This window comes from Apium graveolens, chromosome 1, assembly GCF_009905375.1.
Source record: "Apium graveolens cultivar Ventura chromosome 1, ASM990537v1, whole genome shotgun sequence".
NCBI classification, from domain to species: Eukaryota; Viridiplantae; Streptophyta; class Magnoliopsida; order Apiales; family Apiaceae; genus Apium; species Apium graveolens.
This window is the reverse complement of record NC_133647.1, coordinates 190,885,565-190,957,653: the sequence shown is the minus strand read 5'-3', so window position 1 is coordinate 190,957,653 and position 72,089 is coordinate 190,885,565. Positions and strand designations below refer to the sequence as shown.

At 36.1% G+C, this 72,089-nt stretch overlaps 4 protein-coding genes across 5 annotated transcripts; 1 reads left to right on the top strand and 3 right to left on the bottom strand.

Moving 5' to 3' along the window:
- Positions 1–24,531: 24,531 nt before the first annotated feature.
- On the bottom strand, positions 24,532–30,311 carry LOC141713930 (uncharacterized). Its single transcript, XM_074517492.1, has 6 exons — positions 29,935–30,311; positions 29,301–29,691; positions 28,674–29,249; positions 26,925–28,496; positions 25,599–26,540; positions 24,532–24,579 (listed from the first exon to the last, which is right to left on the bottom strand). The coding sequence occupies exons 1-6, from the start codon at positions 30,309–30,311 to the stop codon at positions 24,532–24,534; spliced, it is 3,906 nt and encodes a 1,301-aa protein (XP_074373593.1).
- Positions 30,312–46,285: 15,974 nt separating this feature from the next.
- On the bottom strand, positions 46,286–49,088 carry LOC141674158 (receptor protein kinase-like protein ZAR1). The gene is made up of 2 exons (XM_074480881.1): positions 47,422–49,088; positions 46,286–47,295 (listed from the first exon to the last, which is right to left on the bottom strand). Exons 1-2 carry the CDS (start codon positions 48,875–48,877, stop codon positions 46,631–46,633), a joined length of 2,121 nt encoding a protein of 706 aa, XP_074336982.1. The 5' UTR covers positions 48,878–49,088; the 3' UTR covers positions 46,286–46,630.
- Positions 49,089–52,601: 3,513 nt separating this feature from the next.
- Positions 52,602–53,179, top strand: LOC141674154 (non-specific lipid-transfer protein 2-like). The gene has a single exon (XM_074480878.1). It carries the CDS (start codon positions 52,690–52,692, stop codon positions 52,993–52,995), a length of 306 nt encoding a protein of 101 aa, XP_074336979.1. The 5' UTR covers positions 52,602–52,689; the 3' UTR covers positions 52,996–53,179.
- Positions 53,180–54,561: 1,382 nt separating this feature from the next.
- Positions 54,562–59,154, bottom strand: LOC141674143 (uncharacterized). 2 transcript variants are annotated; one of them, XM_074480867.1, is made up of 6 exons: positions 58,438–59,154; positions 57,813–58,024; positions 56,149–56,443; positions 55,906–55,991; positions 55,724–55,815; positions 54,562–55,314 (listed from the first exon to the last, which is right to left on the bottom strand). In XM_074480867.1, exons 1-6 carry the CDS (start codon positions 58,714–58,716, stop codon positions 55,079–55,081), a joined length of 1,200 nt encoding a protein of 399 aa, XP_074336968.1. In that variant the 5' UTR covers positions 58,717–59,154; the 3' UTR covers positions 54,562–55,078. The 2 variants fall into 2 exon arrangements, with proteins under 2 accessions (XP_074336968.1, XP_074336972.1); XM_074480871.1 differs by having other exon boundaries at positions 56,149–56,440; positions 58,438–59,153.
- Between the last annotated feature and the right edge of the window lie 12,935 nt (positions 59,155–72,089).

Here is a 72,089-nt window from a genome sequence, read left to right as displayed (position 1 = left end):
TGAAAAAAATATTAAAAAAATTGAGTGTTGAAGTTTATAAATAGAGTGTAGTAGTTTAAATTATAAATTGTAGTACATTTAAACCTAAATAAAAAAATTAATGTAACAAGATTACAATCTTTTGTGAAAATTTTAACATATCGTACAACCTTATAAATAGAGTGTAGTACTTCAAATTATAAAATTTGGTACTTTTAAATCTAAATAAAAAAATTAATGCAACATACAGAATAAAATATTATGTGAAAAAAATATTAAAAAAAAGTGCAGAACATATTGTAGAATTTTATAAATAGAATGTAGTACTTAAAATTATAAAATATAATACTTTTAAACCAAAATAAAAAATATAATGTAACTCGCAGAGTAAAATATTATGTGAAAAAATATATTAAAAAAATGAAAAGCATATAAATAGAGTTTAGTACTTAAAATTATAAAGTGTAGTACTTTTAAATCTAAATAAAAAATATAATGCAACTTGTAGAATAAAATATTATGTGAAAAAATATATTAAAAAAATGAAAGGTAGAACATATAATATAATTTTATAAATAGAGTGTAGTACTTATAATTATAAAGTGTAGTACTTTTAAATCTAAATAAAAAATATAATGTAACTTGCAGAATTAAATATTATGTGAAAAATATATTAGAAAAAATAGAGTGCATACATATTGTAGATTTTTTATAAACAAAATGTGGTATTTTAAAATCTAAATAAAAAATACAATTTAACATGCAGAACACATATTATCTAAAAAATATATTCAAAAATAATGTTGTAGTGCATAACTTAGCCTAATAAAAATTACATTGTAATATATTTGATGTGGAATAAATGACAAAAAAAGTATTTATGCATAAATAAATATTTAGTACTTTTAAACCTAAATAAAAAATATAATGCAACTTGCAGAATAAGGATGCCTGCACTTTGGAAAAGATTGTCCTGCATTTAAATATTATGCATCCTCCCAAGCATTGGGTTGTATAATATACTTGCATAACTCGAGTAATTAAAGGAGAATATTGACTTGTACTAGCAACTACAAACAATTATAAGTTTTCATTTGTTTAATGCTGAATAAAATAATAGAACATGTTCTAAATTATCATTATAATTCTTTATTAATTTTTCAAGAACTAATAACATTTATTATACATATTTAAGTAGAGAATAAATTGAGTCACTAATATTTTAAAGAATTTTTTTATAAAAAAATTGTACTTTAATTTTTAATTTTATTTTACATCAAAATAAGTTAGTGAATGAAAGTTATATTAATGTACTACAATAGTATTAAAAAAATTTGTGAGCAATTTTGATTTTAATTTTCTAGTTTTTCATTTAATTAATGATATAATAATGTAAACTAAGTAATAAAAATAACATAATTTATATTAGAAACATCAATAAATTTGTATTAGAAAATAGAACACGTAAGAAAATTTCAATTATTTTTAAATTCAAATAAAATTTATTCATCCAAATTTCTATGTTATAGGAAATGTGATAAAATGATTAATGCACGTATAAAAGTGTTTTTATAATACTTATACTTATAATACAGCAGCACTAAACTACCTCTCAACTCATGTGATAAATAAAAGAAAGTAAAACAATAACCACCATCGGATGAAAAAAAATAGATGGTCAGGATTAGGTCTCCAAGTCTCCAACTAAAATCAGGTCTCCACTGAATTTTTCTCATATATATATATACTATTATAAGCAGAACACCCTCTATTTGGTAGTCAGTTGCTCGGTACAGTTGTTTAATACGACAAATAACAATCGTCAGATCTAAAGTCAGATCTAAAGTCAGAAAGATGAGAACCGTTGGATGCAATAATAAAATATTACTATATTAATATTTAAACTGCTCGCATAACTTATTATATTTAAACTTTTATATTCTTTACTTAAACAATTTCTTAAACTTTTATATTTTTTACTTAAATAATTTCTACAGGTCCAGGGCTCGTACTGTGAACAACATATTATATTATATTATATTATATTATATTCAGTTAAGTCTCAAATTATTATAAAATATATATTATTATAACTTATTATATTCTTCAATTTATTTTTCAACTATTGAAAATTATATTATAAAATATATTATTAAAAACTATCGAATATTAAAAGCAATCTGTACGATGCACGGGTTATAGACTAGTATATATATATATATATATATATATATATATATATATATATATATATATACTACATTAGTTCCCGGGAACATGCCCGGTCATATTATATTTTTTTTATAAAAAAATAATTTGAAATAGTTTAATTTTAATATATATTATATTTATATCATGTTATGATATTGAGAAATAGAATAAAATTATAAATATAAACACCTAAAAAGAGTATGACAAAAATTATAATATTTTTTATTAATTATAAAAATATATAATAAACTTATGAATATTTAAATTAGTGAAAGAGAAAATTAGTTATAAATGAAAGAGAGACATTGAAAGTATAATTAATTAGGGAAAATATTAGTGAAAGATGTGAGTTTGACACATAGAATTTGATGATGTCAGCTATTTAATGCTTGACACATCAGAAAGGATGACATCAGTTGTACTCTCTTTTAGTATAGTATAGACTACCACTAACAGATATAAACGTAAAGACCAGAATGCCCTTGTAGTGTTAGCCCTGACATCTCAATATTGACGCCCAGAGTTGACAGCATTATCATAACTACACTTTTCTCATTCTTTACTCTCCCTCAAGTTGCGAGGTCACTCCAAGATTGTTGAGTAGTTCATAGTGCTGCTTCATTGACAAATGCTTTGTAAGAATGTCTGCAGCTTGAGCATGGTTGGCAACATATTTGGTGACTATCTTTCCTGCAGTGATCTTATCCCGTATGTAATTATAATTCATTTTAATGTGTTTTGTGCACTGGATTTGCATCTATCGACATAGGATCCTTGTTATCACGGTTCAGCAAAATAGAAGGAAGATTGTGATTCAAATGTATTTCAGAAAGGAAGTCAACCACGTAATCTCATAAGCAGTTAGAGCTATGGCTCTATACTTTGATTAAGCTTCTGATCTTGCTACCAGTGGTTGCTTCTTTGGTCTTTCATAAAATAGGTGAGCAGCCAAGTAGAACACATAATCCACTTTTCGATTTTTTGTTGTTGGGTAGCTCGCCCAATCGCTTATCAAAATACGCAGTTAGTTAAGCTGCGGAGAGAGAAGCTAGTAACACACGGTGTCCAGGTTTCCAGCAAGGTATCGAAGCAATTGTTTGGTTGCTTGCAGGTGAACACAAGTGGACTGCTGCATAAATTGAGTCAAAATATGCACTGAGAATGTTATGTCTAGACGAGTAATCGTTTAAGTAAATGAGTTTGCCAACTAGACTTTGATATGGATCTGGATCTGGATCATACAAAGGCTCTCATTTGTGTGGAGTTAGTTTTAAGTGCGAGTACATTGAAAGCTTTAATGGAGTCACGTTCTGCATCTCAAATTCCTTCGTGAGATCAATGGTGTATTTCTTCTGAGAGACAAAGAATCCATAACTCGATATGTCAATTTCAAGGCCCAAGAAATATCTTGGTAAGTCCAAATCTTTCAGGTGAAAGTTTTATGACATGAACCTTTTTAGAGCAGTTATATCAATTGTTGAGTCACCTGAAATGAGGATATCGTCTACATTTATCAACACAACTGTGAGATTTTTACTTCGAGTATAAGAGAACACACTATTATTTGCTTTTGACTACACATAATCCATGGTCTTCAGTATCAAATATAGTTTAGAAAACCATTATCTTGGGGCTTGTCACAACACATACATTACCTTCTTTAGTCTGTATACTTGTGCTTATTTGATCTTACTGGTCTTACTGGAATGTGAATGCAGTTATACGACTTTTTATCCCTATGTATTAAGAAGGCATCCTCGTGTGTACTACCTCATCCAAGTCTCCATTTCGGAAGGCGTTGCCAACGTCCATTTGAAAAATCATCCAATTATGCATTGCTTTCACAACTAAGAGTGCTCTAATAGTTGTTAATTTTGTAATGGGAGCGAATGTTTTAAATAAATCAATTTCATAAACTTGTCTACAACCTAGAATCACCATACGAGATTTATATCATTCAACAGATCCGTCAGGCTTGTATTTTGTTTTGTACAACCATTTCGATCCAATTTCTAGTTTACCTGGGGGAAGATCAATAATGTCCCATGTGACATTTGATTCGAGTGCATCCAAATCAGAGTTCATAGTAGTTATTCAATGATTTGCTTTGATTGCTTGATTGAAAGTGATTGGATCTTCCTTACTGGCTAAAGTAGACAGAAAGTAGAACTGAGGTTTCATTATCTGAGTAGTGACTATGGTTGTATTTGCACTAATCGTTGCACACACTTGCATCCACATGTGACGTGATGCATGTCTGGTTGAATGTCTCATAAGGGCCACTTCGATTTTAGCATTTTGATTCTTATTAGTTTGCTCATAAGAGTCATTCTCTTCTCAGCATGTTGTTCTTCCTCTATCAAGTCAGCTTCAAACATGTCATCTTTAAGGTTTAGGTGCTTGCTGAAGAGAAGACAATGGTTGCATCATGGATTCACATTATTGTTATTGAAAGGAAACACTCGTTTATGAACACTACATCTCTCAAAACAAATATCTCTTTGGTGATCAAATTCAGTAGACAGAAGCCTTTTTGAGTGGGAGGATAGACAAGAAGATATGGGGGATTCTTCGTGGCTGAACTTATCATTCTTATGGGCATTATTAATAGATAAATTTTAGGCAACCAAATATCTTAAATTCTTCATAATTCACTGGTTTTTCAAACAACATTTCATAAGGAACTTTATTGTCCAAGGAAGTTGTTGGAATCATGTTTATAAAATACAATGCAATCAATACGCAGTCTCCCCAGTAAGATAAAGGCAAACCAATTTGGAATTTAAAAGCTCTGGCCACCTCCATAATCTGCTTGTATTTATGTCCCACTCGATCATTTTGCTGAGGACGAAACACAAATGATGTTTGATGACTAATCCCAACTTAGCATAAAACTCCTTACATGCTTTATCAATGAACTCCAGTGCATTATTTGAACGTATGTTTTTAATTCCTGTGTCAAAATGTGTCATGGAATAATTATAAAACACAGTGATAGTGGGCAAGTACTCAGGCTTATTTTGCATTAGATACACCCAAGTCACTCGAGAAAAATCATCAACAAGGGTTAGGAAGTAACTATATTTCCCGCAAGTGTAAACTCTGTAAGATCCCCAAGTATCCACGTGCATCAACTCAAATTTAGCCTTGGCATGTGAGTCACTTTGTGGGAACGGAAGCCTTGTCATTTTCGCCATGGAAAAGGTTACACACATTAGATTTTGATCCTTCAACTGAGTTATATAGATATTTGGAAGAGAAGAGGTTAAACAGGAGCATTGATATTGATATTCTCGGATATTGGAACTCAAACTAGTTCAGGTTCCTTAACCTCGCTCTTCTGGCTCGAGATTTCCTCTCGATTCCCATTTCTACCGTTTCTTCTGAATCTGCATTTAGTACTGGAGGAAGGATACTAGACCAATATCGGAGTTGCTTGGAACATTCAGTTGTTGAGAGTCTTATTTGCACAAGGGATTGGAGATTTAATGAAAGAGAAGGTACTAATATTTTTGAAAATTGCTTATTAGTTATTATAGAAATTATAGCTAAGCAATTTGTTTGTTCTTTCCAATTTTGGTTCTTCCCGGTTATTCTCTAGAAGAGCTTACTTAAGATATAATAGCATTGACGATTAAGGATGATCTTGATCATGTCCCTTAAGGTAATGGCATTCAGAGTAGTTTAGTATCGAATGTTGCTGACAGATGTCTTTATCAAAAGTGTTAAACAAGCTGAACATGAGGTTGATTTGCTTGCTTATGAACAGAAAGGCTCATGTCCATATAATTTAACAAGATATAAAATCTATAGTTCCTAATTTAAACTACCTGCCTCTCTTGGTAACAAGTGTTGTTCAGATCATTGTAGGGCCTAATTTAAGGTACTATTGTTACACCTTTTTTAAGATTTTTTTTTCTTCCCGTTATTTTTATCTGTATGTGAATTTTATTTAGTATGATTGCTTAAATTTTATTTGTTTGTTATAAATTTGATACATGAATTTGATGTGGTTCATTTATCACATGGTTGGACTTGATATTGTGTGTTTGTGATTATGTAATCTTGGAAATTTTTGGGTATAATAAGAACTTAGCAGTGACTCAATTTTCTAATGGTTGTTGGCCATGTAGTGACTTGTTGTAGAAATAAATGGTTAGTCACAGCACTTCAAATATATATCTGATCTAGTTAATTTTGTTTATCATCAGGGTGCCGAGCATTTCCAACTATTACGGATATCAAGTATCAACTAGATTCGTGAGATTTTACTTATCCACATGGTTTTGATTTTGGCATGCCCTAACGAAGAACAAGACACTTCAAAAATGTCCACATCTTGTATTTATGGAGTTAAATTTATGAACTGATTATGTGATTCTGTCATATAGAGATTTTTATGTTTTAATGTCCATTTTGAATTTCGATGAAAACATAATTAACTTAATCAGTTAATTTCCTTTATTTTCATGAAAAAATCATTTTTTCGTGTACCTTTGCGTTTCCATTTCGTTTATATTTCGTTTTATTTTCGTGTAGGTACACTATAAGTACACGAAATATTTCGTGTACTTCATTCCATTTCGTGTTTACACGAAAAATTTTGTTTCGTGTTTCGTTTTAGTGTACGATTACATTGTTCACTTTCGTTCTGTTCATGGAATACCTTACTCATACACGAAACACGAATTACATAACACGAAACTACCCGACACGACACAAATTGCCAGGTCTAGACTTAGTGCTTGAGATTAAGTGCAGCTTGGCACCAGGTGTGTGGCCAAGTCTATGATGCCACCCACTGAGAGTGTTAAGCTGATTTTGTTTTGCTCCTGCAGATGGCTGGGAACATTCACCATTATCAACTTGTAAACACTTCACAGGTCTTCCAATTTCTTGACTCTTCTGATTCATTAGGTAGTACAACCTGTTGCATACTTTTCCAACTACTCTTACTTGCTTAAATTTTGAATTAATTATCATACACGCTTTAGGATAAAACATAATATCACAATCATTGTCTTTTTCCAACTTGTGAATCGAGAGGATGTTATGGTGAAAATCTGGAAAATGCGGCATATTCCACATTTTAAGGCCATTACCCAGCTTGATATCACCAATTTGTGTAAGAAATATTGTGACTTCAGAGGGTAGCTTGATAGTAAAGTTCTTGGGTGTTTTTCTAACATTCCCAAGATCAATCAATGAGGCTGTCATGTGATCTAACACACCAGAATCGATAATCCACTTATTTCTGTGTGCTCTATGTGTTCCACTATTGATCATACCAGAAAATAGGCTATCAGTTTTTTCAGAGATAATACCAGGCATCAAGGCTAGCAGTTGTTACAACTGTTGAGAGGTTGTTAGGTAATGAATACAACACGGAGGGGTGGGTGAATGTATATTAGATTATTTTTAAGCTTTTTGAACTGTTATGGATATGGTGAACACTGGAAAGCAGGGGTGCGGCACTTAGGTGCTGCACTGCGCACCGGGTGCGGACTGGTGCGGCGGTGCGCGGGGGTGCGGCGTCATACGTATGTGGTGCGCCACCCGGCGTATCACAGTATTACCTGGCTGGGATTCGGGGGAGTGCGAGAAAGGGTGTGCGGGAGGGGTATTTATGGTCATTTTCAGCTATTGTAAAACAATTATAACCAGCCCACTAGGAGAGAGATACGTCGGGAGGGAGAGAGAGAGAGAGCTCGGGAGGGAGAGAGGGAGAGAGATCAGTGCTTCTTTGGTTAAGGTGTTCAATGAAAGTCGTTGATGTACTGATATGTGTGTATATATGTAATATGCGTGACTTTGTATGTATATATGTATTAATAATAATATATTAGTTGGGCCTGTTATTTGGGACTGTGTATGTCAACTGTTTGTTGACTGGTTCAGCCCACGGATGCACCAACTTAAATTTCTATCACATACTACACAGTACACTCAGCCTTAATTTTATTTTCCTGTCATTTTTTGTAATTATGTCTATAAAAAATTGTTAAATAAATATATAAAATATTTTTTTAATATTTAAAATTATCCGTATCCCCCCGTACCCGAATCCCCATTTTTTGAAATTTACCGAATTTCCGTATCCCCGCACCGCGCACTCCCGCACCCGCACCCGCACCCGTGCTTCACAGCCGTGAATAAAGTAGTCTAAGTTGTAGAGATAAAGTGTTTTAACAGAAATAATAAAGCATGCACTAAACACACTATCTTCAAAATTCACTTAATTTTATATTAAAATCAAGTATGTCTTGCTACAAATTTTTGGGTTCTTTGTTGATAACGAACTCAGCTTCTTTCTTGAGAGAGTTACAAGATTTTCTAGATCTATTTGTTACTTGTAAAAACAAAGGATCAGTGTTTACTTTATAGATTAGTACAATAGACTGTACTAAACCATACTAAAAGTAATCTATAAAGCTTTCTATTTTTGGCTTAGTGTATCTTTGCAAATCGTGCATGTCTGTGACTTTCCTTTGTCAGTTAATCTTGGCCTTTGATCTTGAACTCTTCAAGCTGCTTTTGTATACTTTTCAAATCATTGATTGATTTGTTTGTTTATTGACAATCTTAGATCTTTAACTGATTTGCATTCTGTACTTGAGATTTATATTGAGATCTCCAGTTTGAACTATAGAGAACTGACATCTCGATAAGTATAATGACTTATCGAGATCTCTTAGTTCTCGACAAGTGTCTTGACTTGTCGAGGTCTCTGAGTTCTCAAATGTGAGCTTCACTTGTCGAGATCTTAAAGTTCTCGAGTGTGAACTTGACTTGTCGAGGTCTCCAAATCTCTGCATGTAGAATTGATTTGTCGATATCTCCAATCTTCATATCTTTACTTTGGCTTGTCGATATCTCTGAGTTCTCGAATGCAGAAATGACTTGTCGATATCTCCAATCTAAGTTATTCTTGACTTCTCGATAAGTCATTCTAGAGTTCTCGAATAACTTCTCTATATGACTTGATCTGTGACTTGTAGATTTCTTGACTTAGAATATTTTTATCAAAACAGATTTATTCAACTCCAAGCTTCTTCACACTGTCTCTGAGGCATGCATGCTCTTCATGATATTCTTCCAGAGTTTATTCTTAGGCTTGAGACTGTTTACAGAAAAACACTACAGTCCAATCTATTTACACTTTTACAGACTCAAGTAATACAATACAAAATGCAAACTTAGATTATCATACAACTTACGGAGGGTTGTCAATTTGACTTAGTCTTGTTATAATACAGGCATGTCTTACACAATAATATCCCCCAATTTATGAAAAGATTGCTTATCATAAATTCATGCATGGTTACAAGACTAACCCCAAGATATAATGCATAATAAAACTTTACATAAAAAACTGACAGAAATACAACTTTGGGTGATTTCTTGAGTTTGACAGATACATTCATCAGACAAATGTCTCATCTCCTGTTTCTTTTCTAATGAGGTCCTTTAACTCTACAATTAGTTCTAGTTCTTCCATAATTGGTGTTCCTTTTAGAGCTTCTACAAGTTTGATTTTATCAACTAATGGATAATTATACAAGAAATCAACCCTAATTTTTGAGAATATGCCAACCTTGATGTTTAGAAATTGTCCATCCTTGGTAATTCTGCTCATCCCTTTTTTCTTGAGTTCTTTAGATCTTTGTATAAACATTTATATCTCCTCAATATACTTTTTTTCCTCTCTTCACTTTCAACCTTTTCTCTTGCTCTTCTTTATTCCCTTTCTACCAACCATTCAGCCAAAACAGATCTCCATGTCTTAGTTGCAGTATCCTTGTCCTTTAGTAAACTTATGACCCTTTTAATCTCTGTGAATGAAAATGTATCCATTAAGTTTCTGCCAAGAAATGTGAAGGTTCCATCCCGATAATAGATTCTCACTTCCCTTAGTGTTACAACCCAAACTCTAACCATTTCTTCAGCTAATTGTAGAAAGTAGTCTTCATCTGAGATGCACCAGTTTAGAGGTAGAAAATCACTTTGATTGAAACAATTTCAGATGGCCCTCTCAGTAGCTTGCATTTTCTTTGATTTTCTCCCAACAGATTTGTAATGAATTTTGGTTGATGGCTTAACAGAAGGTAGATTTGAGATTTTCTTTAGAGATTTTTGACTTGAGGTGATTGGTATTTTTAGTAAGGTATTGGCATTTAGTTTGTACAAGAATTTGGGCTTTGAGGTTTGAGGTGTTATAGTATTTGAGTTTGTTGGCTTAGAGGATTGAGCTTGATTGATTTGGATTTGTAGGGTTTGCTTTTGTGGTTCTGAGCTGTCTTCCTTCTTCCTCCTTTTTCTCTCTTCTCCTCTCTTCTTATCATCTCCCTTCTTCTCATCCTGCTTCTTCTCTTTGTTACCAGTTGCTCTAGAAGTTTGAATTGGATTTGAGCCAGAAGGTGGTTGATCATCTTGCTTCTGCTCATCATCATCCTTGTTATTCTTTAGGTTGTATTGTAGGTTTGGAAACATGGTATCAGCATTTGTAAGGTATCTTTCGAGAATTCTGATCATCTCTTCATCTTCAGTTTTCTTGTACTTTTTGCATTTCAGATCAGATTGAAGAGTCATTATCAGCCTCATGTTTCCTCTTACACAATTTTTAGGAACAGTGAAGAGTTTGCATCTTTTAGACTGAGGACAGATGTAGGCCACCCCCTTACTTAGATAGAGATAGGCTTCATGAAAAGCATCTATCTAAGCCTTTTTGAGTTCATGTAGCAATTGGGTGTCCTCTAGAATTACTGTATGTACTTTATCAATTATTACATCCAGCTCAGATGCTCTCAATTTTTGAAGATTGGAGAGAGACGCCAGTAGACATCTGTCCAAACCACAGTCACTCACATTTGCAACAATCCTCTTCTCCAGAAAATTATCAATTTTGACAATCCCCACTCTGTCAAAATTGATGTTGTTGGCCAATGTTTTTATGTAGGTGATGTAGTTGTTGTGGAGAGACACCCTTAAGACTGTTATAAGTTCATTGAATTCTTGATCTTGACAGGGTCCTTCTGCAGCTTTTAGAAGTCTATCTTTCCCAACATCTTTTGATAATTGAGCTTTAGAAGAGCTTTGACCGGTTTCAGTTGATGTCAATTTGCTAGTCTCCTTTGATTTACCAGCATCCTTGGATTGTTGAATCCTAGCTTCTATCTCCCTATTAGTCTTGGTTACAGGCATGAGTAGGGGAGTTGGCAATTCTGGCCTCACAGCCTCAGGAAGTGCAGACAATGGAATATTTAGTTTTCCCATGATGGCTCCCAAAGCTACAGAATTTTGCATTTATAAATGCTTATGGGAGTCCACCAAGATCTGTATATCTTCTTGTTGACTCTGCGCAGAGTAGTGAGAGCTTGCACTTCTGTTGTGAGGGAATCATTGGAAGATTGCAGAGTTGAAACTTGTTGTTGGATAACTTGCAGTTGGAGATTTGATGAAGTGGCAGATTGTGGTTGAGAGCTTGAAGGTTTTGAGGTGCCAAAAGTTGCTTGCACAGCTTCCTTTATTCCTTCCATGAGCAGTGTAGAAGGTTCATACATACTTTGATGAAGTTGGTTCAATTTGAGCTTTGTATCATTGGAATTGACAATATGTTGTTGAACCACCTCATGCAAAGCTATAAAAGATTGTCTGAGATTTTTGACATCTTTTTCCGCAGTAATCAGATCAAATCTTGCCATTTGGTCAACAAAATGTTGAAATTTTGAAGTGATCTTGACTTGAGAAGGAATAATCTCATCCATCTTCTCTCTCACCAGCTTCCTGATCTTGTCTTCATGAGCAATCAATTTTAATTCAAGAGCTTTACCAAATAGGTGAAAAGCTTTGAGTTGAGCTTTGTAAACTTCATTGATTGCATCATAGACATCTTGTGGAGTCAGGATCTTGGCATTGCTTCCCATTATGGTTACATATTCATCTTTAAACCTAGCCAGGACCTGATCCATTTCCAGAGAAAAGTCCTTAAACAACCAAGCATCTACGTTCCCATCTAGCTTCTTTGAATATTTTCTGCTTCTATTTCTCAACTTCTTCATTGTAGGTGAATAGAATAACCTGATAATCTTGATTTCTCATATCTGAGGTAAGAAGGTGCTGTGAGATGTTGGCTAGACCAGAAATTTGATCAACAAGGAGATCATCCACAGTGCTTGATTGAGCTTGAGTATTCTGCAGCCACAGTTGGATGGGGTGAGATGTTTGTTGTGAAAAGGTTGAAGTGGATGGAAGTGCATCATGAGAACCACCTGTGATAGATGTCACAATTTGACTCACGGCCTGAGCTGTAGTTATAACAGTTTGTTGTTTCACACTTGTAATGGGAACCTCCATTTGAATTGAAGGGGACTTAGCTAGGTTATTGTCATGTACTCTAGCCTCAAACCCTTATGTTTCTTTCAAAACAATGTCACTTGAAAGTGTTGTACTTGCCTCCCCCATAGCAAGATCATTGGCAATTGTACTCCTAGTTTCAATTGTGAGTGCAATTTCAGCTAAGGTTTTGAGGGGAGTTATTCCACCAATAGGAACCTCCAATTAAATTGGAGTGGATTTAGATAGCTCCCCCTCAAGAGTACCACCCTCAAACTTTCAACCTGTGAAGGTTGATTTGCACATGAAGGTGCATTTATATCTATCACATGGTCTTTTGTAAAAACTGATGAAACCCATGTGTTTGTGTTGGTGTCATCAAGGTCTACCCCAGCATGTAGCCTCTCACCAACTAATTGTAGTTCTTGGGTGGTGATCACGGTTTCTAGAACCATGTCACTTGAAGTTGACAACCCTTGAGAACCAGAATCAAGAGTTTCATTATAGGAAGAAGAAATTTGAGATCTAAGATTTTGAATGTCAGTATTAAGTTTTGGCAGCTCCCCTTGAGTAAATGAGGGAGCTTCAAGAGATGTTCTCTCTTTGTGTGTGTCATCCTTATTTCTCCTTTCATACACTTGAATTGCTTCAGGTATTTGTGCAGACTCTTTACAGGGTGCACTAGGGAGAGTGCTCTTTTCAATAGAGACATTCTTTTAAGAGGATGCCCCTAGAGTCTGTTCTTGTCCCTGTTTTACAACTACATCCTTTTGGGAGGATGCAGAGGTGGCTTGAGTGGTCAACTCAGTTTGTTTTACCTTCTTTAGTTTTCTGACCAAGGGTGACTCTTTTTTTGTTGTATCCTCGCCACTCTCAGGAATAATAGCTATTGGTGTCTGCTTTCTCTTCTTTTTACTCGCTTCACCCTTTTGAGAGGATGAAGTGGTTGGTTTCCTAGCTTCTAATGGTAAAGAAGAAAGGGTCTCAGCGTTGGAAGGTCCCTGTTGGTATTCATGTGTTTGTACTTCCACAGGTACAGGAACCATTACTGCAATAGAATCAACATTTGACCTCATGCCAGGCATGGGGTAAGGGTAAGTCTTAAACCTCTCCATCATGAATAGAGTGAGTTTGAGACTCACAGTTACCTTGCTCTTTGTCGTAAGTGAGCCAAATATAATTTTGGACACTTGCTTATAATTGCCTATTTTTTTCCTATCTATACCATTAAGTAAATGAATGTCTGTAACTTTATGAATTAAAGTAGACATGATAAACCTAGGAAAGAAGATTTCCTTACCTCTTGCAGCTAGGGGCATTGTGAGCCTGGTGGCAAGTTCTTCCAGGATCAATAGACCAACATTCAAGTGTTTGTTGTGGGCTATGGAGAACACCAGCTTCCACACCACACTTGATATGTTGTCATATCCAGTCATTTGGCAGGTGAAGGCCCTCACTATAGAATCAAACAAGAAAGACCATTCCTTCCTTAGGTTGGTTCTGTTCAGACTTGCTAGGTTGATTCTTCCATCATAGTTGATGAAGTCCATGAACTCAACTAGCTCATCCTGTGTTGGAATCTCCACCAAATTCTCAGTTGGAAGACCCAAAGCTAGATTCACATCTTTTTCATTGAACTCCACCTGTTGGCCTCCAATAGAGCAGTTCACCACTATAGATGTAGAATTTTCATTCATAGTTGTCCTCCCCACAGCAGTTGTTCAGAATTCATGCAGAACATCCAGGTACAGGATTGGGTTAGCAGTTAAAGCACCTGCAAGATATGATTCATACAAAAACTTAACAAACCCCTTGAAAGAATCAGGAGCTTGGTTAGCATCAGTGAAAGCAAGGTAGTTAGTTCCATTCTTGGGGATTTCAGCTCTAACATTGTTGAGTACCATTGTTGTTGAGTAAGAGTGAATGGGTAAGAAAAATTTAAGAGAAAGAGCTTGAAACGAGAGAGAAATCGATTTGGATTTGAAAATTAGGTCACTTAGAGTTCTCAAAGGCGTAAATATGTGTATGTTGAGATGTCTGAGTATTTATAAAAAAAGGTAAATGACTTATCGAGAACTAAAAATGGACGTTTGGGATTTGTTTATAGAGAAGTTATATTAAAAGAATAGATACATATTGATATGTCATTTTCCCGACTCTCATCGAGAACTAGAAAATGACTTGTCGAGATGTCAAATAAATACCCAGTTTCTCCTAAATGGACTGAATTATTTCCAATTTTTACTTGAATAAATTAAAATAAAATCAGAAAAATTTTGTCAAAAGTATTTTACCAAAATAATTTATTAAATTAAATTATCCCAGTTCTGAGTTATTTATAAGTCTAAAATTATACTTTTAGAGAATTATGTGAGTTAACACTAATAGAGAACTCTACAATGACTTATCAATAAGTCATAATGAATCCTATCGAGAAGTCCCTTGAGAAGTCAGAAAATTGACTTATCGAGAACTCACTCGAGAAGTCTCAAAATAGTTTGTCGAGAATTCAGTTAGACTTATCGAGAACTCAGTTTTCTAAATATTTTTGTTCTTTTTGAATCTGTCTTGTGCTAATTTCACATTTTAAAAACGTAAATTATCACTTAGACAGTTTTCTTTGAACTGAAAAATTCCAAGCTAAGTTTTGAATTTTGAAAAATAAATATACAGAGAATTCTGAAATATTTATAACTCATATTCCAGTTAATTGCTAATTAAATCAAATTAATTTTGATAATTATTCATTTTTTCAACTTGTGGGACTTAAAAAATAATTATTTATCAAATGTAGTATCTTCAATATAATATACTGTACTTTTACAAAAACTTATGTTTAAATAATTATGTTATCCTAAACATAAAATTATTTTAAGTATGAATTTTGATTACATCTATTCATATTAGGTTCGGATAATATATTTTTCAGTTTGAATCGTTTCCAAATTACAATCGAATCTAGTATTTTAGATCATTTTCGGTTAAACTTTTGATTCGGGTAATTTTCAAATCAGTTTAAATTGGGTTTCGGACAATTATTGGATCATGTGATTCAGATCTTGATTTCATAAATTTTGGTTTGATTTTTCGAATCCAGACCTATTTTTCCTGGTCTAATAGTACCGTAGAAATACAGACAAAAAATATTAGTTAATTAACTACTTTTAAATTTTATAATTCTGCTAATTTAAATTACAAAATAAGTTTGTAACCCTTTTAACGACCAACTGATTCTTGTTTAGGAAGTGATGTGAGAAGAATCTAGATCAAGCAATCCGGTCGGATCGGGTAAGGTATGTCAGAATTCATATCCAATCCCGAAATTTTTATCCATACTTGAATTCAACCCGAACTTAAAAAATATCCAAAAATTAACACCTGAACCCAATCCATCGGATTTCATATCGGACTCGGGTAATTTTTAATATAAATATAAAAATATATGTGTTCTAAAAATTATAAAATAATATATATAATATAATATATACTATATAAAATAATATACATGTATGTTATATATAATAATGTATTATAACGTGTAATATGTATAATTATAATATTATATATATATATAATATTATATGTAATATATCTTATAATGTACTCCATCCGTCCCTCCAAGTTCTTTACATTGAGAGGCGGAGGATCGACACACATTTTTAGACTCCCATAAGTATCATTCCCTAAATAATTCTAAATATTTTTTTTCTTATGAATAAAAATTAAATGTTTAACTTTTTATACATAAAAAGAAAATTTTAAAAATAAATTATAGAAATATACTTTATAATAGTTTTAAAATATGTGTTAATCATAAGAAAAAAGTATTTAAAAAATGAGTGGGAACAGAGGAAGTAAAATGTACGTTATATATGTATTTGGGTTTCGCGTTCGTATTAAGTTTGGATCGAGTTTCGAATTTTGGATCGAGTTTCGAATTGTATGTCCAAAATTCAAATCCAAATTCAAAAGTTTTTGAGTTTAAAAATAAAATCCATATACAATTTGCATGGTCTGTATAATTAAAATGACGTAGACGAATTATACATCTTTTCTCTCTCGCATGAGAGTCGGTCGTCCTATATTCACCTCACCCTAACCCTAGACGTCCTCCCTCCTTTTTCACCCTTTCTACCCATCTCTACCTCCATATTCATATTCATCTTCTCCTTTTATTTACTTTTTCCTCAATAAAATCGAGATTTGTTTCAAAAAACTCGAAAAATTCATTACAATTCTTCACTTTAGTTTTCAGATCTACTAAGGTAAGAGTTTGGATTTTATAATAAAATTCAGTTTTTGGATTCAAAATCTCTCGTCTAATAACATATTACAATTTGTTGTTATTCCGAGATTTTTGAATTTTGGATTTTTTTCGTATTGTTCGGTTTAAGTTATTATTTGTGTGTTTGATTGTCTCGCTTTATGCGATGTGTCTCGCTTTGTGCGATGTGGTGGTTGTGTTGAAAATGAATTTGATGTTGTATTGGGAGATCTGGATATCTCGCATCAACACTTTCGGCAGGTCTATAACTGGTTTCCGACAAGTAGATAGCTAGGGTGCGCTTGAAACGGTGGTGAAAATCACATGTGCTTACCTCTCAACAAAAATATTTGTTCATAACATGAGGCTCTAAACTCAGTTGTTGCAACTGAGTCCTCTGGACATTGGACTATCAATCGAATTAATTTGAGGGTCAATTGTGAAGCTGCTATTTTCGGAGGAAATGCATCCTGGATTGTCCGGGAAACCATTACCTTCATTTTTAGTTTTCAGAATATTTATATTCAGTTTGTTAAGCAATTCGGAAACAAAACGGCTAATTATTTAGCTCTATTTGTTTTTCAACCTGATTGCATGATCAGTTGGGGGTTTGTCCCGATTGAATCTCTTTCAAGTTATTAATGAAGTCTGATTTAAATTTGGCAAAAAAAAACCATATCCAGACCCAATTTTAAAAATTCGGGTCGAGAAAATTAAAAAATTTGAGTTTTGGATCAAGTATCCATCGAATTCCTGATATGTGGGATTTAATTATTTTGCCTTTCACTGGTATAGATTTACATTAACGTGGCATATCGGCCGAATTCGTATTCGAATCGAACAAGGACCCAGCCGGAGTGAACAATTTTCCTCTATATATACACGCATTACACAGACTCGGTAGTCAATAAAGCAATATCTTCTCCTTGATAATTTTTGTTAATATCCGAAGGATGGCCTCCTCCGATGAAAAAAGGTCAGATAATTCTCTTCTTAATGACCTACGTCCCCTTCTTGTTTTCCCTAGTATTGGTGGTCAACCCAACTTTTTTAGTTGCATAAGATTTCAATCCAAATTTTATTTTTTCGGACTTAATCATTGTTTCGACGCTGATAGAGATAAAGCTCGAAATGACTCATCATCCGCTACTGTTTATACTATGGAAGAAGAAGAAGAGCTTCTTATGAAGATTGAACCTAGTGAACATAACGACATCAACAATTTTAAACAATTTCTAACCGAAACTAAAAATCCCATGCACGCTCCGAAATATTTTCCCACTCTTTTTGTTGCCAATCAAAAAGTCTATGTGTTATCCTACTGTTGACGGAGGAATTTGGTATCAACAAAGATTGAGGTTTCTCGCCGGAATTAAGATCTGTGACGGTGGGTCTTTGCCGGAAACTTAAGCGGTGTATGGTTGATTGTGGTTGTTTTAGGCTGAGATTGATCAGAGTAAGTGGTGGCTCTCTTATCAGCTCTCAACTTCTTACCCTCTCAATGTGCCTACGTACCCTTTATATAGGGATCAAGCCTGACGTAGTTCTCGTAGAACAAGAAGTCTAACGCGTTGAGACTTCTTACTCCTAAGCCCAGTAGAAGCCCATCCGATATCCATCTTCCGCTAGCTTTAGGAATGTCCAACTATGAGGCCCAACCGCAAAGGCCCAAGGCTCGTCCGTAATCGTAGGACTTCACGGATAGTGCATCTCCCTGCGCAAGGATAACACTCCGCTACAGCTATCTCCCTTGATTTACGAACGCAGGTATAGCCGCGGTTCACCCCAAGTGCCAGACGCGTCCCTGTCCCCCGAATGAGGATAACCCACCAGATAGCAGGACAGGTGATCCCAAGCTCTTGGGTGCAAAGTGCAGGATGACTCCAAAGTTCTCCAACGAGGACACCCGTTGAATACAAGAACAGAGCTCCCAAAGCACACACCAAAGTAAACCCCACATCCCCAACGAGGACACCCGTTGAATACAGGAGGAGGCCTTCAATCATCAGGCATACCCCTGGAGGCCTTCAAGCTTTTCACGGACATCCCCCTCCTTGACCATCTCAAGGAGGGAATTCTTCATAGAGTACCTGCAACAAACACATTAGTAAAAATAATCCTCCATCGCTCCTTTCCATGCAAGCTTTGTCTTGAACTCAACATCAAATGTACACAGATCAAACTCAGGACGCGTCCTTTCTAATTGGGCGCGTCCTAACTCCCACAAATCAAAACCTGTTTCCTCATCAATCGTTCTTTATAGCAATCAAAATCACAGGACACGTCCTAGAGCTTTGGGCGCGTCCTTAACCTCATCAAACTTGCAACATCCCCTCTAAACCATCATACACAGCATTTCGCCTCCTATGACATGTCCTCGCTAACTTAGACGCGCCCTAGAGCGCCCATCACCATAAGATTCCATCTGCCAAGCATTTTCATAAACATTGGCGCGTCCATAAATTCTGGGCGCGTCCTCCCTTGACCATGCACTCTTCTCGCTTCGTAACTTATTTCTTCCAAAGTAGGCGCGTCCTAAGGTACTGGACGCGTCCTCTCTTCCACAATGCAATATCGGGTTTGACTGTCTGTAAGCCGCATTTGACCCGAATCAATCTCAATGCCAAATTTTGGGCATAACAACTACCCCCCAACTTCCATTTGCAGTTAAAAACAAAATTGGAAGTTTTATCCTTAAATCCCAGTACCAAAAGTTGGCTCAAAACAATCGGACGCGTCGTAGCCTAAAGACGCGTCCTGCCCTTACTTTCTGCATGCGGGGTACAGCTGTCGTCCATAGGATCATCCTTCTATAAATACTCTAATCTCCATCATACCACCACCATCATCTCTCTCTCTCACACACAACCGCCATTGCCGCATCGTTAAACAGGAGCTTCGAGGGCCACATTCCGGTGATCTGTTCAACCATTCCCCTACTTTTTTAGCTCAACTCATTCCTCAACTCAAAAGGTACACAAATTTCCTCTCATTTCTTTATTTGACTGAATACATTAATCTTACTGAGCAAGAAACTATTCGTATACTCCATGCTCATATAAACTGTTCTTCATGTCTGCTTGTATGTATATATGTATGTATAGGTAAATATAACATGTTTAGCTTCCCTGATCTCCCAACAACATATTTCTAGAATTTCGTCATATTTTCCCCAAACTGCCAACAGTCGATTAACATTCCGCTATCATAATCATGTAGGACGCGTCTTCCCGTTAGGACGCGTCCTGTATTTTCTGATTTAAGACAAGTTCAAGTTATCCCAAACAAGGGTAATATAGGGCCAAAGGTTTATTAGGACGCGTCATTGTAGCACACCCCCCTGCGGTGGATTTTCAGGACGCGCCCTCCCAATATCCTTCTTCCATCTTTCCTTTTCTTTTCTTTTTTTTTTTTTTATTTTAAAAAATGGACGCGTCCTCAAATTTTTATTCATTCTTTTGCAGCTGGAGGACGCGTCTTCTTCTTCACCATTTCACCCGTTTAAAGCACTCAACAAGCGTATTGGAACCTATTCCCCACACCTGATCTCCTTTAACCCCGACTTTCCCAACATCCACAGGACGAATTCCTTCCTTAGAGCAGAAAGACGCGTCTTCCGTTCTCTCAAATCAAAAAACTCAATAATGTCTGATTCTAGCTCTGACTCCATGGACCATGTTCCCATAATTTCAAGAATGGAAAAGAAGGGAGTCAAAAGGCAAAGAACTCCAATTCTCCATTCAAGGGCTGCCATCGAAGATTGGACGGACGACGAAATTATCCCTACTACAAGCCAAAAACCTCAAAGAATGGCTATTTCTGATATGGACGCGTCAAACACACAGGACGCGTCATCTTCCCAGGGCGCGGCTCCTTCCGAAGACTTGTCCCCACACAGTGTAAGCGAATTCGAAAGAAGGATTCCTGATCCTGAGACATATCCCATATCTCCTCAAAAATCTGATCCTCCCCTAGAGCATTGGGAACCTTCAGATGTGGAAATAGATTGTGACTGGGCGAGGCTCGGTACCCTTACTGAAGCAGAGAAGAATGCCAGAAGGAAAAGAGAGGGTAAGCTGGCATGCGTAGCTCTTGACTCAACTGCAACCGACTGGGAAATTCAATGGCACATGAAGTACTATGACATGGAGGGCATCTGGGCGCGCCCTCTTCGAACCATGAGGCCGCATATTTTTAACGTCGGGAATCAAAGGATCCCCCGAATGGTGCTTACTCCAAAGCTGATTTCCCTAGGCGTGGGCGCGCCCTTACATCCATTCATTAAGAGAATTCTGAAATGGTACGACGTGGCTCCAGTCCAACTATCACCAAATTCATATAAACTAGCCTGGGCTCTGTACATTATGTACCATAATTTGAGGTTGGGCGCGCCCTCAATGAAAGAGTTCAGCTTCTTTTACAGCATCAGGAAATCAATTCCCGGGTACCATTTTCTGGTAGTCAACAAATGGTTGAACAACAAAGGATTTAATGAAGGCAAAATTAGCCACGAGAGAGACTGGAAGGAACCATTTTTCTACATTTATGACGTCAAAAGGACGCGCGTTCGCTTCAATTTGGAACCAAGTGAGTTCAATGCTCTGGACGCGTCCACACTTTCAAGACGCGCCTTCCCTTTTATAATCCTTTTCTTTATTTTCCTTGTTGTAACCTATCATTCCTTCTTTTAGACAAAAGGACCCAGAAAGAGCTTACGGGAAAGAAGAAGAAGAGAGCAGAGAAGGTTTTGCAGTATGCCGAAAAACATTTCAACCTCAGAGACATGATTACCGAAGAGAATTTGAAGAAAATAGGAGCTTTGTCCCCACGAGTGGGTTCTCTCTGCAAATTTCGAGATTTCCACAATGGGAAACCCATCCTCACCGCTTCTGAAAAATCCAAAGGGCTCCAAGCCACAGAAATTATTCAGCCAGACGTCAACAAGAAAGTGGATTTAGAGCAAGGTAAGAAATCATTATATATAAGACGCGTCACGACTTTAGGACGCGTCATATTTAGCTTGACCTATAAACGTTACTATATATGCATTATCACTTTGGACGCGCCCTACCCCCCGGGCGTGTCTCATTATCACAGAAAACGTCTTAGGCAAGACGCGTCATTCTCACACCCATTTATACATCTTTGCATTCATCCATATCTGTCCTGCATGTAGATTTTATATCACGTTATGGGCGCGTCCTTCTTTCAGGACGCGTCTTTTTGCACATAACTAATTCCTTTTTATGTTTATACCGCAGATATGGCTTCACTCCCCAAAGGATTCGCAATTGGGGCTTCTAAAAAACTAAGGGCAAGGAAACAGGCTCCTACAAAAGTTGATCCACAGGCAAAAACCCCACCTCCTGCAGCAACTCCTTCTCCTCCTCCAAAGATAACTGAGACTCCCGTGTTTGACATTCCTGAGAAGGAAGAGGACGCGCCTTCTAAACGCCAAAAGATCATTCCTGACGATCAATCCTTTGTTCTCAGATACCTGGGCGCGTCCTCTGTTGGGGATTTTTCAGAGGAGGAAGTCAGAGGCTGGACTTTCAGAACGGAGCAACAAACAGAACAAGCCATGGTGAAGGCTGCTGCTGAGCTTCACCTTCATGCCAGACAGAGTGCCAACATGGCGGCAAGGCTCAGGGCGCGTCTTGCAGTTACTGATACTGCAAAGTGCCAGGCCGAAGACAAAGTCAAATCTCTGGAAAAACACATTGCCCTGCTCACCCAAGAAAAAGATGCTGAAATCAGACGCCTGGAGGGGGAGAGGACGCGTCTTCAAGCAGATAAGGCTGTTTTGGAAGGCAATGTCACTGCAATGGAAAAACAAGTGGACAGCGTCATCACTCTGAACTCCACCATGCAGCTGGAGCTCGACATCCTGAATGATGATAGGCTGCATGGGTGGACAGAGGAGAAAAAGCTAGTTTACCAGCATGGTTTCCAGGCTGGGTTTGAAGAATGGTGCTCTGGGTTTATTGCCAACGACCCAGAGTATACATTCTCAAAGTTTGATGCAGATACCCAGATATGGGTAAACGACTTCAGGGTAAGGGCCGCAGACTCCATCAAAAACAAAAGGATTTTCCTGGGCTTAGAGGAGGAGGACGCGTCCCCTGCTCCTCTCCAAACTCAACCTCCTCCCGCAAATGATCAAGACAAAACCCTGGACGCGCCTCCTGCCTAGGACGCGTCCTATGTTTTCTATATATTTTTCCTAAACTATCTTTAAAGGCGCAGGCCCTTTGAAGCCTTGCAAATTGTAAAGACTATTTTTGAACCTCATTCACTTGCACTCTCTTTTTTTTATCCTCAATCATTCACATGGGCGCGCCTTGTGTTTAGGGCGCATCGCCTTTGATTAATTTGTTATTATTTTCTCCCAATAAGCAAATATCCATTATGGGCGCGTCCTCTCTAGTTGGACGCGTCTTTGCTTGTTTTGGAAAGTGCATGAGCACGGCACTACACTGTACTTGTGTGTTTAACCAATGCACAAGGCACGACGGGGCGCGTCCTAACTGTTTGACATGCCTTAATGTTCTCTTAGAAATATTTCCTCTCAGGGAGGACGCGTCCTTGGTAGGGACTTGCTTTTGCTTTTAAATTATGAGCATCAACCAATATTACTTGGGCGCGTCCTTGAAAATACAAAATACATCACCCTTCCCGCTGGACGCGTCTTTGACAAGTACTTTTTCTTTTTCATAGTAACATCTTAGTCTAAAGGAGCATCAACCAAAATAACTTGGGCGCGTCCTTTAAAACAGTATTTTTCTTGAGTTTCCTTTATACAAAACCCTAGCTTAGGGCGCGCCCTATACTTAGGACGCGTCATGAGATCAAACAAATTGAGCAAATATCTTTTGGGAAAGTTTCAAAATTTTATTTATAATACGCTCTGGTGTCAAAAGTGCACCAGTCCCACGGCTACTGTGCTTTGTGGGAAAATTATTTCTAAAAATTGACCCTTCAACTAGTCCCAAGGTAAGTAGTACATGCACTACCCCCCTAGGCTAGGAGGAATTTATTTAATTCTAGCCTATAAACTGGGCATAAACCAAAATAATAAAAGAAATATGCAAGGGGCCAAAGCCACGCCTTACTGGTAATACTTTCGGAGATGTTCCGCATTCCAAGCTCGCGGAATCAGCTTCCCGTCCATGTCTTCAAGGTGATAAGTCCCCTTCCACAGGATAGACTTTATTCTGTACGGTCCTTCCCAATTAGCTCCAAACACTCCATGTTGGGGGTTCTTCGTATTGGGCATCACTTTCCTAAGTACCAAATCCCCCACCTTCAGCAACTGTCCTTTTACCTTCTTGTTATAATACCTTGCGACGCGCTGCTGATATGCTGCTAGCCTTAGCTGAGAATTTTCCCTCGTCTCCTCTAAGAGATCTAAATGAAGCCTTTGATTAACCTCAGCGTCCTCTTTCCCGTAACAGTCTCTGCGAAGTGATCCCGATCCAACTTCCACGGGGACCATAGCTTCGTAACCGTAAGTCAGCATAAACGGCGTTTCTCCCGTAGTAGATCGCGGTGTAGTGTTGTATGACCACATCACCTTCGGGAGTTCTTCAGGCCAATTCCCTTTACGTTCCTCCAGCTTGGTTTTGAGGGTATGTTTTATTATTTTGTTAACAGCCTCTGTTTGTCCATTGCTTTGAGGATGATAGACCGCCGCAAATTCCTTCTTGATTTTCAACTCCTCACATAACTGTCGCAACTCCTTGCTATCAAATTGTTTTCCATTGTCGGAGACCAGCTTGTAAGGGATTCCAAACCTGCATACAATTGAGTTGAAAACAAAATCTCTGATTTTCTTTGCGGTGATAGTAGCCAGTGGCATAGCTTCCGCCCATTTAGTAAAGTAATCGACCGCAACCACTGCATATTTGACGTCTCCTTTAGCTTTCGGCAATTCTCCGATAAGATCGATTCCCCACATGGCGAACGGCCATGGGCTTGCCATAGGCGTCAAGAGTGTAGCCGGCATAGACGAGTAGTTTGCAAAGCGCTGGCAGCGATCACATGCCTTGACGAAATTTGTAGCATCTTCTCTCATTGTGGGCCAATAATACCCTTGGCGCAACACTTTCATTGCCAACGAGCTACCCCCCGAGTGATTGCCACAGATTCCTTCATGCACCTCTCTTAGGATGTAATTTCCTTCTCCTTCTTCAACACACCTGAGTAGAGGTTGGTTGAACCCTCTCTTGTATAGGACTTCATCGTATATCACATATCTTGCGGCTTGATAACGGAGTCGACGAGCCATAAACTTATCTTCGGGGAGTGTTCCCTTGCGAATGTAAGCTAGAATGGGCGTCATCCATGTTTCTTTGGGAGCTTCATCCACTTGCATAGTTTCTATCTCTGGGATACTAGGAACCTCCTGGATTTCAAGAGGGATGGATCCTAACAACACAGCCTCTTGTTGTGACCCCATTTTTGCCAAAGCATCCGCATTACTGTTTTTCTCCCGCGGAACGCATTCCAATCTAACTTCTTTGAACATTCCAATCAGGCGCTGTACACATCTCAAGTATAATTCTGTTCGCGGGCCTCGCGCTTGAAATCCCCCATTCACCTGATTCACTACCAACTCTGAGTCACTTCTTGCAATTAAGTTTCGCACCCCCATTTCCAGAGCGATTTTCAGGCCATTAATCAGCGCCTCATACTCCGCATCATTATTAGTTGCATAAAACTTGAAATGAATTGCACTCATCAGGTGGTGGCCTTCCGGAGATACAAGTACTATGCCCGCACCTGCTCCTCCATTGTTAACCGCCCCATCCACATGCAAGATCCACCAAGGATGCGGAAACTCCTCCAAAGACTCCTCGGCATGAGGTGGATATAGCATCACCAAAGCTTTATCATCAATTTCAGAATCAAATTCCAGCAAGAAATCGGCTAAGGCTTGCCCTTTTATCGCTGTTCGAGGCACATATTCCAAATCAAACTGTCCCAGCTCCACGGCCCATTTCAGCATTCTGCCTGATGACTCTGGTTTGTGCAGGACCTGCCGCAGCGGGTATGCTGTACGAACTTCAACTCTATGGGCTTGAAAATACGGCCGCAATTTTCTTGACGCAAGAATCAGGGCGTAAACCAGTTTCTCCATACTTGTGTAGCGAGTTTCCGCATCGTGTAACCGCTTGCTCACGTAGTACACTGGTGATTGTTGCCCGTCTTCCTCTCTTACCAGAACCGCACTGATCGAATATTCAGACACTGCGAGGTACAGTATTAGATTTTCCCCCTCCAATGGCTTTGACAACATGGGAGGATGTCCCAGTTGCTCCTTGATTCTTTTGAAAGCCTCTTCACATTCTGACGTCCATATAAAGTCTTTCCCAGCTAATTTAATCGCCTTGAAAAACTCCTTGCATCTATCAGACGACTTGGAAACAAATCGATTTAACGCGGCGATTCTCCCAGTCAAACTCTGCACCTGTTTCACATTGGTAGGTGACTTCATATCCAACAATGCCTTGATCTTCGCGGGGTTGGCCTCAATTCCCCTGTGGTTGACAATGAACCCGAGAAACTTTCCCGATTCCACGCCGAACACACATTTTTGCGGATTTAATTTCATACGAAACCTCCTCAAGATATTAAACATCTCCGTCAGGTGCTTGATATGGTCAGTTGTCACCTTAGATTTCACCAGCATATCGTCTACATACACTTCCATGGTTCTCCCGATTTGGTCTTTGAACATCATGTTTACCAGCCGCTGGTAGGTCGCGCCAGCGTTAATCAAGCCAAACGGCATTCCTATGTAACAGTATAACCCCCTGTCTGTAATAAAGGATGTATGTTCTTGATCGGGGCCATACATCGGAATTTGATTGTATCCGGAGTATGCATCCATAAAACTCAACAACGCATGCCCTGCCGTCGCGTCAACCAACTGATCAATTCTTGGCAGCGGGAAGCTATCCTTTGGACATGCCTTATTGAGATCCGTGAAATCCACACATGTCCTCCACTTCCCATTCGGTTTCTTCACCAGTACTGGATTTGCAAGCCATTCGGGGTAGAACGATTCTTTGATCAACCCCACTTCCAACAACCGGTCTACTTCTTCTTTTAATGCTATCGCCCTTTCTCCACTTACTGGGCGGCGTTTCTGGCGTATGCCCTTGCAATTCGGGAGGATATTCAAACGGTGACACATTACTTCCGGGTCGATCCCTATCATATCTGAATGACTCCATGCGAAAACATCGAGGTTTGCAATTAGAAAGCGGGTAAGACCTCCTCTCATCTCCTCATCCAACTGAGATCCCACTTTCAAAACCCTGCTTGGGTCATTTTTATCAACTGGAATAGATATTGTGTCTTCGGCCGGTCCCGTTTTTTCAATAGGCATAGGGATCCTGGGATCCAAATCGAAATCAAAGTCTCGGGGGTCTTCAATTTCCACTTTTTCACCTGAGGGCGCGTCCTCGTTTGGAGGAGCATCAACCTCAACTTCATTCAAGGGCGCATCCTTCTTTTGAGGAGCATCAACCTTGCAGTTATCGCCGAGACCTTGCAAAATCTCACTTCTCCCTTCCAACTTTTCCCCGTTAACCTCTTTCCGCATGATTCCCCCTGTGTGACTCGCCACCACTTCTTCTACACTACGGATTTTCGAAATACGTCCCTGCATCACAAAAGAGTTCCCAGAGGTATTGGTTTCTTCCTTTCCGGGATTTTCAACAAAATAGTGGGCATGGACCTCTCCACCCGGTTTTGTATGAATATCTTTTACATCTTCAACTGGGAGACCTTTCCCTTCATACCTTCTTCTGCGAAATTCCTTGACAGCCTTGTGATAGCAGTCACGTGACTCATACTGTGACCCTCTCAGGCTGCCAACTCCGTTTGGCGTCGGGAACTTTATCATCAAGTGGTGTATCGAGGTTATCACCCTGAACGCACGCAACCAAGGTCTGCCGACCAGTACGTTGTGCGCGGAATCCTGATCTAGCACCTTAAAATCTATCATTTGAGTAACCGACAAAGCCCCTTCCCCAAGCGTGACGGGAAGTCTGACTGAGCCCATAACTCTCACTGCTTCCCCCGTAAAGCCATAGACGTGCGCATCTTCGAAATACATGTCACTATCTGGGAAACCCAGCTTTTTGTAGGTGCTATAGTACAAGATGTTTGTAGAACTCCCATTATCCAGGAACACTCGATGTACGTTCATTGCCCCAATAAGCATGGTAATCACCAGCGCATCGTTGTGAGGATGATGCACCCACCTAGATTCTTTTTCCCTGAATGTAATATCAGCGGACTCCCCCTTAAAGACCTTCGGGGGTCTATCTTCCAAGCTGTGGATGTTAGTGAGCGGTGGATGTCGCGCTTCTCTCGCGTTTCTTTCAAGTGCTCGATTACTGTCACCAACAAAAGGGTGTCCTCCAAAAATTGCCCTGATGCTGCCGGCCCTCTGAAACTTGACCTCCGCCGTTTTCTCAACATCCTCCGCCCGCGGGGGTTGTCTTTCATCTTTACCCTTGTCATCAAGTCCCCTGCGTCGCTTCACCTTGTCGATCCACTCTCCTAGGTGTCCAGCCTTGATCAATTCCTCAATCTCATCCCGCAAGTGACGACACTCGTGGGTGTCATGGCCAGTAGACTCATGGTAGTCACAGTACTTCTTTTTATCTCTGCTTTGCCATGAAGTTAGACGGTCGGGCTTCTTGAAGATTCCCCTGTCCTTATTTACCTCGAAGATATGATCAATGGACGCCGCCAGCGGGGTATAATTGCTGACTCTTCTCTCGTAGTTCGATGGTGGGCTCCATTCTCTTCGCGAGCTCACAGCGTTTACCCTGTTAGGGCTTCTGGCGTTTCGCCGATAACCCGGACTTACAGATCTGTCCCTTCTCTTGGATCGCCCCTTGGAGTTATAGGTATCATCATTCTTTTTTGTTTCTGCAAGCGACTGCTCGATTGCTTTGAACGACTCCGCTTGTGCGAGCACATCTGCCAATGACACTGGGTCTTTCCCTTGTAGGTGTTTCCAGAAATCCGTCCCCACACGCAACCCAGCTATAAGCAATATTTTCAACGTTTCGTCAGTTGCACCCCTCACCGAAGTAGATTCTGCGTTAAACCTCTTGAAATATGAAGTCAAACTTTCTCCTTCCTTTTGTTTCACATTAGCCAGCGTGGTAACAGGTGGTGTGTACTTCACCGCGGCTTGAAATTGTGTCAAAAACAAAGTTTTCATCTGTTCCCAGGATGTAATTACACCTGGACCAAGCTTTTGGAACCACTGCTGAGCACCTTCTCTGAAAGTGGCTGCCAAGAGACGGCATCGAGCCAAATCAGGTACTTGATATACATCCATTTCAATGTTAAAACGCCCCAAGAACTCTACAGGATCAGAGTTCCCGTGGAAACGCAAGTCGTTGGTTGTGTTCCGGTATCCCGCGGGCAATTGCGCCTCCCTCACAACAACAGCAAAAGGAGAAGGAGCTTGCGCTGTCGCCGTTACTCTTCCTCCCTCAAGATGGTTGAGTAACCGCTTGAGGTCGTTCACATTAAACGTCCCTACCCCAGGAATGGTTTGAACATTAGGCTGCTGGGGTTGCTCTGCGACTTGCTGAAATTCCCCTTGATTACCCCCCGGGTGCGGCGGAGGATCTCGCCGCCCCTCACCTTGAGGCTGCGGCGGTGGCATATTACCATTTTGGTTCTGAATGTTTTCCCGTACACGAGGTTCATCCTGACCGTGTCGCGGAATTTCATCATTATTCTGCATTCTTACTTGAGTCCGCCCGCCGTCCTGGTCATGAGGACGCGCTCCAGACCCATTACCAGTAACGCTGTGAGAAGCTACGGGAATAACGGCGGGGGCTTCTCCAGCGGAGTGCGCGCCACCTCTCCTACCATTGTAAGGGGCTCTTCCGTATTGATATCCCATTCTTCCTCGTCCATTCCTCTGATATCCCCGGTAGAAATTCCCGGGCCTTCCTCGCGGAGGGGCACGCTCGTGCTCGCGGTGCCGCATCCCGTCATCCCTTTGGAATGCGGGGGGCACACGCGTCGTATCACGGGGCCTCGCTTCTCCGGCGTTTCCTTCCTTTTGCCATTCTACCAGCAACATCCTCAAATCGTCGTCCTCCAACCTTATGCCAAGCCTCTTCTTCAAGGTTGAAAGATCCCTTCCTTCCTCGTCTTGGCTTTGAGCGCTCTCCACACGGCGACGCTCGTCCATCGTACGTCCAGACCTATGCGGGTGTGGCACTACCTGGTTGCCCAGGTGAGGCCTTTCTCTGCCTTCAGTGTCCTCGTCCGCAAGCTCTACAATAGGTTCTACATCGTCAGAATATTGCAAACGCCGCGGAGTGATTCGCGGGTTATCCCCGCTCCCCTGGGTATCTCCCTCAACTACAGGGGCTTTCCCCAAGGCATGACCGTGACGGGGGAAACGACGACCTCTCCTCGTCCTTCGACGCTCCACCGTGTTCAGTCTTGAGTTAAAACTGTTAAGAGTATCCCCCATGCGATATAATTGCTCCAATATATCAGTGTTGCTGATGAGAACTGGAGGTGTCCCCCCCACATCTGGAGCCCTTGGTGGGTCCGCCATGTTTCTGGGAACGTAAGGTTCGTGGCGAGTATAACGCCCCCCGCCTTCCCCTTCTGACCTGCTGTCACTTCCATCATAAGAACTTCCATCACGATTGTAAGACATCTTTTCCTCCTAAGATTGCGACCTTAATTAGCTCCCCCTCCTTCTAGCGCCAATTTGTTGACGGAGGAATTTGGTATCAACAAAGATTGAGGTTTCTCGCCGGAATTAAGATCTGTGACGGTGGGTCTTTGCCGGAAACTTAAGCGGTGTATGGTTGATTGTGGTTGTTTTAGGCTGAGATTGATCAGAGTAAGTGGTGGCTCTCTTATCAGCTCTCAACTTCTTACCCTCTCAATGTGCCTACGTACCCTTTATATAGGGATCAAGCCTGACGTAGTTCTCGTAGAACAAGAAGTCTAACGCGTTGAGACTTCTTACTCCTAAGCCCAGTAGAAGCCCATCCGATATCCATCTTCCGCTAGCTTTAGGAATGTCCAACTATGAGGCCCAACCGCAAAGGCCCAAGGCTCGTCCGTAATCGTAGGACTTCACGGATAGTGCATCTCCCTGCGCAAGGATAACACTCCGCTACAGCTATCTCCCTTGATTTACGAACGCAGGTATAGCCGCGGTTCACCCCAAGTGCCAGACGCGTCCCTGTCCCCCGAATGAGGATAACCCACCAGATAGCAGGACAGGTGATCCCAAGCTCTTGGGTGCAAAGTGCAGGATGACTCCAAAGTTCTCCAACGAGGACACCCGTTGAATACAAGAACAGAGCTCCCAAAGCACACACCAAAGTAAACCCCACATCCCCAACGAGGACACCCGTTGAATACAGGAGGAGGCCTTCAATCATCAGGCATACCCCTGGAGGCCTTCAAGCTTTTCACGGACATCCCCCTCCTTGACCATCTCAAGGAGGGAATTCTTCATAGAGTACCTGCAACAAACACATTAGTAAAAATAATCCTCCATCGCTCCTTTCCATGCAAGCTTTGTCTTGAACTCAACATCAAATGTACACAGATCAAACTCAGGACGCGTCCTTTCTAATTGGGCGCGTCCTAACTCCCACAAATCAAAACCTGTTTCCTCATCAATCGTTCTTTATAGCAATCAAAATCACAGGACACGTCCTAGAGCTTTGGGCGCGTCCTTAACCTCATCAAACTTGCAACATCCCCTCTAAACCATCATACACAGCATTTCGCCTCCTATGACATGTCCTCGCTAACTTAGACGCGCCCTAGAGCGCCCATCACCATAAGATTCCATCTGCCAAGCATTTTCATAAACATTGGCGCGTCCATAAATTCTGGGCGCGTCCTCCCTTGACCATGCACTCTTCTCGCTTCGTAACTTATTTCTTCCAAAGTAGGCGCGTCCTAAGGTACTGGACGCGTCCTCTCTTCCACAATGCAATATCGGGTTTGACTGTCTGTAAGCCGCATTTGACCCGAATCAATCTCAATGCCAAATTTTGGGCATAACACCTACCAATCTGTTAACAATTGCATGTTTGAAGTGTTTGATCCCTCCGACCAGACATGGCAAGTGTTGCCTTGTCCCTATGTTAAAACGCGAAGTTTTGATGTTCCACTTCTTGTTTTGGAGCAAGAGAAAACAGTCTGTTTTTCTGATGGTGATTTCATCGTTACCTTAAATCTGAATACAAATACATGGACCACACCCCCTGACTATCGGTGCTTTAGTTATGTAGATGATCATGTTTATGATAATGAAACCCCTGGCCCTCTTTTATTCACCCACAATCGTGTGTCAATCATAGGCGATTTGGCTTTTGGTTTTCGCATTGATGCCCAAGCCTACAGATATGTGTGTGCATCTACCTCCTGTGGAAAAGAATTAATGCAACCTAACTTGGCTCCCGACCAAGCTTTCTTGGACGTATTGAGATCTTCCCGGTTCACCTACTTGTATCAAGATTATGATCTCTACTCCGACTACATTGTTGCTTTGCAGGATTTAGACGGTAAACACGTGATGTGTATTGTAACCTACGGCACCAAACCATCTGATCACATTGGGCAGTATGCTTCTAACAGCAAAACCAGCTACGTAGCCTTGAGCTTTTTTGACGTCCCCGGTGATTTCTACACTTCAAAAGACAGCCCTCCCAGGCAGTATGATTCTGATGATTCCTATGCAGATGAGAAGGCAGAAGATGGTGATGTGGTCACAAGATACTTTAATGCCAAATATCGGCACACTTCACACTTTATAATCAATAATTCCCATCTTCCTACTCACGGCCAACTTGTGGCGTGTTTCTTCTGATTAATGTGTATGAACAATGTAAGTACTTGTTTCGGATCTACAGTGCTTTGTTGCCTGTCCATTTAAATGTTAAGTAATGATATTGTTTGCAAGTAACAAAGACAATATCAATGCTAGATTGATACTACTATATTATATAAAACGTGGGAAAATAATTTTAGAAAATACAAAAACAATTATAATTTATTTAAAAATATTTTACCAAGTATAAAAAATGAATGCATTGTAATCTATACATGCAATTCCAACATAGAATTATAGATATATTAAAAAAAGGTATCTGCATATTAAACTTGGCTTGCAATTATGTTATGTTATTTGATTATATCAGGAAGTCAGGGGAGAATAAAATTTGTGGTAAAAGAAGAGAGAGGGAATATAAAATGTGATAGCGTGAACTCGTTAGCGTGTTGTGTTTTTAGGCCGTACAAAAATAGTGAAACCGTACGTATTACTCGAAAATTTCATCAAAATTTAGTTAATATGTATAAAACCTAGAGCACAGTGACTCTTTCGAAATTGGCATAAATATTTTACTGAGAGTAACCAATCCTTATATTCAATTTCCAACAGCAATCAGTATGCATAAGGAAAAGCATCACCATACTACATTTAAAAGGTGCAAACAGGAGACTCCAAATTATTTGTGAGAGAAAAAAGGTGTCAAATTATAGACCATTATATTCAATATGAGAGAATAAAACATCTATGATAATTGTAAATACTCTTCACTATCTCTTTTATTTGGCACCATATAATCAGTAAACCAGCACACTTGCACAAATATAGGTGCATGGCATGTCACTTCACTTGTAACATAATTGTAAATTTTTTGATTAAAAAGCAAAATTAGTAATTGCACTATATATGCGTAAGTTAATGTTGAAAATCAAAGTTTTAATTTTATTGTTCACAATTCACCCAGACCCAAATATGTCTTGGAAAGTTAGAAGCTATGGCTAGTAATAAGAAGGTAAGGAGTGCATTGTTCTTAATTAAGTTCATCTATGCAAGAGCTAAAGTTTTGTAGAATCATATCATGTATCATGAGGGAAGATACAATACAATTTTATCTATAATCACACATCACATATAGACAATAACTAGACACATTAAAAATAAGTACACTATATACACAACCGTAATCACTATTCAACTTTTCCCCATTCACTAAGCAACTTAGTTAATGTACTGAGTGAGAGAATTATAGCTACCTACTTACCTGCAAATATTGAAGTCTTAGAAATTTTCACATCTTTTAACTTACAAAATTCTTTTTGAGAGAGATATACCACCTCTACGAGCTTTTTCTTTATAGATATTTCAAGCATTTCATTATCTCCGAGATTTTCTGAGGTTAACGGGACTATTCACATTTTCTATATCCATAACTGCCTCTCAGACATATTTATTTTTCACGCAGTTTTGGAGGTATCACACTTGCTTTAGTATATTTAATATTACTTCCCTGTTCCCTCAAATAAAATTCATAATTTAATAATAGACACTTTGCAAAATTAGCTTCCTTGTTACAATTACAGCTGAAGTTTCTCACCTTCAATGTATATGTTGGTAAGTCTTTTAAAGCGATAATAGCTTCAAGTGCGAGCTCACATTCTAATTGTGCCCTCGTAAACATTAGATTCTACGAACGTACAATTTAACAATGATTTTTTTAAAAAAAGTAAAAAAAATAAAAGAATAATAGCTCATATGCAACGAATGCATGCGGATAGTTGGTATTAGCATGTAACAGTAGATACCACTGACATTAAATTGCATATAAGATGCTCGTTTGGCAAACTTATGAGCGTCCCATATTTGAAAGGCAACCCATACAGATTATGAAATGTCGTTTCGCCTTCACTCAGAAAATCTTATAAGTGTGATCCTACCAAAGATGATTTCCCTGTAGGAATAGTGTGCAACTATAATTGTCATTTCAAACAACTTAAAAATATAAATTTAACAAATGTCCATAAGTGCCAGGAATGGAACAAACTAATACTGCAAAATCCAAATTACAAGCATTCATTCAATATATGCTCAGATTGTTTTTTTATGGTGCTCTACGATTTTGACATTATATAGCTTTTTTTAGTGAATACCAAACTAGAGAGTAGAAGTTGCTTAATTGATCATTAGACTCAGTTGGAGCACCATGAGTATCTTGACTGACAAATTCATAGAAAGACCTCTGTTGCCTTTAGCTGGTCACTCCTCTCCTGCAATGTCTAACTTCAGATTGGAACTTGCCGTAGGAGAAGTGACTTTGGTGGTTTAAGTCCAGAAGAGGCAGTATTGCCTATGGGATTTGAGTTTGGTGCTGGGGTTCCAAAAACTATAGCTTATATCGGAACATTAAAAAAACAGATACATGAAAAATAAAATGTTAAGTTGATCATCACCAAATTTACTCTACAAAATTGGAGCAAAAAAAGTCACACAAAATTACGTGCAAAGTGTTATACAGAGGGAATACAAAAATTTGTTATAGTGTTTTCATCGTCATAGGTACAAATAGAGTAGTATAAGATGTAGATTTTATGAGATTATGAAACACAAGTATGTATGCATTTTTGAAGCTACTTTCTTAATAAGTGAACCATTATAACATAAAAATAAGAATACACCGTTATTTATAGCAGGCATCAGACTATAACTTGTGAATGACCATCAAACTGAATCTGTTATATATAAAACCAAGGGAAGCAAAACATCATCAGAACCAGTAATGAGATAATACCTTGATAGTGTCAACATCAGAACCAGTAATGAGATATGTTCATCCCCACAAGTGGAATAATCTACCCAATTGACACTTTTGAGATGGGCATCCAATGTGAAATTTATATTAGGAAAATCAAGATTATATATCTGCAGGAGAACACATTATATTACTTGTAAGCGAACTTATAAAATTGAACTTGCACCAACTTCAAAGACAATAAGTAGCATTCACTACTATAGGTGGTTCTACTCTACACAACCTAGCAGAAAATGGGTTAAAAAAATGTTTGAATGTAGGTGAATCAACTCTACACAACCTAGGAGAAAAAAAATCATAACAAATTATTTATACATCTATCGAACCAACACAGTGGGCCTTGTAATTCAGTTCTTCAAGGCCAATGTACTGCAAAAATATGAGTGCACGCTAGCAAGACCTGAAACTTTAATTTAATAAAACTTGAAATACCCTGGGATCAATACCCTTTATGTCTCCAACAAAATATAATGAACAAATTCTTTACATGGAACGCCAAAATTTATAGATATGTATACAGCTCCCTAAGCGTGAACTTATATCGAGTACAAGCAACCCTGATTGAACCAAAATTCATCGCATGTATAAATTACATATATGGAGAGCTCTTCCTTCTCTCAGGTCTCAGCACACCTTTTGTAATCACATAACTATTTTCAATAATTTAATAAACGGTTTTTGTGGTTGATTTGGTAGGCGGAGAGGCAAAAACTGAAGGGGTTTGGTAGATCGAAAGACAATGGTCTGAAATTGCTCATTTTAATTGACAAAAAATAGTATAAACTACAGGAAGGTTGTGAATGAGATACACTGGATTGGAAGCTGCTGAAAGCGTCACGTCACACACCCAAACAAAGAAAACCAAGAAACCATTAGCATACACTCCATTTCCTACAATAAATTAATGTAAAAATGTCAAGTATGTACTCTATTCTGTAAAAGAAATGAGCAATAGCAGAACGAATTTGTAATATACATTTGAAAAGTCGCAGGTTAAAACTACCACTTCGACTGTTTTAAATACATATCATTTTAAAGCAATTCGTGCAACCTTTAACTCTTGGAATGCTACCCAGTTGTGCACCAAACAATTGTTAACAGAATAAATTAGTTTACAAACGTAACACTTGAACATCGGTAATGGTAAAACTTATCCTCAATCCCCATTTAAGGAAGTATACCGCAAACATAAATGGTGTCTACACCGCGATTTTAGAATCGAGAATAAGATATCAATGTCTCACTGCGATTTCAGGATTGAGAATAAGCTATCAATATCCCTCAACCCTCATCTAATAATTAGTTGCAATGAATTTTTATAAGCATAGTAATTTTGGCTACACATAAATTTTTAGAAAAGAGTTGCACCAGACGAAGGAATGGTAGAGTGATGAATAAAGCTCTAGACCATCACCTATTTTACAATTTTAATTTTAATGTAATGCAAAGAGGTGGTCACGCCTCTGACTGCCTAATTTCCATAATTGGTTTTTCTGGGCAACTGTTGACTGCTCTGGTCTGAGCATATATAATAAAATTTGTAAAAAATCTACAACTTATTACGTGAGCATCCAAAATCCAAACCGTAGCAGCCAAGAACGTTATAATTACTAATAAGTATTTGTTATTATCTTCATAGCCATAGAGAATGAGTTTGTCATCAAGTTATTTGTTCGGAAACCAAGCATAAAATTGACTATAATTAATTAACTGGAATAGCAAAAAACAACTTGTAAATTATCACGACTACCAAAAGCATTTCATGCCAAAAATCTCTCTAAATTTAGTTTAAATAAGATTCCTTACCATGAAGGAGTAAGCTGCCAGGGTTTAAACAGATTAAGTGGCTTGACAATAACCTGCATACAATAGCACTTAATAGAACTAAAAAGGAACAGCAAAAACCAATTAATGTAGAGAGCATGCATAAAAAAGGATCAGAACATGGATATTGTAAGTCAAGTCCACAACTATTGCTTGCTAAATAATACAGCTTGAATTGACCCAAAAAACAATAGATAATGGCAAATAACATTACCTTGACTATTTGAAAATTTACTCCACACAAATGCAATTAAAAAGATCATATATTTAACCAAAAAAATATTCATTCCCTCACGTGAACAACCTATTATAGTACTATTCTGCTAAGAGAAGTAAATATAATTAGTGTAGACTTTTAGAAGTTTATATAATCTGGAGTTTTTAAGTTGCAAGGGCCACTCATCGATTATACACATGATTTATAGTTCTTGGTAAAAGCTTGTGAATCAGCATGATGAGCATCATATCAATGAACTATAATTACATCATCCAATTACCATAGAAGAATCAGGCAGGGGCTACTCTTTGCAGAAAAAATACACTAAGCAGCACATACAGGGAAGTTCTTGGGAGCAAAAGAGTGCAGGAAGCCGTGTTGGATTTTAAAGCTAACTCGGCAGTACCATGCCTCATACGAGCATACCACCATAGCAAATCTCACTGGCACACCATGTCTCTTCTAAACTTCAATTACCACCTCTCCTAAACTTCATTAACTCCCAAATAATAGTTTAGTTGTGCCCTGCAATAAGTTCAAAGAACCAAAAACAAACACCGATTAACACTTAAGCAGTGAGCAGAAAAAGGAACTGAACTTAAATCGTCTAAGCCAAGCCCCCAATAATTGATTGTTATTTTGACATAGGCTTAACCAAACAATCATACCAGATTATTTACCAAACAATTATACCTTTATAGAACCAACAGAAATGGAGCTATAATCCAGTTTTTTCACTTTGAATCCAATGGCTCTACAACACATTTCAATGGCCCTATAGTGAAATTTTCTAGTTTGAATTATCATTACAAAAGAGATCATCACAAAGGTCTTATATAATCCGTGATTATAAGACAAATATACGAAAATTGAAAAAAAAACAACTAAATTCGGTGACGAAAAATCAAAGCAAATACATATCATGCATCATACAACAGAAACACAGCTCTCTATATGCAAATTGAAATTGGGCAAAAAATAAACCTCATTTCTGGAAACTTTCTCCACTCTCCCGATAGTCTAGCTTTTGCAATGCATAACTGCAAATACATTAATAAGTAAACAGGTTCACGGCTAATTGAATTCAATTCTGAAGGCCAAAAGTCTAAAATTGATTAAGTGTGGGAGGTGAGAAGTCAAAAAGTTTGAAACTTACAGGATTGCGGAAATGCTTGAAATGAGTGAAAATGTTTTGGAGGATGCTCAGCCATGCCACGTCATACACCCGTGATTTTGCTTTATATAGATATATAGATAGATTCCTTTTATTCTCCATGAATCAACCTTGTTTAGGTTAATCAGTAATTGGTTAGGTTTGTGGATTCGAGCCAGTAGATGTGTGTTTAAACTAATCAATCTAGTAATCGTTTATTTGACTTTCTGAAAATATTTTCCAGATGTTCCGTGTTTTTTTCGAACTCTGGGAAAAATTAAAATTCCAAGAGAGAAAAACTCTATGAGAAGTATAAAAAAATTGAAATTCGCAGCTTCACTTAAAAGATTGCACAGCTGAAAACCGAAAGAGGCAACATAAAGCATTGCTAGCTGCAATTAACATGAGAACTTTAGATTTAAGAAACGACTGCTCACACTGGTTTACACTTTACATATAAATTTAAGAAAAAAATGCCTTCAGCTGCCCATTGGTACAGAGATGAGAAGTATTGATGACAAAATGTATCGTGTGCCGATATTTGGCATTGAAGAACCTCCTGACCTCACAACCATCTTCATTCTTCATGTCTGCATAAGAGGCGTGAACGTCATGTTCTCGGACAGGCATGTCTTTTGAGGTATAGATATCACCGGGAATGTTGAAAAAACTCTCAGAGCTACATAAATGGTTTTGGTGCAAACATTAAACCTGTCATCGTTAGGTATTTGATTCCATAGGTTACATTACATAGTACAATGCATAGCAACAATGTAGTGCATGTTTGGCATTGTCTCATTTTCTCACAAATGAGCCAAATGACCATTTTAAATTTGTGCGAACTGTTTTGGGAAAATTAAGCAAATGATCATACAGTAAAACCTCTGTAAATTAATACTCGATTAATTAATAATCTCTCTAAATTAATAATTTTGTCCGGTCCCGACTTGGGCCAGTTCAAAAAATGATCAATTTCGATAAGATAATAAGATAATAATTTTTTTGAAAACCCTGTATAAAAATATGGTCCCAATAAAATTATAAATTAATAATTCCCTTATATTCATAAAAATATAGCTATTACATCTTTGTAAAATATGATTCAATTGTAGTTTGCTTTTTCATATAATTTAAATCAACATGAAGCTCATACATAATCTTCCTTATTGCATCCAAAAGCTCGGGTGTGGTGCTTTCATGTTGCATCAAAAAGTTATTAAGCATTTTTGATGCCTTGAGTGCTTCTTTACGTGTAACCGGCTCCAACGGTGTTGTATCGTCTTCAAGATCATCTTCAACACTATTTTCAAGGATGGTGTTTGCAATCTCTTCTATACTCTGGACCTCGGAACATGATTTATTTTCACCCGGATAATCTAAGAAGTTGTTAACATCCATTTTATTACGATAACCTAGATCCTTAATCATCATCTCAAGTTCATGAATGTATTCTATGTAAAATACAATGAATTTAACTTATACACTACAGACTTTGAATCTAATATATTGTACATTACATTGACTTTCTAAATTCATATACATTGAATTAATTGAATTAAGTATAAAATATAAATTGTACAATTCATTTTATTTAAATTTATGTGAATAAAAATTTAATCAAAAGTTAATTTTATTTGCTACCGAAAATTCTCTATAAATTAATAATTATTAATTTATCGATTAATTAATACCTCTCTAAATTAATAGAATTATCTGGTCCCAACTATATTAATTTATAGAGGTTTTACTGTATATGGTCATATGTGGGGAAATTTAGAAAGTTGTCCAAGCCCACTTTCACGTTTTAGTTTTCGATTTCCCTTCACAACTCTATCCTCCGGTGTCTTTCTCATATATAATATTAATAAAAATATATTAAAATATTATATTTTTATGTAATATTTTATAAAATTATACTTTAAAAATATAATAGGTAGCATGTCATTTCCTCCTAACTTTATTTTTATTTAATTATATAAGTAAATTTAATTATATTTAGTTTTATTTTTAGCCCGATTCAATAGTACTCTATTCGTCATATTCAATTCTTTACACTTTTATTTTTGGGACGTTCCACCAATTCTTTACATTACCTAAAATAGTAAAAATTTTATATTATAATAATGTCATATCACTAAACAAAATAGGTATATGACATTATTTTATTACTCCCACTTACTAATTACTCAGCTTATCTCACATAATTAATTCTCTCAAACCTACTTTCGTCACTTACTTTTCTTTCTCATCAAACACGCCGTTTTCATTTTTTTTTGGGTAAATCAATCTCTTTCTTCCTTGTTCTTCTCCCTCAAATTAGTCCCGATATTCAATTAACCTTTGTAATGGAATCCTTAATCTGTGTATTTATATTCCTTTAATCTTTCCACTTGAATGTTGTATCAACATTCCACTTGAATGTTGTATCAACATTGTTTAATCAATGTATTGGTCGCCATTTGTTGCCCCGCCCATTTGATAACAAATGACTGGGATGGAGGGAGTATAATTTTATTTCAACAAGATGAATTAGTGTAAATTACAAGTCTAGTTTTATCTCGATGTCAGTATTCTTGTTTTTTTATTTGTTATTTATGCATAACAATTATTAATTCATGTAATTTGAAATATACATTTTAATTTTATTTCAAAAAAAAATTATGACTTATAAATTATGATTTACCAAACACATTATCAGCTTACAAGTCCAAACACTTACAAAATTCAGATCACCCCAAACGGGCCCGTAATCTGAGTACTACTCATAACGGCCAGACATGTAGGTGAACTGCGAAGATCTTAACAATTCCACGAAAGCTTCATCAGGAGCTGAATAAGGTTTCAGTAATTCTTCTCCCAGAGGGCAAGGTCCGAGATGCAGTGACATAATACCAACTGGCATGAGAATCGAAGACATAACCAAAAGCCAAATCACCAATAACCGAAATACATTTTTTAAAGAACTTAGAAGGAGGGCGGGGAAATATATATATATATATATATATATATTCAGCATTATCATCAATAATCATCGGGAGGTATTGTCCATTCATGTGTTTCTAGGTTGAATAAAGGCATGAACAAGCAACAACATGATAGAAAGTCTGGTTTTGCTCCACAAAAAGAGATGTTCCTCGACCAAGACCAAGCGATCCTTCATATGGAACATTCAAGAGTTGCCAAGTCTCGTTAACGGGTGAAAGACCTCAAACGGAGCAAAACCCCTAGTCATCAAAAAAGTTTTAATCGTTTTTTTAGTTTCAAAAAAAGTTTTAACCCCCCCTATATATTTTGATGGCATAGTATAGTTTAGAGTTTAGATTTAATCTATACTTTTTATTAATAAGCGAAATCATGTATAATTTGGTATTAAACGTACTTGATATAGTATAGTTTAGAGTTTAGACTCAATCTATACTCTTTATTAATAAACGAAACCATATATAATTTGGTGCTAAAAATACCAAAGTTTGGTACCTACCCGACATAAGTTGACTTATGTTCCCTATAAACTTTGATTTTAACACAAATCCACTTTTATTCTTTGTAAAATTTATTTTCTTCATCCAATCGTCTATTTACTTTATAAAATAAAAATATATTTTTAAACAATTTGTAAATGAGTAATTGGCAGTTTTTAACTCACTTTTATTTTCATTTTTACAATTTGAGTCTATATTAATTTTTTTCTCAATATGCACCTCATAAAATTAATTTCGCTTCTATTTGCACCTCACTGACGACTTTCCACCCAAGATGACCGTTAACGTTAACGGAAGCGGGGGCATTTCAATAAATTACTAATTTAAATAGAAGAAAATAAGAGTAATTCGCACTTTATAACCCATTTCTTTGGGCATTTTTTCAATTCGGGTCTATATTATGTTTCCTTACAAGTTGCACCTTTAACTTTGAATTTCACTTTGTTTTACAACCCTAGACCGTTTTTAACTTTTATATCAGAGGTAAAATCGGAAATTTATGATCTCCAAAAACAAATCGCCAGATCCTTCGATTTCCCAATCCAAATCTATAAATAATTACATGAATCGATTGCAAATAACAAGCAAAAACTATCTCTAATATCAAATTTTATGAAAAATACTCGGAAATCAAACCCCCAATTCGAAATAAGAATCCTACAATCGAGTTTAATTTTTATTTTAGCGAATATGGATCGGCATATTAAATATTCGATCCAGGATTCGATCCGATAAAAAAATCCAGTTATAAATGGAGTGAATATTTAATAGACCGATTCATATTCGCTAAAATAAAAAAATTAAACTCGATTCTTGGATACTTATTTCGAATTGGGGGTTTGATTTTCAGGTATTTTTTATTAAATTTGATATTATGGATAGCTTTTGCCTTGTTCTTTGCAAATGAGGCTGAGCATTCGATTGATTCGGTCCAAAAACGAACCGAACCGAATAGACCGAAAAACCGAATTATCATTTTTTCTAGGACCGAATCGAACTGAAATTGTATTATGGACCGGACCAACCGAACCAAAATAATTCGATTCGGTCCGGTTTTGGGCCGAACAGACCGAATTTTAAAAAACAAATAAAATTGTATTAAAAATTTCAAACCAAAAAATATGAAATCTAAAATATAATAAAATTAAGGTGATATGTAGAGTTCTAAGAGTGTATAAATATAGTTACAAATTAAAAATTATGATTATAATTAAATTAACGTTTAAACTTTTATTCAAAAAAAGAAAATTTTCAAAATAAGTTATGGAAATATACTAGATAAGTATCTTAAAATGGGTGCCGAACTCTTTACTTCAAATGTTAACAATCTATTGGAACGGAGGGAGTAGTATTTATGGTTTGGTCTATTCGGTCTACTTGGTCCGGACCGAAATATTTTTTAAAAGAACCGAACCGAACCGAATTTTATTTCTGTCTATTTGATCTGGACCGAATAGAACGAATTTTTGGAAAATCAGGACTGAACCGACCCGAATTAGTACAGTTCGGTTCGGTTTTTCGATTTTTGAATTCGATTTTGCTCAACCCTATTTGCAATTGATTCATGTATTTATTTGTTAGTTTGGAATGGGAAATCTAAGGATCCATCGATTTAGTCTTAGAGGCCAGAAATTTCCTATTTTACCCCTGATATAAAAGTTAAAAATGGTCCAGAGGGTGCAAAATAAAGAGAAATTCAAAGTTAAAGGTGCAACTTGTAAGGAAATATTATATAGGCCCGAATTGAAAAAACGCCCAAAGAAATGGGTTACAAAGTGTCAATTATTCTTATTTTCTTTTGTTTTAATTAGTAATTTACCGAAATGCCCCCGCTTCCGTTAAAGTTAACGGTCATCTTGGATGGAAAGTTGTTAATGGGGTGTAAATAGAAGCGAAATTAATTTTATGGGGTGTATGTTGACAGAGAAAATAATGTAGACCCAAATCGCAAAAATGAAAATAAAAGTGGGTTACAAGCTGCCAATTACTATTTGTAAATTATATTAAAAATTTATTAAGTTACTTTAATTTAAGTTAAATAACTTATATTTATTTTTACTTTTAGAAAAACTACAAACTACTAATTAAACTACTAACACGAATTGACTTATATTCTCTGTAAACTTTATTTATTTAAAAATTATTAAGTTACGTTAAATTAAGTAAAATAACATATATTTACTTTTATTTTGAAAAACTACTAACTACTAAGTAAACTATTAACTATTAACACGAATTGATTTCTATTCTCCGTAAACTTTCCCACTAAAGAAATTGTACAATTATTTTAAGAATTTATGTAATAACATATCAACTGACAAATAACTTCTACTCTCTATAAATTTTAATTTTCCTTCAATTTGATCTGTTGCTGAACATCCAAGCGTCGGTTTACTTTAAAATAATCGTAAAACATGTCAGATTTATGTAAGTAAATAATTAGGTGCATGCTAGTTTGCATAACTAGAACTATATAGTGAAATTTTAGAGTTATACTTGACTTCGATTTTTTTAACTACGTATTTTAACAACATTATATATATTACATTTAGATCTGTATTTTATACGGAATATGAGATTCAGTTTTATGCAAATAATAATGTAATACTATTATTTTTAATTTCGAGCACTACAAAATCTCTTAACACCTGGTCATCAAAAAAGAGTATATTATGTTGAATTCTCGCTTTTTCCTCGTGAAATAAATCGCATATCCAAATAAGAATACCAATGCTGCATAGAGACTCTACGTCAATACGTAATCCACTTTACTAACAAAAACTCCATTATTCAATGCAGCCTACTTTGAGCGTCCCTTGTGTTGTGATTCATTGCATATCCAAGAGTATATGTGCCCCCTACATCCGCGGTCCCAAACTAGTCCTGCTATCATTCTCAGTGTGGGTGTAACATGTTTTTGCCTAAACTTTATGTGTCTTTTGTCTGCTTTAGCGTTAAAACTAACTTTGGCATGTGAACCATCTTATCACTATACAAAAACATCTAAAACAAACATTCATGTTAATATGTTATAACAACCCCTTCTGTCGCAAATATCAGTATGAAGTTGGCAGTTACACTATCTGTTTACCAGATAGACAAGTACATCAGCTGGTAATCAATTCAATTAACCAAAGAAACTAACAACAGGCGAAGCTGTATGCAAAATTCGAAGGGAAAAAAAACTCGAAAAAGGTTGAAAAGCAATTCAGTACATGTACATATACAACATTTGGGACAGCAAAAAAGGATCCAGAGGACAGGTCCATATGGCTAAAGAAAATGTTGTTTTAGAATTCGTCTAAGGTCATCATCTCCAAGAGTGGCCTATTGGTCTAAATTTTGACCGATTTCCGTTCAAATCCAATGGGTCTACATGAGTTTAGACCAAAATTTAGGTTAAACTGTTGGAATAATAAGTTTCCACGGTCCAAATTTAGGCCAAGATTTAGGCCAAAAATCTTGGTACCCTTGGAGTTGCCCTTGGAGTTGCCCTTGTTGAATGCAAATGTGTGGAAAAAACACTAGATAAAGTATATGGTTATCTACTAATATTATATAGTCACAAATTTACAACCAAACGCTATGATGAGGATGTTGTATTCTTCTAATACTGCAAAAACTAAACAAGTACAAAGTATGAAGCCAACTTCATTCTTAACATGTTCTGCAGTCCCTGTTTACAGTTCAACATACATCTTATGGTCCATCACTTTTCCATATTTATGATTAATCACACTTATATACCAGCTCAGATGATTCGTATAAGAGAACATGTATGTGTTACATGATTACATCGCTTTCTGATAGAGAAAGAAGTTTCGGATTAAATTGAAACCGCCTTTCCAAAGAGTTCCAATAATATATCAACTTACTTACTAACACTCTCAAGAACTTAAGGTGTCGCAATAACTTAATAAGGAGTATATAACTCTGTGTTAATTGTGATAAAACTAGCATGGTGTTTGGAGTATATAAAAGTGCTATGTAACTCTATAAACATAATAAGTGGTCGTTCTGTTCATTTTAGTGTAGTACAAATGCATTTCAGTTCATCTCGCAATTTAAAGGATTGGTAAGTTGAAGAATTGTTATATTCAGAATTTATGTGATCAGTGATAGGAGACTTAATGATAAAAAGTGTGACTGACAGTTAAATTTAATTTGCTCAAGTTTCTCTGTTCTAAAAAGTGCATTACAGAGGTACAGAAAAACAAGAGATACTACTACATCATACACCTAACACAATAGTAACACATATCATGGTAAAGTGGTAAACAACAAACAGAAAATGCCTGTAACAAGAGCCACAAGAAGACATTTCTCACATGTAGCAAATACAAGGCCAAAAATCCTGCAATATCTTCCAGCTGGGCCCTTTCACAGACAAGTCCATGTCCATCTTCTAATCTTCTTTCAATTCTAACAATTCTGCAAATCAACCCCCTCAAGCTTCACTGCAACCGGATTTGTTACATGTCGTTAGAACGGTTCATTCAGTTTTCATTTAGTTGAAAGTCTTTCTAAAGCATCGAACATGTGTCTCATTGATGGTCTTCTCTCGGGGCTACTCTGAATGCATGTCATTGCAATTTTTAGGACAGCAATTATTTCATCCTCTCTATCAGCATCTTTAGTTAAATATGGGTCCAGAACTTCTGAAAATGGTGTTTTCTCCTCGATGCAAAGCTGAATCCAGTGAACAATATCCATTTCTGTGGTGTCCAAATGGACGATAGGTGGTCTTCCAGTAATCATTTCCAGTAGAATGACCCCATATGAATAAACATCCCACTTCTGGGATGGCTTGATAGCTTTTAGGGCCTCAGGATCTTGATAACATGATCTCAAATTTGCAGGCGAGTTCACTGCAGTCACTTCTGAAGGTGTATTATCTTGCTGCTTCTCATGAATATTTTCAGAAGCCATTCGGCTGGATTCCACAATTGGAGTTCCTCCTGCTATATTAGCAAGGCGTCCAAGTCCGAAGTCAGAGATATGGGCTTCCAAGTTCTGCCCGAGTAATATATTAGTTGGCTTGAGGTCTCCATGGACATACTTTTTAGGGCTGAATTCATGAAGATAAACCATGCCTTTTGCGACTCCTTTCATAATTTTTAACCTCGAAGGCCATGAGAGAGGTGTAAAAGGATTCATTCCTGGCTTCCCTGAGGATATTATCAGGGATCAAAGTTAAATTAATCATCAGAAATGTCATCATAAACTGATATATCATAGATTAAAGAAGTTAATACATTAAGTTTTCATGTGGGAAACAAAGGACCAAGGCTCACCATGAATTGCAGTGGCAAGGTTACCATTCTGGATGTAATCATATATAAGCAGCTTCTCATCAACAGACCAATAGTAGGCTCGAAGAGTTACAATATTAGGATGCCTAAGCTTCCCTATTGCTTCTACTTCTTTTTGGAATTCCTTGAACCTTTGGGTACCCCCTTCCCCCAACCTTCTCACAGCCAAGGTAGTTCCATCTTCAAGCACAACTTTGTAAACAATTCCAATCCCGCTCTTCCCCAGCACAAATGCAGAAGCCTTAAGAAGCTCTTCTAGGTCATAATCAAGCTGCATACCCAATGGTACTAGGTCGTATTGCTCCACTTTTTCGGATAAGGTCTCCGACTCATCCTTCCCAAAGCATAAACAATCGTTCTTTCCCTTCAATTTCTTCCCAGAATCATAACCATTTTCACCTTTTCTCGAACCACATACCCTCGAATAACAGTACATAAACAGTAAACCAAAAACACAAATTCCAATAATATCACCCACAACAATAGCAATTATAGATCCTTCACTTAAGCCTCTTCTCGCACCCTTCCCATCACCACCATACTGTGGCGGAACATCGCTTGGCAAAAACGGGATAGAAGACGAAGGTGAACTTGCACTTGTACCACACTGGTTCTTCAATGGAGGTCCACAAAGCCCAGGATTCCCAATAAAAGCTGTAGGTCCTCTATTAATCAGAGCACCAGTTTGCGGTATTGGACCAGTAAAATTATTGTAAGTAAGATCTATATAAACCTTCTCAGGAAGGTTTCCAAGACTAGCAGGAATCGAACCACTAAACAAATTATGCGATAAATCAGCAGTTCCTTGCAAATTCGACAAGTTCCCTAAATCACTAGGAACAGGACCACTAAACCTATTAATCGAAACATCGAGTTTCTCAAGATAACCTAAACTAACCCCAAACCCCTCAGGCAAACCACCACTAAAATTGTTCTGACTAAGAACAAGAGTTCTCAGTCTCTTACACTGAACCAATGAACTTGGCAATGAGCCATTAAACAAATTCTGTGACAAGTCCAAAATTAGAAGGTAACTAAGCTTTCCTACATCAAATGGCACTGGCCCAGATAAAGAATTACCATAAAGAACCAAACTTTTTAACCCTTGAGCTCTAAAAAGCTCAAAAGGTAAGCTTCCAAACAACTTATTGTTCCTTAAATTAACATGTCTAAGCTGAGACAAAGAGCCTAAAGAAGGTGAAACAAGCCCTTTAAGCTTCTGTTTAGGTATACTTAGAGACACAACTTTTAGGCCTTTGCATGTAACACCACTCCAAGAACAAGGAGTCTCATCAGAAATGTTCCAGTTTTTAAGTGACCCTAGAGGGTCTTCAGTAATGAACTGTTTAAATGATAAAAGTGCATAGCCTTCATCATTTACACAATTTACGAAGTTTTGTGAGCTCAACACAAAAATGAACAAGAATAAAGCTAGCATTTTTAGGGGAAAAAATGAGCAACAAATTAGAATGGTTGTGAAAGCTTACCTTGTTTTTCCAAGAAAAGCAAGAAATGTCTACATACACACATAGACTTACAGAGAATAGAGAGAATATGGACAAGGGAGAAGACAGAAGTGTTGAAGAAAGAGTAAAGGTGGTTACAGGAAACTAGACATTGGGAAAATACATACATACATAGATACAGACTGGACTTGTACTTTAGTTTATGTTTGGTTTTTTTTTATACGAAAAAGAAGGTTGGTAAAGGAATCTAATTCTATAACCACTGACTATTATAATTCATGAAGGTCAAAAATATCATTTTTTTTGAAATTTGTGACCAAAATACCAAATTTGAGAAATGCGGTCAAAAATAACGACGGAATATTTTTCTCAGATTGGGTATTTGGAATACGCTTTCTCACAGATCGGGTATATGACCGATTACCCATTCTGAGATTGGGTATATGCCGATTACCCATTCTCAGACTGGGTATTTCGACCAATTTTTTTTTTAAGTTGAAATACGCTTTCTGAGATTAAATATATGAAATACGCTTTCTCAAATTGGGTATATGCCCGAATACCCATTTTCAAATTGGGTATTTCAACTATTTTTTTTTGTTTTTTTTTCTGAAAAATGTTTTTTTTACAAAAATAAAAATAATTTTTTTTTTGAGATACCCAATCTGAGAATGGGTATTTGATTGATAAAAATGGTCAGGATATTGAAAATAAGTATTCTTGTCACTTAGTCCCAAAAAAATGTTATTTTTGTCATACATACAAAAAAATACAAAAAAATGTTAGTGGTTATAGGTATTCTGTAACCACTGACTATTTATATAATTAGAATGTGAATTGGTATTAAAATTTAGTAATAGTCTACTTTGAGGGTAAAAAATTGTTGACAAAATTGATTAATTTTGGTGTTACATGTCATACAAAACGTTGATTTCTGACTTGGTACTGCAAGGAGAAGACTTTGCAAGAAGATTGCATTATTTTTCTCATTTTTTGGCTATTGTCTATTGAGATTAGAATCTAGGCATCTGTGGAAAAAAATATTTGATCAAATGAAAATTCTCATAATTTTTAATGGTAATCGAATTCAATTCCATAACCATTGACCATTAGACATACCATTTACGAGTGTGATTTGGTTTCAATAGTCTAACTTAAAACTTGACTTTACAAGTTGCATGTTACGTAAATATACCGATCATTGACAAGTGATTACTGAAAATTTTGTAAATAATGTAACACGGAAAATTAATATGAATGTTAGGATTACGTTACTATATCTATGCTTAATTTTTAAAGTTTAGAATTTAGCCTATAAGCGAAAGCTTTCGGCATAGTTTGTCAACAAGTGATTCTCGTCGACTGACGCCCAATACATAAAACATAAATTTGAATTGCTCACCAATAGTTTGACTGTTACATTCCCTCCATGCATAACATAACACTCTACAAATTACCTTTTAAAGAAGTGAGGGATAGTTCTTGCAATCAGATGACAACATCTATATATTTTAATTTTTAAAGGAATGGTATCTATTTGAATCCAGATGATTCAGGGTTGAATAAAAAAGTACTATAGTGGTGATTACCGCAAAATGCTGCAGATCCTGCTCTGCAAAAACCACAGATACTTTTCCTGTCGAAATATGGAAGGTGCTTGAAGGCTAAGCTGCACTGTCGAAGCTTATTTATGAGATCAGCATATGCATTTTATAAATTTGCAAATTGTAAAACGCATGAAGGTTCTTGAAGATTTTGACATTTTCGGACGAATATGTTTATATCAGTACAAGCAGAGAAGGTCTGGATGGACATATATTTTGAGATAAGAATTAGCAGAGGAATCCGGAATTAGTAAACACATTACACATACAAGAAACTTATGACTGTTCGACTGTAACCATAATGCTAATGTAAGACTTGATTTAAATTAATTGTACAAAGGGGCTCATACAATTTGTCACACTGCAGATCCAAGGTATTGGTAAGGGCAGTAAACTCATGTCGCTAGCACTCTGCCAAGCGGCAAGTGATCTCGAATTGGATCCCGAATTGACGGGTTAGTGTGACGCTTGTTTCACCTTTTGCTTATGTAAAGGTACTACAATTGTCTAGTGTTGCATTTTAAGATCATGCCAGCTTTATCATCTTTTAGGTCAAGATACTCTCTTAGCATACGCATTATTCCAGAGGGTAATTGATAAATCTGTTCTCTCGTGCTCAATTTGTCAAGTACCGCAGAATATATTGATGGTAATGTAATGTCCTGCGTATGATCAAACTTAATATAGGAATTATATGCCTATGAAAAAAACTGATGTTTGTCGGCAGAAGACAAAGCTCCAATACCAGGAAGTTTATGGTAGAAACCTTTGCCACTGGATCTTGCTGAATCCTAATGAAAACTGGCCTGGCTGCAGATAACTATCTAATATATTGACTCTGCAGCTCTGCTATTATTAGATCGCGAGCAATAGGAGCCCTCTTTGTAGATTGATGCAGTTAGGAGATGAAACTAACAGACACATGGAAAATTAGTTAAGAGGTTGTTCAACTTCTATGTTCTTTAAAAAACCTATTACTGTATTTTTTTTAGCAAGCAGGCATTCATGTGAGGAAGCATGTTCCAAAAGTTACTGCAATAAAATAAACATACAGTTACATGTCTACTATTTTTATTCAGGCACGTCTCAATTCCTCATCTTCTACAATTAAGGGTAGATCCAGGACACTTTCAGAGGATAGATTATAGCTAAAAAAATCATCATCGACTCCACGCTTAATGCTTTGTTGAATAATCTATTATTGCTGAACAGATCAAACAAGATTCTACTTGCTCTTATATTACTCTGATTTTAGAGCTTCGCATGCTTTTGCACAGTTGCTGCAGTGGTAAGTAATAATGAGACGCATGATTTGTTTCTCATCATTGTTATAAACAACCAGTCTGCATCAATTATTCGGGATTTCGGGTAGCTAATACATTTCCTCGCATCGATCATCTACCCAGAGCAGGATGAACCTTGTGAGACAGGGTTGTGGAAGGAAGTCTTGAACTACCAATACTGAACACAACCTCAATTCGAAAGATGCCTCATCAACTGTGACTAATCCATCGTAATTGATTCTTTCTCTTCTAGTGAGACGATGTATTTAATGTGATTTAACCAGCATGCTTAAGTTGAACCTTCGATGAACCTGCTTTCGTGCTGGATTAGGCTAGCTTCCGTATAAATTAGCCTATCAAAAATATTTTTTCGCCATAAAGAAAAGGACTTGGACCTCCAACTGTACCTAGAAACGTTTGCCTATCCATGGTATCATCTATAAAGGGCTGATATTAGATTTAAGATGATGAATTTTCTTATTTGAAATTCGGCATGCCCTTGAGGTGTCAACTTACAAGTACTAGATGCCTACTTATGGAGTTGATAAACATATCCATTATGTCAAAATCTGACATTAAATCAATTTTAAGTGCAGAATATAAAAATTAAGTTAAGATGAGCGATTTAACCACGTTATAGCTACATATAAAGGCATCAAATCGCACCACCGAAAAGGATATATGGCTTCACATCATAATCATTTATGTATCCACTTTTTGTGATAAGTAGTAATTGCTACAACGTATTACTAGTGATTCTCTGTAGTAATTTAGACTTAATTAGTACATGGTCCCCCTGCGGTGCTTATAAATTAGATGCATAACTAGTACAAACTTCATATATCCAAGCATCAAACTCTCACCTTCTCCTAGAAAGAAATTCAGAAGAGACTGATAATGGGAAAATCAGGTGCAGCAATTCTGATGATGTTTTTAATCACGACGGTGGTCATTGGTGATCAAATTTCACCGACTACTGCAGCTGCAGTGACATGTAACGCGGTGGAGCTAAGTCCTTGTGCAAACGCCATCACATCTGCAACAACCACGCCAACTCCGATATGTTGTAGCAAGTTAAAGGAACAAACACCTTGTCTTTGCAACTACATGAAGAACCCTTTTCTCCAGAAATTCATCAACTCTCCCAATGCCAGGAAGGTTGCTGACACTTGTGGCACTCCTTTTCCTACCACCTGCACCTAAGTAATAATCAATCGCGTCCGTCTTTTGCCTATTTATATTATATCCTCTGTACCATGTGTGTGCAAGCTATCTAGTTAGCTCTTTATTTTATGTGGAATCAAGATATGTATGCTATTTTGATATGGACTGTTTTCTATGCTATGTAAAGCAATTGTTATTCCTCAAGTTTGCAGATTTAGTGTAATGTATCTTGTGTTTCAGTGCTTTCATTATATGAATATGCAGGGCATGTGTGTGTACATAATATCTAACACTTCATGTCACAATCACAACAAAAAATGCCTGGATTACAGGTTAATCATAACAAGACGCAAAATGGAATTGGAGGCAAATGGAATGAAATTTTCAGAAATGCACTACATAATTTCCATCAGCATCCTCAAAAAAAGGCTTCAATGTATCATTCCATGCCTGCATTCCTCTTTAAATTCATTCAAGAAGAAAATTATGCATCTTTAGGCATAGTAAGGTTGAATTTAAGATTTTGCGGAGGAAACAATTGTTGACGTTCCCATCTGTTCCGATCACTCCTATAAAGAAAAGGAAACTTTCCGACTTTCCAGAAGCATTTGATGCACCTTGATCTCACACCATAAGCCCAAAAGAAACCATGTCTGTTTTCATTCACATAAAGATAACACCAATGCAAAGGAAATGCAAATTGCGTAAAATTCCAGCTATTCTGTTGCCCTCCTTCTAGCACCCGTAATGACCTTTCCTTTTCATCGCCAAAGCTACACATATAGAGAACCTTGTCCTCTGATTCATTGAACAAAGTTACCTCTACCCTAGGAAACAAGTTGTTGTTGATTCTTGCTTTCCACCTGTTCCACAAGGATAAATTCTCTGCATACGATGGCGTTACCATTAATAGTATTAGGGCCGCGACTACAAAGGCATTTTTCCTGTTTGCATTGCCGTTGGAAGCCATGGCTGTGGCTACCAACGTGAAGCTTTATTTTCTTATGGCCTATGAGATGTGAACCCATGCAATGTCTTTGTTGCCTTTGTATATATGGCAAGAGTAGGGTATTTTGGTAATATTCCACAACTTGACATGTTAATTTGGTGGCATTACCCTAAATAGAAATTTGTATACTTAAAAATGTCTGAAAAATACCTGGTTCACATTTTAAAAGTTGCCACTATATTTTATTTACGAAAAGAGAAAAATGAAATATAAAATTAGAATATTAGAATAAGTTACTTTTGTCAATTTTGTTGAGGAAAAAAGTTAAAGTTATCGTTTTTCTGCTACTATCCGTACTTAATTGTCCAACTTTCTAACTTGGTCACAGGAAAAAAAATAAAGATCCGACGGCCATAAGCAAGTGATGGTTAAACAAATTCATGGACTACACAAAAATTCTCTATGTTCGTGGATTTCCTTGCACAAAGTATGCTAGTTTATCTCTAAAATCCCAGTCACCAGTACCATTATCAATTTTTGTACAAGTCAATTTGCCACTGTCTACCAAGAAAAATTGGTTCCTAAAACAAAACCATATTGACAAGATGGATTTCAGTATAACTGAATTGCATGCAAAAAAAAAAGGATTCACGGGGTTCATCAATCGTTTAAACATATTTGAACACCAATTCATCAAACTACAGATACAGGTTATCATACAAGGAAATTAGTATATAATACCTAAATTTGTTTTTTTCCATTTGAATATGAATAAATTCAGTCAGGAAACATTACAAGGGCCTCTATATCTATTAATTATACCTATCAAAATCCCCTCGCAAGTTTACAAAAACATTATAATATCAGGACAGAAAAAATAAGCCTGTTCTAACACCACGCCACATAAACTAGATTAAACATTTCTACTATTTGCATGCAGAGGTGGTCATCTACGGGATTTGCTTCGGCCCTTCTGCACCTACCTAAAACTCTATTATGTCTAATTCTTTTATACAGTCATTGACCTTGTTACATCCAGTAGCACCTTGATCATCTTTCTTTCGAGCCCATACTTTCTGTTTGTTTTTTTAAAACTCTTCTCTTACTTTCCCTTTATGAAACTATGAGCCTTCCCTGAGTGACTTCCAAGAGGAAGGAAGTCATCTCCAATTATCATCTACGGCAGAAGAAACTAAAATCTGGGTGATTGACCTGGCGCGAAGTCAGCCAATTATCGGCGGCCTGCAAGAGAAAACTCACTAGTTGGCCATTTTCTGTCCATAGTGATGATTTAAACTTGTACGAAGCAAAACCAAAAACAGGCAATGACATCCTTGGAACACCATCAATCTCACTGGGACATGTCAGAACTGGAGCTGAAGCAGGAGCAGGAGCCGTACTTGGATTATCTGCAAAATTTGAAAATGTCTACAGGGCTCAAAACATATACTTTGTATGTAAGCTGTCTCATGTAACTAGAACTATCACCCTCACATCAGACCCATTCCAGGAACACGACAAGAAGCTGAAGATATGATGGTGACAACCATGAAAATATGATTAAGAACTGAAATATATAATTACAGTATTAGGAGAAACCAAAAGCTTATAACACCGCTTGTCAGGAAAAGGCAATACAAGAAGACCGAAAAGGCTATACAAGAAGACCAGCATGAGTACCTACGTTAATATCTAAAGATGAGAACTAGAACAAAACCCCAGGAAAGATGCAATGACCAAGACAAGCGAACTGAATACGGGAAGCAAACACCAATGGATTCATGTTCATATTTAGGGCAAAAAAAAAAGAACTCTCACCTGTCATGGGGGTAGAAAGATGATGGAATGTCAAGAAGCAAGCGTCCAGATCCTTTAGTGTTTGTCCCATTGGGATCCTATATATTGGATACCTGTAATTATTTAATCACCATTAAGTCATGTGTATAGACCTGCTTGTGCTGAACAAATGCAGGCTCAATGCAAATTACAACAGTCTTTACCAGGCCACAGATATCCAACTGGAAGGTTGCAAATCGCAGCTCCTCAGTGATTTCAATTCAGGGAACCGAAAAGCAAGATTAGTTATCTATAATAATAAGATAAAAAAACTAATCAATATATGTAATATAATTAACACCAACAAACAAAACACATTTACACACCAGAAGTACAAGTTTTCAAAATAATTTAAACAAATTAAACAGAGATCAGAAACTGTTATGGAAGGGGAAGCAGTGGCTAACCTTGTCCGCTAAAGGTCCCCTGCCAAAAGGTGGATCCCGTTCAAGATACTCAAATAACAAGAAATCTTGAGCTTTACTAGGTTCACCCTCGTCACTGGAAAATCCTTCTTGGAGGGTATTATTCTGGTCCCGCAGTGTCAAACCCTCCACTCTCTGGATTAGCTCACCTGTTGAATGGTTGTAACTCCGCTGTTCCGTCAAATAACTCATGCAACTTCTATCATGCTCATAATCACTGCTTCCATCACTACTAGAAATACTATATTCCACATCACTATCCTCACCTGGCCTCCTGCTTCAATGAAGAAAACCCAGATACATAAAAGAAGTCTCCACCAAGATCAAGGAACATATAACTGATAAAGTCAAACCTTACATTGAGTAAGGTCAAACCTTGAGCTAACAAATCATATGAACTGTTCTGTGGTTAAAATACAGCTAACTGAATACTATTCAATCAACATTTTTTCATCAAGTAGCCATAATTTTCAGGAAATAATAATATAAGGCTAAAAGTTAAAGTTAAGAGAAACAAATGTTAAGGAACCAGCCGCTCTAAAACCCCAAGGTGTTAGAGAAAGACCATTTCCAGGATCTTATACTAGTTTTCTAACAACAAATTTGTTTATATCCCATTAGCTTGCCTTTAAATAAGTTACTAACTTAAATTTGTTTTAATAAGTTGACAGTTAAAGTAAAAAATTTAGGGATAAGTTATAATCTGTTTGGATACTAGTTCAACAGATAATGTATAAATTGTGACTTATTACAAAGAAATAAATTGGCAAAGGAAAATTAAGAGTAAAGCGTATGGCGGGATGATAATAATTTTTTTGTCAACTCGAATCACAAACTTGAGATTAAGATATATTTCCTACTTGAAATTCAACTTCTAAGCCAGTTTGAGTCGTAGGTTTTGAGTGTATAACATAAATTATTTTGGTGATATCCACTTGGTTAAAAAAACTCTCTTCTTCATTCAACAGAAAGTTGCCCTGCTCTATACAGCATATAAGTAGTCTACCATGCCTTCCATTAACATGTATGAGAGGAAGAATATATATCAAGGATTCATAATTCATATAAGTTCTAAGAAAAAATTAAAAACAACCACTTCCACACATACCAAAGAACAAAGCAAAATAATGCATCCAAATGTATAGTTACAAACAAGTTGGTGACGCAAACAGCTCAAACTTAAAATTTGCAAATTAACTATATAATATTATAATAGCATAAATTTATGCATTTACTCGTAGATACTGCACTTTTACATTGTCTCTTCATATCCAACATAAATCATGCCTCAAGTTTAATCATAAGTAAATGTAAAACAAGCAACATCAAATTATTTAATCGCTAAATTACTAACTCCATATTACAAATATAGTGGTGTGGCTCCATTGTTCTATAGTTTTCTGTGTTCATAATGCGATGTGTCCAGTTAACTTGCAGTTTATGTTAAACCACAAATAATGGTGAACAGAAGATATTGTAAACTACGTAGCGCAACATCAGCTACAAATCCTAGATTTTTAGTCTACATTATTCTTCATATATTATGCAGAGTTATGGGTTATAATACAGCATATAACCATATATCAACAAGAACAATTGTTGCCCTTTGGACAAAACATTTCAAACATTACCACAATTATAAGTACCTTGTCTCTGCTGAAGGTTTTGATCGATCAACATACAATTGCATGCCAGATAAATACGGAACATAATACTGAATCACAGACTCTGTATCATTAAGTAACAAAGGAACACCAACACCATAAGCACTCCACTCCTTAAATGACTCCCACAAATCACTAAGCAAGAAAAACGGCTTTAATTCCCCTTCACAACCCCTCCGTATCTTCGACAGTCTCTACATTAAAACACAATTAATCATATCATACACTAACATCACATTACCAATATAACAATAAACATTTCGACCATGAATTTATTCACTCAAACATTTTCTAATAAATATACTATAAATATATTCTCTTGAACATTTCGATACTAGTAGGTAGTAACAAACCAACATTACATACTTATATTACCAATTATACAATAAACATTTCGATCAACAAATTTAAATTACCAATTGTATTATATACATTTCTATCATAAACATAAAATCACTTAATTACTAACACAGCGACATTTTACACAAATATATTCATTTAATCGTCCAACACAACAAACCAACATTTCACATTTAAATCACCACTCACGAATAACCACTTATACTTTAACTACGAAAACTTAAACATTTCGATACTAGCAACAAACCTTAGACGGATACTGAGCACGAACAGACGGAATAACCGACTCGAGAAACCGTTCTAAATTACACAACGGAGACACAACCGGCTCTAAAGGCACCTCCTTAACAATCTCCTGCTCTTTCGAATTCACCGAAGCTTTCGATTGACTAGCAGTAACATCACTAAGAGCTCTCCTTAGATGATCCTGATTCAATTGACCTCTCCGCGTAGAACGAGCCTTGGCCGGGTTGTAAAATCGATCTTCTCCTCGTTTCCGCCCAAATTGCAACCCAGCTCCTAGCATCTTTACCCCTAATTTCAACCTCCTGTAAACCCTAATTACAAACTTATATAATTACACAATTACAACACAAATATTAACACTTCAAACCAACAATTTCAATTATTAAATATTACTTGCTTAATTCTAATTATATAAATATAGCATATATATATGTATATATAATTAAATATGCGTATGATTAATTCGACGAATTTGGGATTAAAAATTGAGAATTTGTTAATAAACCCTAGCAGATTTTTAAAAAATATAAAAAAATTAAAAAAAATATATGTGTGTTTAATTTGATAATTATTTGATAAAATGTATTTGAGGATGCAGAGTTGTATGTATAGGTGTGTGTATAGATTGAGAATTACAGAGGGAATTAAAGAAGAAGAAGATGATAAGAAAGGAAGGTGAGAACAGAAGCAGTCAATGAATAAATGGAAGGCTAGGCGAAGAAGAAAGGAAACCTTATTGTTTTAACAAATATTATTAATTATTTTGTGGTATTTATAAATAAATTATATTAATTGAAAGACGAATTTCACTATGTTTTTAAATATGAGACCTCTTTATTATTTACGATAAAATATACTAACATGTTAAAACTTAAGACACGTGCTAATATATTAAATACAAAATTGAAAACTCGAATAAAATGTAATAAATACTGATATTCTATACAAATATTAAAAATTAATTGAGGTTTCGATTGGTTTCTTATTACATAACAAGATTCCGAGTTAAGATTAACTTTGACAACGTGTGTGACACGAGTGTGTGCTAGGGCTATGCATTCCGTTAAAACCGAACCGAACAGAATTTTTTTCTCTGCTGAATCGATGAAGATGAATCCTGTAATCGATGTTTGGTTCTAGGTTTCTAGCGGCGCTCAGACCAGAAAAGCGAAGATGTCTGATGTATGTAAATGTAATAATATATGTATATTAAAGTATTAATATTTTATTTATATATAATATGAAACTTCGGTAATTGTAATCGGTTTTCGGTTAACCGCGGTAAAAACCGAATTGCTGAAATTTTCCTACCGAAAATCGAACCGAATTTTATAATTTGGTTAACCGAACCGAAATTTTTTCGATTATTCGGTTCGATTTACGGTTAACCGAACCGAATGCACAGCCTAGTGTGTGCCCATTCTTATCTTGAATGTGAGTAGTTGTGTTGTATCCACTACCGAGGTGATAGGTGATGTCTTCTTTTTTATTATTTTCGGTTTTTACTTGGGTGGATGCTCATACACCTTCCTATCTTCACAAAAATTATGCTTATTAAAATATATCAAATTCATAAATTTTATTTTTTAGTATGTAATAATGAATATTAGACCAAATTTATTCATTTTTCATAGTTATCAAATGAAATTTGTAGTAAATTTATATTTTTATATTAAAAATTATTTTTAAAATATTTCTTTAAAATTTTGTGTAAATTTTTATATTTTAAATTCGTCAACAAATTAATCTTGATATGCAATTATTTTCCAATCAATTTGATTTAAAAATATTAGATGGACGATTCTTTCAAATTAGACACCTATATATTTATTTAAGTGGGGATGGTTATAATATGATTTGGTTCCATTTTGATAAAAATCACATTATAATCAATGATATGTGTTTTTTTTAGAATTATGCATCAAAATTGAATCAAATATCACGAGAAAACGGACCCTGCGGTACATCTCATGTTGTTACTTGAGATATAAACAAAAATTACATCATTTTAAACTTCTTTTTTATTTTCATTATTTTTTTGGTTTTCTCTCACCCCGGACTAGTCTATTCTCTCCATCTGTATATAAAGAGATGCACAAAAGGTCACCGGGCCGGGCTTTGACCGGGACTTAAAAAGTCCGGGTTTTGACCGGGCAAGACTTTTCGGACTTTGACTTTGACCGGGCCGGCCCGGACTGGGCTTTCCGAAAATGTCAGAGCCCATTTGGGCCCTCGAGTCGGGCTTAACCGGGCTTTTTCTCGGACCGGATCGGGCCGGACTTTTTTCTAATTTAAATCGAATCGAGTATTATTAGAGATTCCGAAGAATATATATGTTAGCAACTAGATCATCGTAAAAATGTATTAGTTTACATGAAATATTTTATGAAAACATTACTTCGTTGAAAACATTTAAGTTCGGCAAAAAATAAACATATTTATAGAATAATATATTTTATCATTGTTATGATAACAATGATATCCAAATATATATAGTGTACTTATTATATCTTATTTCATTATTTATGCAACGAAGTATATAAATAATATTATTAATCACAAATATGTAAATATATATGTGTTTAAAATATTATTTATATTTATAGTAAATGTGAATTTATAAATATATAAGAAAATATATTAGAATAATCAGATTATAACCGGGTTTTTTCGGGCTTTTAATCGGGTCGGGCCGGGCCAAAGCCCGGGCGTTTAACGGGGTCGGGCCGGGCCGGGCTTTGCCTAAAAATATAGGGCTTGTCGAGGCCCGAAGCCCGGGCCAGGACCAGGCCGGGCTTTGACCGGATCGGGTCGGACCAGATTTTCGGGCCCGGGTTTTTTGTGCATCTTTATCTGTATATAATACAACCTTGTACACAAAGGGCCTCAGCCCCGACTTATAAGTCAGCCCCTAACAGCTTATTGGGTAGTGTTTGTCGATTTAATTTATAAATCGAATTTAAAATATAAATTGAATTTATAATTTATAAACTGTTAAGTTGAATGTCAGTAGAGACGTATTTTCTTCAATTTATTTTATTTTTTCGTTTTTTATTAACTTTAATTTTAAAAATATGTTTTGAAATATTAATCAAATCTAAAATTGGCGAATTAATATAATTATATTTAAATTTTAGTTTATTTAAGTAAAAAAGCTGACTTATAAATAAAATTATCCAAACACTTATATAACTTATAAGTATTTATCTACTTATTATTTATTCAACTTAAATTATAAATTACTTATTTTAAAATTTGTCAAACATGCACAAACTAAATAATCTATTCAACTTAAGTCATAAATTAATTATTTTAAGATTTAGCAAACGGACACAAAATAAATACTTACCAGCTTATAAGCGAATAAGTAACTGAGGCCCTGTAACTTATTGATTTTATTCAACTACTTGTAATTATTGAAATGTGCATGTAATAAATTTGGAAACAGAAATTTGTTGTGACCAGAGAGTTTGTGCAAAAACCTTTGTTAAATCTAGTTGAACAATTAATGACATGTACGGCTACACATGGGTCGGGTTGATAAGTTTGAAGGTGATTTTTTAATTCGACCCAATTAAATCGGTTTGAAATTTTTTAACTTAATCCGTAAAATATAAGTTCGTAACTCAACCCTACCCATCGTAGATCGATTTGGGTTAGGTTGAGTCGGTTTTGATGAGTTGAAAGATCCTATTAAAAATATCAATAGTATATATTATCGCTCATTTTGAAAAATTAAATAAAAAACAAAATGTCTATAACTTACGATTATAATACTAATATTTAAATTTAACTAATATCATAATTTTAGTACATATATCATTTCATAAATCATATGCACAACCAGACAAAATTAACCATACATCTGTAAACGAAAACGAGTATATAACCATAAATTGAACAAATAAAATTTTATCATATTAATTAGGAATCTTTATATAATACTGGAGATGAGAAAAAAAAAATATTTCCTTCATCCTTCCCATTTGTTCACATTTGAGTTGGGAACAAAGATTAAGAAAAATGATAAAGTAGTGGATTAAAGTTAAAAAGTGAGTAAAGTAGTGGGACTGATTGATATTTAATGTATAAAGCGGGTATAATGGAGATAAGTAGTCGATGTGGTTGTTTTTATATTATAATTTTTTTCCTTTTTTGGAAGTTTTTGAAATGTAAATAATTGGAAGGACATCCCAAAAAGAAAATTGTAAATAAATGGGAGAGACAAACGGAGTAATATACAATCCATTCAGATATTGTAGTAGTTACATGTCTAGTAGTTACATGAAAACATATGAGAAAATGTGTAATTACATGTAACCCGTACACAACCCATTTATCTTAAAAAATTATATAAAATTATGGGTGATTTATTAATGAATCGGCCTGGGTTGGGTTAGGGTAAAACTATTTGTAACATGTACCCAACATATTTATGTTGGGTTGACCAAGTAACAATTCATCAAAATAATACTTTGTTTTCTTAGTATCAAACTCTTTCGTTTTCAGTTATCTCACATGCATAAGCATATCTTTAAGGAAGAGAAGATCATCATCGGGATCTATAATAGCATTAGAAGTATTAGATTCTTCATCATCATTAGATTCTTCAAAAGCAACTGGATTGTGCACTAATTGTTGAACTTCATCATCAGCTTCAGCATGTTGAATATAATTAGAAAATGGTGCAGTATATGATCCAGCATCTTCAGAAGATTCCACACCTTCGGCAGTTAAATCCATATCTTCAAGTATTGTAGATAAATGAATTGGAGTTTCGAGATTAACTTCCAGGACTTCGGTTCCTGTAGAATGCTGTGGTGATTCTGAAATGGATGAAACTTTATGAATGGACTGTTGTGCTACTTCATCTTCGGCAACAAGAAGTATTTTCTCAGGTGATGGAAAAATAGAGAAAATGAACTGTTTTTCAACAAAAACAGGGATTGTCTCATGTGGTGGAATAGTAGAATGTATGGACTGCAAGAAAGTATCAGTACTTAGACTTGCAGGGAGATTAATAGCACTTGGTACATCAGAGTTTACTTGAGGTTCAACAGACTGTTGTTCAACATCTGTTTCTCTAGTACTCTGGGCACCTGCAAACATATAGCAAATAAAACTTAACGTCTCTATTCTTTTAAAGTAGTCTCACTACTGCTCACACCACACATCTCATGACTTTTAATAGTCAGGGCTTCCTCGCAAGGATTACTATATCTTATCTTTCATCCACCTCTCTATTCTGCCTCTCTTGAATTCTGTTTTTCTCTCAATCTTTTCACACATGTAACTGAAAAAACTCAAAAAGATTGTCATACAGAAATAAGAGGTGGCTAAAGAACGGTGGTTTGTGGTCATACTACTAGAGATAGTCCTTAAATAAGGTCTAGAAGTACTCATATCAACATGATTTATATCATAAAAAATAAATGTCGAAAAGACTAAATCAGTATTTAAAATAAATGCTAATAACGTAATAACAATATTTATACCTTGTGAATCTGAAGATCACAATTAAGCTCACAGTTGACACACTGGTTATTTTGGATTTTAATAGCAGCGGAGGCATGACAAAACACTTTTACACACTTAAAATCCAAATAAAAGCATATAAATCGTGGTAAAAACATATGGATCGATTACTAACCTTTAATAGCGATCCAAAAGCAACGATCGGAGATCCTTAGCAGCTGCTCCTCAAACGTGAAGCACTCCACCGGTATCCACCAAGAAAACGACGTTAAAGAGGAGAAGGAGGTGGAGAGAATTTGGTTTTCTAAAACTTTTGGGTTTTTGGGTTCAAATAAAATAGGGTCTATAATAGTATATTTATAGGCAAAATTTTCAGCTGAAATTTTCCCATAAAGATTATAATTATTATCCCATTTATTATTCTCATTAATAATTAAAACACATTTTAATTATTAATCCTTTTTCTAAACATTTTAGAAATAATTCTCTCTCTTGATTTAATTTCCAAAAATTAAATAATTAATAATATTAAGAACTTTTCTTAATTAATTTATAATCAATTAAATCTCATTTAATCAATTATTAAATTTGCCAATTAATTATTTATTTCATAAATAAATAATTATTAGCCATTATTAATTAATTCCTCCACCATAAAATCATTCTCTTTTTATGGCGTGACCATGTAGGTTCAATATTAAGCCGGTAGTAGAAATAAATAATAATAAAACTATTTTATCATTATTTATATAAATTCTCTAATTTATTAAATAAGATTAATTAATTAATCATATTTATTCTACATCGTGAGGGATACTTCTCAGCATATCGCGACTATCCGGATAATATGAATTCACTGCTTAGAATACCAAGAACCTATTCAGTGAATAGTTACCGTACAATAAACTCCTTCTACCCTACAATGTCCTGATTAAATACAAGGCATGGATCTCGTGTCAAGCCTATCTAATTCAATCACTTGCTTACCATTTACTATGTTTAGTTCTATGCAAATTAGAAACTCCTTTCTAATTTCATTCACTCTGGCCAGAGATTCCTGAACTAGCATAAGTGGATCAGCCTTGAACATTCGCTTCCTTCACTGGAAGGGGTAGATCCTTTATTGATCATACACTATCTTCGTGTACAAATTCCTATACCCAGTAGAGCCCTAATAATTGCCCCTGGAGACTAAGAACTAAACCAAAACATAGTTCAGTGTACACAAGATGACTGTGATGACCTCAAGTCTAAGGATACTTGTACAACTATCACTATGTGAACAACTGCTGACACGTGAGTGAACTCCATCAATTGTTCAGCTGGGCGAGTCATGTTTAGTGAACTTATTCTATAATAAGCACCTACATACTAGCTATAGTGTCACCACACAAATATCTATGAGAACAGACATCCTTCATAATGAAGCAAGCATAGTATGTACCGATCTTTGCGGATTATTAATTACTAGTTAGTAATCCTACGACCAGGAACTATTTAAGTTTAGAGTTATCATCATTTAGGTCTCACTATCATGATCTCATCATAATCCATAAAAAGCTTTACTCTAAACTATGGTATATCTTATTTAAACACTTAAATAGATAAAGCTCGTAATAAAAACAAAACAAGTCTTTTATTAATATCAATGAAATCAAAACAGATTACATAAAAGTTATTCCTAAATCCTAATACATGATTGGACTTAGGACATATTTCTTTCAATCTCCCACTTGTACTAAAGCCAATCACTCTGGTATCTAATACCCATCTAGTCTTTATGACGATCAAAGTGACTTTCAGAAAGTAGTTTTGTAAGTGGGTCTGCTATGTTATTATGTGTGTCAACTCTATTTCAATACAATACAAGAAATGTTACCGCACTCCCACTTACCCTTTTGTAGACACATGGTTCATCTACGTTTTTGATAAAATCAAACTCTTTGGTTGTCTCATCAAAACGAATGTTCCATCTTTCGAGAAGCTTGCTTTAAACCATATATGGTTCGCAGTAGCTTACACACTAGGCTTTCATTTCCCTTGGAAAGAAAACCATCTGGCTATATGACAGATCTCATAGTCGTAGTAAGCAGCAATCGCAAGCAAAATCCGAACTGATTTTAACAGGGCTACAAGTAAAAGGTTTCATCAAAGTCAATCCATTACCTTTGTTTGAATCCTTTTGCCAAAAGCCTGGCCTTAAAGGTCTCCACCTGGCCATCTGCTATAATCTATCTTTTGTATACCGTATACATAGATTCCATTCCGGATTTCATGGCACTTTGCCATTTCTCTGAGTCAACACTACTCATAGCCTCATTATAGGTCACAGGGTCGTCATCATCAATGATCGACAACTCATTGTCATTCTCAATGACAAGGCCATATTACCTCTCAGGTTGGCGAGACACTCTCCCTGACCTATGAATGGGCTGTTCCACAAAAGGTTGTTCAGTCAGAACAGGTGTTTCCACTTGATCCGTAGTAGTTTGTGCTTCTTGAACTTCATCAAGTTCAATTTTGCTCCCACTGTTTCTTTCAAGGATAAACTCCTTTTCCAAAAAGGTAGCATGTCTGGAGACAAACACCCGATGATCGGTGCAAAAGTAATACCCTAAAGTCTCTTTAGGATATCCCACAAAACTACATTTTACGGATCGATATTCCAACTTATCTGGGTCAACTTACTTGACATAAGCTGGACATCCCCAAATCTTAACGTGTTTAAGACTCGGTTTCCTTTCTTTCCATATCTCATACGGAGTTTGAGGAACAGATTTGGAAGGCACCTTATTCAGTAAATATGCTGAGGTTTCCAATGCATAACCCCATAGGAATACTGGAAGATTTGTATAGCTCATCATGGACCGAACTATGTCTAAAAAAGTTCAATTTCTCCTTTCAGATACCAATCTGGAGGAGTCCACTGGGAGACTATACCATTTACTTTGAGATAATCTAGAAACACTCCATTAAAGTATTCACCACCTCGATCTGATCGAAGAGTTATAATACTATGTTTGGTTGTTTCTCCACTTCATACTTATACTCTTTGAACTTTTCAAAGGCTTCAGACTTGTGTTTCATCAAACACATATCTGAATCTATATCTATTATCCATGAAAGTAATGAAGTATAAAAATCCACCCATGGCTTGCGTAGACATTGGTCCACATACATCTGTGTGTACCATTCCTAGCAAATTTTCAGCCCTCTCTCCATGTCTACTAAATGGAGACTGCAGTGCCACTATGAAGTCAGATTTTCATCATCCCTTTTCTTTTATTAGTTTGTTCAATCTGAAGAAAATTATGTCACATTTATATAGACCATTATTTAAAGTACCACGTCCATAAAGAATATTATCTCTAAGAATAGAACATTCATTATTCTCAATAATAAATGAAAATCCAGCCAAGTCTTACATGGGAATAATATTCCTCACAATCGAGGGAACAAAATAACAATTATTTTAAAAACAATAGTCTTGCCCGTAGGCATATATAAATGAAATGATTATACATCTTCAGCAACAACTCTTGCTCCATTTCCCATCAGTAGAATCACCTCCTCTTCTTCAAGAGTCCTACTTCTCCTTAGTCCCTGCAACAAATTGCAGATATGAGAACCACAGGCGATATCTAATACCCAAGTAGAAATTTGATTTAATGACATATTCACTTCTATCATGAACATACCTGAATCAGAAGCGGTAGTCTCACTACCCTTCTTCTTCTTCAATTCTGCAAGGTAAACCTTGCAGTTCCTCTTCCAGTGCCCCACCTTGTTACAGTGAAAGCAAACAACTTTGCTCTTGGGGTCTTCAGCTTTTGGTGGAACCGGCTTTTCTTCACCTACTTTCTTCTTCTTAGAAGAGTTCCTTTTCCTTTTCTTAGGATTGGAACCTTCACCAATTAGAAGAACAGAACTCTTCTTAGGGGGGAAATTCGATTCCGCAGTCTTCAACATGTTGTGGAGTTCAGGCAGGCTGACATCCAACTTATTCATGTGAAAGTTCACAACAAACTGCGAGAACGAACTCGAAAGCGATTGCAAGACCAAGTCTTGGCTCAGCTCCCCATCCATGGCAAAACCAAGTTGTCCAAGACGTTCAATCAAATTGAGCATCTTAAGTACATGGTCATTCACAGATGATCCCTCAGACATCCTACAACCGAACAGCTCATTCGATATCTCATATCGAGCTGTCATCCCTGCCATATCATACAACTCTTGTAGATGCATGAGGATAGTGTGAGCATCCATATGCTCATGTTGCTTCTGTAGCTCAATGTTCATGGAAGCTAGCATGATGCATTGAGCAACATTTGCATCATCTATCCACTTACGATACACAACATGTTCATCATTATGTGCATCACTAGCAGGTTAAGTAGGCTTAGGTGAGTCAATCACGTATTCCAGCTTCTCAATCCTGAGAACAATTCTCAAGTTTCGAAGCCAGTCAGCATAATTAGGACTAGTCAATTTGTGAGCATCCAGTATGCTCCTGAGTGATAGTGCAGAAGACATAATGTATATTGTAAATCTGTAAATGATAAACACATAACAACACTTAGCAAATATTCGATTTCATTTTAAAACACTAATATGAATCGGGTCTTTATTCATAAGTGGATCCCACTAGTTTATCTAATTTATTCAACCCCCTACGTGAAAAATTAAGCATTCATAATGCTAGTGGGAATAGGGATCCTACATTCCATTACACAACCCCGGCTGTAGCACGAACCGCCATGTAATGTTCAATAGGCAGACAACTCTTGTCAATTACTTCTAATGTTATTCCCTAATCAAACTTTAGCCTCTTGAATAATTGAGTCTCGGTTGTGGCACGACAAACTCAATATTCTAAGTCAAGTCTAACCCAACATTCCGTACAGTTGAATCAGTCCCCAAAGGCCCACGGCTGTAGCACGTACCGACCTTTAGATTCTTATTCAATGTACACATCTCTATGTAATAGACAAGTATTTCTTATTTCGAAATCAAAGCCCTCGGCTGTAGCACGAACCGACAATGATTCAAAAATAAGAACTATTTTCTATCATGTTGGAAGGCTATGACCGACACAAGCCCGTTGTGTCATTGGCCAATTACTACTTGATATTATTTAATTTTAGAGGGATTATATTACGTTACAATCATAATCATATTATAAAGAGATTCTTCCTTTTATATTAAATATTTCAAATCAATAATCAATAATTAGATGATTCCCAGATCGGGTGGAACATTGTCAAGAGGCGTCACTTAATAACCCTTTCTTACAGATAGAAATCTGTTGTCGACAGAATCATCCTTTCTCTCATATCAAAAATTCATATTCAATTACGTGTTTCACAAACACAAGAATCTCATGATTGTATTCATAATATTGTTATTAAAGTTATGAAACAATTTCATTATACTAGGTTGTCTAACAAACGCCTTATGTTCATTTAAATTCACCTAAATCTATCATCGCATGATAAACTAAGCATATATCACATATATCAACATGAATAAACATCAAGGTAGGCATGTTACATCATCTATGTATCACATGAAGCATTTAAAAGCAGTTAAAACAGTTAAAAACAGCTTTAAAACACTTCATAGAAATATAAACAGTTCAAAACTTTTATATAAACTAAAATTGATCACTCCATTAGATCCGTCTCGGAAAAACGAATCCAACGGTATATTGCACGCCTAAAACGGAGTTACGAAACTCCCAAAAAATCAATTTTAATGTGGACAGTCGGGCTGTAACGCATTACAGGAACGCGTTACAAGCCCTGTAACGCATTCTGGTGATGCGTTACAACCCTTTTAAGCCATTAAAAGGTGTAACGCATTCCGTGAATGCGCCACAGGGTGTAACGCATTCCCAGAATGCGCGACACCCCTTTTTTTTTCTTTTGCTGCGAAACGCCGCCGCTTTCCTCCTCGACTAGCGTGCCGCCGTACCTGACTGTCTCTGTACTCTTCTTTCTCCCGTGCATTCAACAGTAGAACCCTCACAGATTATGTAGACAAGCAATACAAACATATATATACTATATATACATATATTTACTTATTTAATTACGAATTTAATTACAAAAACTTCAAAAATTCATAATAAAAAATCTATACATCATAAAATTATGAAAAAAATACCCAGACGATCTACAACACTTGTAGAACCCAGATCAACATTCAAAATTATTCTGAGAAATGTTTTCTCATCAGACAAAATTAATCCATGATATAACTTGTAAAAATCATAATTAATTCATACAAGCACATAAAATTCTGAAATTTTTACCACAGATCTATATGCATACAACCTTTGCTCTGATACCATTGTTGGATTTTAATCGCAGCGGAGGCATGGCAAAATACTTTTACACACATAAAATCCAAATAAAAGCATATAAATCGTGGTAAAAACATATGGATCGATTACTAACCTTTAATAGCGATCCAAAAGCAACGATCGGAGATCCATAGCAGCTGCTCCTCAAACGTGAAGCACTCCACCGGTATCCACCAAGAAAACGACGTTAAAGAGGAGGAGGAGGTGGAGATAATTTGGTTTTCTAAAACTTTTAGGTTTTTGAGTTCAAATAAAATAGGGTCTATAATAGTATATTTATAGGCAAAATTTTCAGCTGAAATTTTCCCATAAATATTATTATTATTATCCCATTTATTATTCTCATTAATAATTAAAACACCTTTTAATTATTAATCCTTTTTAGTAAACACTTTAGAAATAATTCTCTCTCTTGATTTAATTTCCAAAAATTAAATAATTAATAATATTAAGAACTTTTCTTAATTAATTTATAATTAATTAAATCTCATTTAATCAATTATTAAATTTGCCAATTAATTATTTATTTCACAAATAAATAATTATTAGCCATTATTAATTAAATCCTCCACCATAAAATTATTCTCTTTTTATGGCGTGACCCTATAGGTTCAATATTAAGCCGGTAGTAGAAATAAATAATAATAAAACTATTTTATCATTATTTATATAAATTCTCTAATTTATTAAATATGATTAATTAATTAATCACATTTATTCTACATCGTGAGGGATACTTCTCAGCATATCGCGACTATCCGGATAATATGAATTCACTGCTTAGAATACCAAGAACCTATTCAGTGAATAGTTATCGTACAATAAACTCCTTCTACCCTACAATGTCCTGATTAAATACAAGGCATGGATCTCGTGTCAAGCCTATCTAATTCAATCACTTGCTTACCATTTACTATGCTTAGTTCTATGCAAATTAGAAACTCCTTTCTAATTTCATTCACTCTGGCCAGAGATTCCTGAACTAGCATAAGTGGATCAGCCTTGAACATTCGCTTCCTTCACTGGAAGGGGTAGATCCTTTATTGATCATACACTATCTTCGTGTACAAATTCCTATATCCAGTAGAGCCCTAATAATTGTCCCTGGAGACTAAGAACTAAACCAAAGCATAGTTCAGTGTACACAAGATGACTGTGATGACCTCAAGTCTAAGGATACTTGTACAACTATCACTATATGAACAACTGCTGACACGTGAGTGAACTCCATCAGTTGTTCAGCTGGGCGAGTCATGTTTAGTGAACTTATTCTATAATAAGCACCTACATACTAGCTATAGTGTCACCACACAAATGTCTATGAGAACAGACATCCTTCATAATGAAGCAAGCATAGTATGTACCGATCTTTGCGGATTATTAATTACCAGTTAGTAATCCTACGACCAGGAACTATTTAAGTTTAGAGTTATCATCTTTTAGGTCTCACTATTATGATCTCATCATAATCCATAAAAAGCTTTACTCTAAACTATGGTATATCTTATTTAAACACTTAAATAGATAAAGCCCGTAATAAAAACAAAACAAGTCTTTTATTAATATCAATGAAATCAAAACAGATTACATAAAAGTTATTCCTAAATCCTAATACATGATTGGACTTAGGACATATTCCTTTCAGTTATGACAGTTGTTGTTCATTAATAATGAGAACATCCATTTGAATTGGAGAGGATTTGATCAGGTTAATGTCATGTACCATGATCTCAAACCTTGTTTTTTTTGCAAAGAACTAACACTTGATTATGTTTATCGAAAGCTATCACAAAGTCTTCAGTAAAAACTGATAA

Excerpts from the sequence above, each read along its gene's own strand:
- LOC141674158 (XM_074480881.1), bottom strand. The coding sequence starts at position 48,877 with ATGCTAGCTTTATTCTTGTTCATTTTTGTGTTGAGCTCACAAAACTTC. Across the intron at positions 47,296-47,421 it reads CCTTGCCACTGCAATTCATG|GGAAGCCAGGAATGAATCCT; the intron begins GTGAGCCTTGGT and ends TAATATCCTCAG.
- LOC141674143 (XM_074480867.1), bottom strand. The coding sequence starts at position 58,716 with ATGCTAGGAGCTGGGTTGCAATTTGGGCGGAAACGAGGAGAAGATCGA. Across the intron at positions 56,444-57,812 it reads AAACCTTCAGCAGAGACAAG|CAGGAGGCCAGGTGAGGATA; the intron begins GTACTTATAATT and ends TCTTCATTGAAG. Across the intron at positions 55,315-55,723 it reads TCTTTCTACCCCCATGACAG|ATAATCCAAGTACGGCTCCT; the intron begins GTGAGAGTTCTT and ends CAAATTTTGCAG.
- LOC141713930 (XM_074517492.1), bottom strand. The coding sequence starts at position 30,311 with ATGGGGGATACTCTTAACAGTTTTAACTCAAGACTGAACACGGTGGAG. Across the intron at positions 26,541-26,924 it reads TACGCCAGAAACGCCGCCCA|CGGCTGGTAAACATGATGTT; the intron begins GTAAGTGGAGAA and ends GCGACCTACCAG. Across the intron at positions 24,580-25,598 it reads ATCCTTGGTGGATCTTGCAT|GTTTGGAATCCCTTACAAGC; the intron begins GTGGATGGGGCG and ends AATTGTATGCAG.
- LOC141674154 (XM_074480878.1), top strand. The coding sequence starts at position 52,690 with ATGGGAAAATCAGGTGCAGCAATTCTGATGATGTTTTTAATCACGACG.